General features: G+C 44.0%; 2 long non-coding RNA genes and 2 pseudogenes across 3 annotated transcripts; 2 read left to right on the top strand and 2 right to left on the bottom strand.

Annotated features, from left to right (window-relative positions):
* Positions 1 to 9,075, top strand: part of LOC136503580 (uncharacterized) — a 9,622-nt pseudogene extending 547 nt beyond the window's left edge.
* A 20,854-nt stretch (positions 9,076 to 29,929) lies between these two features.
* Positions 29,930 to 30,658, top strand: LOC136504265 (uncharacterized). Its single transcript, XR_010770832.1, has 3 exons — positions 29,930 to 30,197; positions 30,337 to 30,409; positions 30,523 to 30,658. It is a non-coding gene; the product is annotated as an uncharacterized lncRNA (long non-coding RNA).
* Positions 30,659 to 37,226: 6,568 nt separating this feature from the next.
* LOC136503579 (probable receptor-like protein kinase At5g20050) lies at positions 37,227 to 39,604 on the bottom strand (annotated as a pseudogene).
* A 3,134-nt stretch (positions 39,605 to 42,738) lies between these two features.
* Positions 42,739 to 51,454, bottom strand: LOC136505772 (uncharacterized). 2 transcript variants are annotated; one of them, XR_010771313.1, is made up of 6 exons: positions 50,759 to 51,454; positions 49,718 to 49,920; positions 47,796 to 47,912; positions 47,470 to 47,616; positions 46,295 to 46,366; positions 42,739 to 45,694 (listed from the first exon to the last, which is right to left on the bottom strand). It is a non-coding gene; the product is annotated as an uncharacterized lncRNA (long non-coding RNA). The 2 variants fall into 2 exon arrangements; XR_010771312.1 differs by having other exon boundaries at positions 49,718 to 51,454.
* Positions 51,455 to 72,089: the final 20,635 nt, after the last annotated feature.

Below are 72,089 nucleotides of genomic sequence, written 5' to 3'. Positions count from 1 at the left end.
TAAAGCAGTGCTTCTTCCAGCTGTCGTGCCGGTTCGCGTGGCACCGGCACCACGTCACCATCAAGAGCATCAAACCATCGTCGGAGCAAAAGTATAGAGTTTCCAGATGGAATATGTGGATATAGCCACCATATATATAGAAACCTATATATGATCACAACGAATAGTAGGATAGTTACGATAAAGATAATGGTAGTGTTTACGATAAAGATAAAGGTAGGCAAACAGGCTCACAGATAGTAAGATGGTTACCATTTACTGCTACAGAATAGCACTTCACTGCCGGCCTCACCACTGCCAGAATTAGGAGAACCAGCAGTGTTGATCCTTCACTGTCGGTTCTTGGCTCTGAAAATCAGAAATTGATTTGGGATGTGATCGAACTAACAGTGATGACAACTATCACTGCCGGTTTGTGTCTCTAACCGGCAGTCGCTTGATGGTCACATATCACTGCCGGTTCATGCCAAGAGTCGACAGTGATTGGGCTCTATCATATCACTGTCAGTTCTAGCCAAGAACCGACGATAATAAGCCTACAGCACAAAAAGGCTACAGCCGTCCTCTCCTTCCTCCTCTCTTCCATCCCGAGAACAGAGACGCGCGTTTGGGCGCTTTCCTCCATTGTTGCGGCTGCTCTTTACCATAAAGCTAGCGCTTGGATTTTAAAGAATGGCTTGATCTTTTTGCTTTAAGGTTAGTAACAAATATCCACTCATTTGATTTTATTGCTTAATTAGCTTTATTTTGATGGCTACATTGCTTGATTCTCATTCTAGTTCTTTCTTCATTCTAGAGAGCACTTTTCTAATTGGACATTTATGCAAGGTTCAAATTATGGTGAATCCATCATCCAAAAGGTTGGTGTCTATAAACACATTTCAATTTCTAGCTAATTATTCCATGGTGGTCAAGATCATCATTGGTAGTATGTGATGCTATAATTAGTTCTTAGAAGTATAGTAGATTCTTTTACAATTTGTTGAGAAAATTAATCTATGTGTCACATAACAATGCATTGTTTGGAGCTACATTGTTGTTCATGATCATGTCTCCAATTTTAGACTTTTTTTTAAAATTAGTGTCTTCATTTTTATGTGGCATGGAGTAGAATAATTGTTCTTCATTATTGTGCAATATTTTTTTATGGAGCTGCGTTTTTCAATTTATATGGGCATTGTTTGGAGCTACATTGTTGTTCATGATCATGTCTTCAATTTTAGTCTTTTTTAAAATAAGTGTCTCCATTTTTATGTGACATGGAGTAGAATAGTTGTTCTTCATTATTGTGCAATAATTGTTTTTACTACAATTTTTAATTTACAGGGCTGGGTCTAGCAATTTTAATTTTCTAATAATTAGTATATAATAATGTTTTCCAAAAATGATACTTTCAAGCTACAATTGTTGTTCATGAAGCTCGATTTCTTATTAATTCTTTGTAATTATGGTCTCAATATTTTTTGTGTAGAGATGGATCGAGAGTGGATGCATCTGTCCCAAACGGACAAGCGGTACATGCACGGCATCAGCCAGTTTATCACCGATGCCAAAGCCCATGCTGGGAATGGGAACCCTGTCTTCTGCCCATGCAAAAATTGCAAGAATCAAAGGAACTTTCATCAAATTGAGTCTATCCATTGCGTTGCGCTCTGAAATGTATGTCCAGAGAGACTTGGTGTGCTCTGGGCAATTTCCTGTCCCAGAGCGGCATTGGTTCATCGGTGCGGTGCCAAGCTGAATTCGGTGTGCTCTGGACTGTACCGAGAAAAAGGCCATGTACAGCAGAGGCATGGATTCATCGATGCCACCTTGTCATCTCCAACCGGTATAGCTCGTAGACCACCTCGGCGCTGCTGTTTGACCCTAGTTGGTGCTAGAAGAATGCTACTGAGGTGGTTAAATTATAATGTGTTGATACACATTGATTTTAACATTGACCTGTACGCAAATAGGTCTTTGTTATCGTATATGTAATTTTAGTGTAAGGTCTTTGTTATCGTATATGTAATTTATTTCTAATATTTTTGTTATTTTTTTATATATTTCTGTACTCTATCTAAATAATATATCGTTGTTGTAAATATATTGTAGCATTGACTTGCACCCCCATTACTATCGGGTCTAGGAATGGACTGGCAGTGATGTTGCCTCATCACTATTGGTTTAGACCTTGCAACCGGCAGCGATGAGCCATTGGGATAAAAACAAGGCGCGTGGTGAAATTTTCCAAAGTCATTTCAACCCCGCGCCAACCCCTCCCCACGCGTCGCCGGAGCACCACCCCCGCGCCGACGGGCACCACCGCCCCCCCCCCCGTGTCGCCGTTCCTAGCCCCGCGCTCCTCTTCTTCGACGCCGATGCCCGTGCGTCGCCTCTATGCGTCTCCGTTAGTCCTGCGCCAGCGCCCACGACGCCGTCCATCGCCCCACGCCAGAGCACCGCGCCGTCTGTGCCCTCGTTCCTCGTCCATGACGCCGACCGTGCCGCTCCTCCACGCCTGCACTCCCACTGCCGAGGCCTTCAGGAGCACACGGACATCTGCTTCTCCACCCCACGGTGAGTGCATGGCTCACTGCCCGCTATGTGTTTGATGAAATGCCCATTAGGTTAGCCGAGGCCAACCTAGGCTCTGCCCCCCTTCCTTCTTGCATACGAGCTTCAATTGCATACGAGAGTAGATTGTGGTGGAATGAATTATGCGTGTTTTCATACCGTGGTGTGAATTGGAAGTAATAGTTTGTTAAAATTTTTGCCCGGTTAACATGCACCGGAATTCGGGTACGGCAGTTAAATCAAAGCCGCTTGGTATAATATAGAAGGTGTAAAATTGCAGTACATGTATTAATTTGCAGCAACGTGTGTTATCTCATGATGGTTTTGTTGATGTTGTATCCTAGTTGGTGTCATCAGAAGACTGGATAGGAACTGGTTTTGTACCTTTTTGTGACTTGGGTGACCACTTGCAATAAGTTAGTTTTCTGTGTAGCTTCCCCAACTAGGTTCCATCTCATTTTTGGAATTGCTGCATCATTTTGGTGTTTTGTGTTTGATGCTAAGTTCCTGTTCTCTTTATTTTTGCATATGCTATTAGTAGTTGTCCGCAGCCAAAACTATTCACGATCGTGTCACAGCCATGACTCGTCGTCGCTTGTTACCCCGTCGCTGAAGAACAGATCGACAACAAGAAGCGACTGATATCGCTGGGATAGGAGAGCCGCATGATCCGACAAACGGTGATGGTGTCAATCAGGATGGTGAGAACAAGCAGCCATGGACCCCGTTCGGCCTGCTCGAGCTAGGTCAAAATGACCAAGATGACCAAGTAACTTTGGTACTATGTGACTATGTAGCCACATGTGACCATGTGACTAATCAATTGAGAGGGTCATAGCTTACTTGGAGTTTCCAGTAGGAGCCTCCGCCGGTCGAGGAGCCAGAGGGTTCGGGTAGCAGGAAGGTCAGATCCAAGCGGGGCGTGTCAAAGCTTTCTATTGGTAGGAATGCACACTGGCACATCACCGAGTTCGATGAATTTGGGGATCCACTCTCACCGCCTATAACTTTGACCAAATACAAGACTATTCTCGGGTTACTTGTAAGGGACTTCATCCCGATTAGATACAGGAAGTGAATTGGGAAAGATAATGACCCGTGGAGGGTTTCCAAAAGTGAGAAGGATTACATATGGGATATGAAGATCCCAGAGTATTTCACTTTCCCAACGGAGTATGACAAGGAGGTAGTCAAGAAAAAAGCAAAAGAAATCATGGGGACATGCTTCAAGAATTTCAAGGGGACATTGTACAAGCATTTTGTCCTCCAAAATAAAGAGCTAGATTTTGATGGTGGACAGTTTAGCAAGCAGAAGGACTTCTGGCAGGATTTCAAGGAATACAGGTTATCCGAGGAGTACTTAGAACTGAGCAGAAAGAATAAGAAGAACTCGCAAAAAGCGACGAATCCTCATCATCTCGGCTCTCGTGGCTACACCAAAAAGATGCCAGAATTTGAAGCATGCTTCATCTTATCGAATAATTTCTTTTTTATTTTGAGGGATCAAGATCTTTATAAGAACATTTGAACTATAACCTACGTAGCGTATATAAAGCGAAACCCAATTCCACGAAAAATATAAATTAAAATAAATTATAAAACAATAAAATGCGAATGGGCCATCATGACCGGTTAGCAACAAACCGACAGTGATGGACAAGATGGCACTGTCGACTTGAGCCAAAAACTGGTAGCGTTGGCTTGGATATCACTGTAAGGTCTTGTCCCAAACCGGCAGCGTTGGTTACGACAACACTGCCGACTAAAGACATAAACCGACAGTGATGTTCGAGGTTACACTGCCGGGTGGTCTCATGAACCGGCAGTGTTGGTAGAACTGAACTCTTCCAGGTTGTGTAAAGGACCGACAGTGAAGTTGTAGAACACTGCCGGTTTATAGGAACCGACAGTGATAGCTAACCCTTATCACTGCCGGTTTGGTTGTGCCGGTTCAAAATCCGACAGTGATGGGGTGTTTTGAACCGATAGTATTGTTCTGATCTGGGGTAGTGATTACAACATGTAAGATGGTTCTCACTATTCTCAATGCTGGTGGTGCCTTGCAGCATCCTCCAGAAGGATCATCGGCAGGAGGCTGCAGGCTTCTACATCCGCCATGTTTCTATGTCCTGTTTGCTTGGCTGATAAGCCATGGCTGAAAGTACTGTTTGCTGATTTGTTGTGAGAGAAAAATACTGTTCGTTGGCTGATAAAGTACGGCTTATAAGCAGCGAACAGGGCGCTAGTCGCTACGACGTACACTGCAGTCAGCCTGGGCGTTCGGTTCACCGAAACCGATCGGTTCGGTTCTTCGGTTCTTCAACTAATTCGGTTAACCAAAATGCAGTGCGGATAGTCGTCCCCACGGGGCCGGCGCCCGTGGGCACTTGAATCCAAACAACGACGCGTAACACCTGGGAGAACTTTACTCACAAGTCACAACCTTACGCTCGAGCTGATTGGTAGCAACTCCTGCTCGGCTCCGGCTCGTAATAACTCTTGCTCACGACCTCACTCACGGAGATGCTTCCAACCGATGAACAGAAGGATTCTGGCCCCACGCACGAGACTTCCAAGTGAAGGATCCTGCAGGCTGCATGCACGGGCGGCAGACTTCAAAGTCAAGGATCCGGACTACAGTCTACAGCTCTGTATGCATGCATGGGGAGACTTCCTGGAGAAGCAACCTGACTGGACTACAGGGCTGGGCCCTTGTCTCCGGTCTGCAGCTGAGTCATCGTGCCCGTACGCCTCCCTTACTGAACAGGAAAGACAAGAAAGGCGCAAAGGATAAATGGGTCCAAAATCTAGTTGAAAAGAAGACCAGAAAGACAAAGAAAAAGTGCTATGAACAAAGGTTTTGATTGTACCTATTTATAGTAACTTTTTTAAAATATTTCTAAGTACAGGAAAATATTCAAATAATTCCTCCAAAATAGAGATGAAGTTTCTGATCCAGATGAATCGATTGTAAGACATGACCTGCACTCATTTTCACTTGCCTTTTCATTGGTATTAACTTACATGAAAAATTTGTGAACAATTTCATATTCTGTGACACGGTGCCTTCATTACGGTACCACTAGTGCGACTAATGTATTCTGCCAATCTTCTACCATGGATCGCCCTTTGATCCAAGGTAGCCATGCTAATGCCACAATGCCAAACTATATATGCAAATGGTGTGTCTGCACATTCTTCGGCCATGTCTATTCCTTTCATCCAAGGTGGACTTACAAGTCTTCTACGTGGAGTTGAGCAAGTGGCCACACTGTCATCGTCCACTAGAAAGTTATATTTTGATTAATAACATTTCGTGCAAGTCGTAAGGATGTATTTTGGGTTAGATTGTGGTAGCTATGTATGAGAGTTCTTGTTTTAAAGGCCACATGCAACATTATGTTTCCTGTTTGAAAGTTGCATATATATGGTTTGACTTGAGAGGGGTGTCCATTTTTAGGATCCATTTCCTGTTTCACAAGATATCATCATTCTAGTATGTCTATCCTCTCATATTCTTGTTAATTTCTGCATATTCTCATCGCAATCTAGATTTTTGTAAATCATTAAGAGAAACAATCACATAATGGTGTAATCATTTCCAGCACAAACAACCTTCCATACAAATTTCAAAACAGCCAATATACCATTTGTATTTCAGATAAAAAAAATCACAATGTGAATATTCCAGTTGTTGTGCGACACGCTTCACAACTCCTTCCTGCACATCTCTCCACACTTCTGCAGCTCCGGAATATGCTTAAACTGAGGACATTCGGAATAATATGCTTGAGCTGGGGAAGACATCAATCTTGTACATCAGAATTCAGATTGCCCTGTCAACAGTCTCATTCATCTCCAAACACTCTGCAGCACGTGGGCAGCAATCACATTGTAACCATCAATATGATCAGTTCTCGCAGGAAACACCAAAGGCGACTCAGACCGCATGTCATCATAATGCAACTCAGACCAGCAGCGTCTAAGAAATACTCCTCATCGGCCGACTTTGCGGCTAATGTTCTGTAAGACATAACCTGCTGCTCTCCCTCTTTCTCACATGCGATAGCAGTGGTGGCAAAGGTCAGCCCTACTCTCATTCCTAGTCACTGTAGCGACATGGCAATAGGTCATGTCTCTAGTACTTTTGTACTAGGATTAGATAGGAGTGGTTGGGAGTTCGAGTACTTGACAACTACCCTTGTACTTGGCAACGTACAACTAGAGTTGTATATATTTTATTCAAAGGCAATGGAATACTTTGTTCAGCTTACCACACAGCAGAGTTCGGCCAACGCTGGTGCTTGTGCTGTGTGTGTGCTCTGAGCTCACCCCCCTTCTTCTACCTCTAGTCGACTAGCCACCCCCTTTCTTCAACCTCTTGCCGACCAGTCGAAGTGTGTGGGTAAGCTAGCTGCTTACCTGTGCAGGGATCCAAGGACCAACAAGTGGTATCCGAGCCATGTAAGTCGCGTCGTTGCCGACTAATCACTGGCGATGGCTGGCGAGGATGGCTCGTCGGTGGGCACGGGAGGCGGTGAAGCTCTGGCTGCCCAGCCATGACGGGAGGTCAGCGCGAACAACTGGCTGACCCAAACCCGCACGAACTACGGCGAGTGGGCGGTGACCCTGAAGCTCAAGGCCCGGCCAAAACATGCATGGTGTGTACCGTGTACGCACGTTAATATGACCGGACCATGTACGAGGGGACAAAATGCAGTGCGGATAGTCGTCCCCACGCGGCCGGCGCCCGTAGGCACTTGAATCCAAACATGGACGCGTAGCACCTGGGAGAACTTTACTCACAAGTCACAACCTTACGCTGGAGCTGATTGGTAGCAACTCCTGCTCGGCTCCGGCTCGTAACTCTTGCTCACGACCTCACTCACGGAGATGCTTCCAACCGATGAACAGAAGCATTCTGGCCCCACGCACGAGACTTCCAAGTGAAGAATGCTGCAGGCTGCATGCACGGGCGGCAGACTTCAAAGTCAAGGATCCGGACTACAGTCTACAGCTCTGTATGCATGCATGGGGAGACTTCCTGGAGAAGCAACCTGACTTGACTACAGGGCTGCAGCTGACACTACTATACAAACTTTACTGGAGGCGGGCGTTTTCGGTTTCCCGCGGCGGGTAAAGCCGTCCGCTGCGGCCTAGAGGCCACGGTAAATCGTGGCTTAACCGCGGCGGGCGGCTTTGCCCGCCGCGGTAAATAATGATTTCCTGCGGCGAGCAAGTAAGGTGGCCCGCCGCGGTAAACCCTTTTCCCGCAGCGGGCGCCTCGGTGGCCGGCCACCGGTTAACCGTGGCGGGCAAAAGAGGTGCCCGCCACAGAGCCCATTTTGACCACGCTGCGCAAATTGATTCCTGTAGTAGTGTGAGTCATCGATCGTGCCCGTACGCCTCCCTCACTGAACAGGAAAGACAAGAAAGGCGCAAAGGATAAATGGGTCCAAAATCTAGTTGAAAAGAAGACAAGAAAGACAAAGAAAAAGTGCTATGCATAAAGGTATTGATTGTACCTATTCTAGCTACTTTTGTTTGCACTATATCTGCTTCAATAGTAACTTTTTTTTAAATATTTCTAAGTACAGGAAAAGATTCAAATAATTCCTCCAAAATAGAGATGAAGTTTCTGATCCAGATGGATCGATTGTAAGACATGACCTGCAGTCATTTTCACTTGCCTTTTCATTGGTACATATATAATCCTTGCTAAGATCCGCATTTATCTACCATTTTCAGGCCATCAGTTAAGCAGAAAAGGGATTCTAAATGTCAACAGGAATCTGTGAATAACCAATACAGTGCTATTACACATGGTAAGAAATAAAAACAGAAAAAGGAGACAATTATTTCAATGTTGGTTTCCACGATGACCAAACGAGCAAAAATTTGGACTATTTTGTGGTAGTAGATTTTAAGGCGACTTGTGAGAAGGGCAAGCAGATCAACCCACAAGAGATCATTGAGTTCTCATCAGTGCTCGTTGACGGCTCCACTGGCCAGCTAGAGTCCATATTCCACACCTATGTCCGACCACGATAGCACCCCAAACTGACGGACTACTGCAGGGACCTCAACGGCATCCAGCAAAAAGATGTCAACGCCGGCGTGGATCTAGCCGTGGCGCTTCGGAAGCATGGCGCATGGCTACAGAAGATGGGGACAAAGAAATGCTCTGGCTTTCGCTTCGTCGTGGTGACGTGGGGGAACTGGGACTGCCGGAGCATGCTGGAGCCGGAGTGCCGGTTCAAGGGGATTGGCAGGCCTCCATACTTCGACCGGTGGATCAACCTTAGGATCCCCTTTGCGGCGGCATTGGGCGGCAGCAAGCCGAGGGCAGATTTGGCAGATGCAGTCAGGATGGCAGGGATGGAGTCGCCCGCGCGGGGCGTCCGATGAGGCGATGACGCGCGCAACACTGCACGGCTTCTTGGGGAACTGATGCGGCGGGGCATCCAGCTCGGCATCACAAGCTCGCTGGCGCCAACAACGGCACTGCAGCTGCTGTAAGTCCAAGGTCACTGTCACCTGGGCCTTGTTTAGATTGCAAATTTTTGCAATCCGAATACTGTAGCACGTTTCGTTTGTATTTGACAAACTTTGTCTGATCATGGACTAACTAGGCTCAAAAGATTCGTCTCGTGATTTACAACCAAACTGTGCAATTAGTTATTTTTTTACCTACATTTAATGCTCCATGCATGCGTCTAAAAATTGATGTGATGGAGAGAGAGTGAAAAAACTTGGAATTTGGAGGTGATCTAAACGAGGCCCTGGTTACCATTGGGAGCAATGTGCATGATAATGATATGATGACACCTCTCATGTGGCCAAGTTGTTACTTGTTAGCGTGAAATTATACTGGAGTTCATGTAGGCAATCATGGAAAATGTATTCTCTTTCCTGAAGCCAATTTCCAGTTTTGCAGAGGATCCATATATAGAACATGTTTGTACATTATATTGTTTAGTCACAACTCACGCGTCAGTCAGTCACTCCTTTGAGAAATATAGACCTGTGTGTGTATCATGCGCATTCTGACAATGAGCCAGCAACAAGCAAAGAAATGTTGCGGCGACCATTTCCTTCTGGTCCAGCCCTGTGACACATTGCAAACGGCTTGTTTTGTGAATCCGACACGGATGTGTGTCAACCACGACACAAAAGCCCAGAACTGTCGCGGATGTGCTTGATTTGTTTTGCATCAGTTTGAGGGGCAAATGACTGTGACTGTGTGCAAGCTCAGCAAACTTTGTGTAAGCTCAGCAAACTTTTGAAGCGCCTTCTCCTTAACCTGTGATTTCCCTTCCCCCATGGTTCAGAAATTACAACACCTCAGTCCTCTGCTCCTCTTGTACCAAATGAAACAACACGAAATCAGATTCAAGCGCGTTCTGAGAACTTCTGAACCTGTGGTTTTCTACCACATGCAGTCCTCGAGTTATTTTTTAATAGTCACAAGGGCAAAAATGGATAATTTAAAAGCTTGTGTAGAGTACTTTGGGGTAATTTTTAATAGTGAAGAGGACTGGTAGTTTAGATGCCGAATTAGGTATTTTTATTTATTTTCATTAATAACGGAGGTGGGTAATTTATATGTAGGTTTAAGGGTTAATTTAGATTATTTTAAAATGGAAAAGGAGCACATATTAGATCAAATTTAAGAGTTCTTTTAGGTTATTTCTAATACAGGCAGAGATCGTCAATTTAGATCCAAATTTTCTTTTGATTGTTCATATAATGGCAACTTAATTAACAATTATGGGTTACTTTAGATTATGTTTTATAAACATAGGTGTGTACTTTAGATATAAATTTAGTGTTTTACTGTATACCATTTTCATACTGGCAAAGGTGGAAAATTTACATATAAATGTAGGGGATTTACTATAGGCTATTTTTATAATGCCTAGGTGGGTAATTTAGCATATATATATATATATATATATATATATATATATATATATATATATATATATATATATATATATATATATATATATATATATATATTGAGAGTTTACTTTAAGCTATTATCATAGTTACAAAGGAGGGTTGTTTTCTGAAAAATGTAAATTCAGTGGCTATTGTTGTTAATGATTATTAGGATATACTCCCTCTATCCTATAATATGGTGCATTCTAAAAATCTTCAGGACAACTTATCCTCAAATATATATATATAGGATAGAGGGAGTATATCCTAATATATATACGCGCTATTCTATACCCTAGGTGTAGAATACTATCTACACCAAGCTGTTATACTGAACAAAATTCAGTACTGTTTAGTAGTCGCGTTTCAGTATTTTTCTGTATTTCGAGGTACTGGGTGTAGTACTGACTGATACTGAATACGGTTCAGTACTACTCAGTATTTTTTCAGGTCAGTTTTGGCTTGCGGTGTAGAATATATATATATATATATATATATATATATATATATATATATATATAACCCAATTAATGTTTTCTCCTTAAATTATGGCTTCCTTTTTAACAAACTTGGCCAAATCTAGACATATATTGACATCGCGTAGAATGCATTATATTTCATTACAAATTTTAGAAGTCATAATACATTATATTTCGGGGCGAAGGGAGTACCACTTGATCTTTTTCTATAAAGGAAGTTGTTATTAATTTCAAGATAATTACATAAAGATAATACAATCACCTCGAAAGCACTCTTGACCATCCCATGTCAAGATGCACACAGCAAGATGAGAGAGCAAGGGTACATTACTGTGAGACCCCCGCTAATGGGCCAAGCTGGGCCAAATGACCAAGTACTGTAGCTCAGGCTGCAGGTACTGTAGGTGCGGGAACACTGTAGAGCTGGGCCAAATGATCAAGTGTTGTAGCTCTGGCTGCAGGTACTGCAGGTGCGGAACACTGTATCTACAGGACCTTAGTCCGCGCGGGAAGCTGAGGAAACCGAACCAACTTAAAAGCCTGAGTTCTGAGAAATAATTAACTCCGGTTCGAACCTTTTGCGCGAAGCGAGGATGAAAGCGAAAGAGAGTTAATTAGCAGGTGTAGTCCATTCAACGTGTAGAGTGGATCTAAGCTGTCTTCCCGGGCTAGAGCGTTTCAATTACTCTAATAATTGATTATCACTCCGAAGACTAGCTAGATTGCCACCGACGTGCTTGAGAAAACAAAAACTGATCACTTGCGCCAAACACTAGCTACGATGCCTCACTACCAACTCCCAATCGAGACACTATTTTCTGTAGGATATATAGCCACATACAAAGCTAATTGATTTGCAGCCTGTTCGGGAGGCCGTAAACGATCGTGGATTATTTACTACTGGCTGATTTGGTGTGAGAGAAAAACACTGTTTCTGGCTGGAAATTTACGATTGTTTACGAGCAAGCGAACAGGCTGTTGATGACCGAAAATGATTTGCAAAGGAAGAAGATGAAATTTTGTTTTAAAATATTAAGTCATTCCTGTAGAATGACTTGCAAACCCCTCCCATGTACGATGTGGAAACGAGCAAGCGACGAGGAGCGGAGCAGTAGCAGGGACTAGGAGGTTCGAGGAGCAACCGCTGCAGGGCACAGCACACAGCCAGTAGCTGCACAGCACTAGCGAGCGGTCGCTCTGCTCAGCAGCCCCAGCCACACGCACGCTGCTGGCTGCCATTTATTATTACTTTCATGTTTGAGTATCTCAAGTTTAATTAATTATAGATAAACATATCAACATCTATGATATCAAACAAACATCATTAGATTAATTACAAAATACATTTATATAATAAATTAATTTAAAACTATAAATATGAAATACTATTTATTAAATAAATTGGTCAAACATGATTCACTTTAGGCGGCACGTAAACCTTAGTTGCATTTTCCGTGGACGGAGGGAGTACTAGTGTCTGTAGGCCGTGATCGGAGCGTCTGCCATAGGCCGCCAGACAAGGCAGTTTGGGGGGTCCAATCGTCGTACGCCTCCGACAGACGTTGTACTAAGCCTAATTAATTTATGATTAGCCCATGTAATACTACAGTAAACATATACTAATCATGTATTAACTAGGTTTAATAGATTCATCTCACAAATTAGCCATAATTTATGTAAAAAAATATTAATATAATTAGCCTAGGCTCCAGGGTGTAAAAAATATGTAAAAAAATATTAATATTTATGATACATAATTAATATATTAGACGAATCATTGAATATATTTTCATAATAAAATTATTTATATATAAAAATGTTGCTAATAGCGTGTATAAACCTAATAAAATTAAAAAAAATGACTAGCACGGATCTCATAACGTTTTATGTGATGGAGGGAGCGGTGCCTAGTGGTGCGGCGATGTCCACCCTGACACTGCGTTTGCTGGAACGGCTGGCCGTGATCAGAGCTGCACGTTTATATGTCTCCTAGCTTTGTAGGATATAATTAAACCACATCGTTTCTCACAATTTTGTGGCCATTCTCACAGTCAACAGGGAGGCACAGGGGAGCACGTGGACACTGGTGTCGATGTCACATGGTGACCGTACGTCCTGCGGTTGAGGCAGTGGATGATGATGTGCCTGCTTTGTTTGCCATGTGCATTATTTGCTCATCGGCTCTGCACGTTTTTATTATATGTCATATTTAGTTGTACATATATAGTTGTTCGTGCAGATGAATACGATTGGATAAATAAAGGGGAAAGCTAACCATCAACCGGTTGTCTTGTTTGCTCCTAATCACACGATTTTTCAACTGTCCGATGCATATGGTTGGTCGTGTTACGTGCATGGGACCGTGAAGGCCATCCGATTCGTTTACCTTGGCAAGTGGGAGCTCAGTTGACGTGGCAGACCCCAGGGGAGTGTAGAAGCCCAATTCCATTTCAGCAAATGTACGAACGTTGCTGGTCGGCTTTGTCCCGTGGCATGGCTGCACATCTACGGACGTTTCTTTTTTTTTTCTACCATTTTTTCTCTTTTTTGTTACGTATTTATAAGTTAAACAACATAGTTATTTTCGTACTTACTTTCATATTTCTGCTAATATGTTATGATATTAATTTATACATCTAAGTTTTTGAATATAACTTATACGCCCAACTTTACATCTTAGTCATTCATCGTTATATATCTAAGCAATAAGTTACTATAATATAAGTTATCATTGTTAACTTGTAGATATAAGTTTGTTTATCTAACTTATAAGTTATACAAATAAGTTATTGTGATATAAATTATCAATGTTGACTTGAACAAGATACTATAATATAAGTTATCACTACTACAGAATGGACTTGTTGTCCCGGGCGGTAACGGCCTTTAGTCCCGGTTACCACGCCGGGACAACGATCCCGGGACTAAAGGTGGAACCTTCAGTCCCGGGTCATCGAGCCGGGACTAAAGAGGGACCTTTAGTCCCGGTTGGTGTTACCAACCGGGACTAAAGGCCCTCCAGCCGAGCAACCCTGGCCGCACCCTTTAGTCCCGGTTGGTAACCCCAACCGGGACTAAATGTTCCTTTTCTTTTTCTTTTTCTTTTTTGTTTAATTTATTTTCAGTTCAGTTACACATATTTGTTTAATATATAATATGTTTTTATGTACGTATTCTACGCTGCTAATATAAATCCACACACGCATATAATTACATCTAATTCTCATCTCGAGCATTATTATATTCGAATAAAGTATGAAACTATATATATTATAGATATATATGTATATATACAACACTTTCATAATCTTATTCTCGAAAATAACGATATCAATAAACATTTAATTTACATCATTAGTTCCTTAGATCAAAGTAGAACTCGCCATTGGAATTTAGCACTTTTTCTAGAAGATATCCTGCTATTGACTCTTGAACTGCTTTCAGATGGTCTTTTGCATGACCCTTCGTTTCAACCATTCAGTCTTGCATTTGAAATAAAAGGAAAAGTATTAATACATATATATATATATTCATTTAAAAATAAATAAAAAATTGATATATACGTACTCTGAGGACATCTTCAGGAGTTCTTCTTATGTATGCAGTGATAAATTCACAAACGTAGTATCCACACAAGTTATTACCTGGTTCCTGCCGCAAACACCACTGTACGAGAAGATTATTCTTATCATCTCACACGTAAATTGAAGTACGATATAGTAAATAAACACGTGGGGAAGTATATATAGTACAACTTACTGGTATTTCAACTACATTAAGTGGTGCCTTGCAATCCTTGCGGTGTTGCCGAATAAACTCTTTCCAAACCCTGTGCGACCAATAATGTACGATCGTTAATAAATTATGGCAAAGTCTATTCAATAATAGTTGTGCGCGAGAGATCGAAATTACCCCTGGATAATGTCTATCATATCTTGGTATAGTGCTCGCTCTTTTCTCAATGAGTCCAAGATTACTAACTGACTTGAGTTTAACTCAATGACAATGAGTATCCAGTGAAACCTGCATTGGTTTATACACACACGTACATGCATATAAGTTGTATTGATATTACATAAAATGTGTAGACTACATTATTATTAACACTTACTCAAAGTTGTACGGGAAAAAGTATTGTTGTCTTGTCGTGCTGCTTCACGAAGAACTTTATGATATTCGTCTGTGCTTCAGATACCCAGTGGTCCTTGACAATAATATCGGTTTTGAATACGATATAAGGATCAATGAAGCCAACACTGGTGTCTTGTATTCTTTGGAGCTCTGACATCTGGAATCTGTATATAAATATAAGTTACATGTGAGGATAATTATATACACGTACGCATGGAAGTGAGTTTATTAAATAAAAGTAAGAATCACTTACAAACAAAAGGAGCTAATGATTGATTTGTCCAGAGCGTCCAAGTGGAATAGTTGATGCAATTCTTCGAAACTAATATGTAAGATGTCATCTCCATGGAAGTAATGATGGTCTCTAAATCTGACAAAGATCCACTGCTCACCCCTGCCACACGTCTGCATGTACCACTTGTTGAGCAAGTACATTTGCATACCCAATTCATTCAGAGCCGCAGGGTTGTACAGACTTTTACCAAATTTATAAGTCTTCTAGGTATCAACTTCCAGGTTCTAGATTGGAGCTTTGCCCGTCACTTGATCCAAGGTTAAACCAGTTTGTTCAAAAAAATCATTAAGGTCTTGAACCGACACTTCTCCAAAGTTATCTGGTCGATAGACTTCTATGTTGGAACCATATTGATTAGCAACAATAAGATTTTGCATTGGTTGCTTCTGTTGTCCGAGCTGTGGGACATCCTTCCCTGATGCTCTTTTCCTTTTCTTATGTGCATCATGTGACTTCACGAGGGAGCGGTCATAGTCTGATAGTGGCGGTGGCTTACGAACTTCAAGCATCTTTTTCTTATGAGCTTCGACCTTCTGCCTCAGCTGATCTCGTGGTATGTAAAAGTACGACTTCTCCTTAAGCTTCGCTTGTCTCTGCTTTTGGATATCTATAAAAAATCTTTCACTTTTTTGCCTTCTTCAGCTGCTATTTGCTGATCAGTCTTTTCAGGAAGTATTTCTTGAGAAATAACTCTTTTTTTGGGGTCTTCTTTGCCTGCCGGGACCTTAGACGTCTTTGTAGTGCGTCGCTGTGGAGGTGGTGGGGGCAGGTGTTGGAGACCGGCGTGGAGGCGATGAGGCCGGTGTTGGAGTCCGGCGTGGAGGCGTTGGAGATCGTTGTGGAGGCGGTGGGGCCGGTGTAGGAGTTGGAGATCGTTGTGGAGGCGATGGGGCCGGTGTAGGAGTTGGAGATCACCGTGGGGATGAAGTCGTCTTGCCCCCCACGACGCTGTGATGAGATGGGGAATGAATGATTGGGCTAGGCTGGGGGGAGACCCTGCTACCAAAACAAGTTGTGGGTCAATTATTTTTGAAGCCAATATAAAATTAATGGAAAAATAATATTTCATTCACTATCATTCGTACCTAGGGTGAGGTAGGGGAAGCGGTGGCGCCCTAGGAATGATGATGAAGCGTTTGCGCTATTGAATAAATGTCTTCTCTACTTCTCCTAGTGTCTTCCCCCCCATCACCGCCTTCAATGTCAAGAGGAACATTCCTGTAACCTTTGAGCACTCTATCGACCGAGACGCTAGCATATCCAGGTTGAATAACTGACCCATGGATTCTTGGTGTCTTCGTTCGGTCTATTGGAGATACAACCCCGACAGCCACCATGATTGATGCATTATTACCATCTGGAATGTGCAGCTCACATGTTGTTAGAGGCTCGGTAATGTCATCAACAGGGAAGCGCAACCCAGCATCACCTTGAATAACTGGCAGCTCCGTGGAAGCACAACTGCTTTTCATCTGACCAACGGGGCTAATGGTGACTCCCGGCGTCGATTGCATTTGACTCATTGCTAGCTGCACTTGCCTCTTGATCTCCTCCTGCATTCTTGCCTCAAGAGATTTTTCTCGTTCACGTGATTCAAGCAATGCTTGTCGTGACTCATTAATAAATTGCTCCAATACACGGATTCGGTCTGCCTCCTCATCCTTCTTTCTCTGGCGGCTTCTGTAGGTATCCCTGTCTACTGGGAATGTTTGTAGCCACGGAACCGCCCCATAGCCTCTTGTTCGACCACCGTGTTCGGGATTCTCTAGGGCATATGTCAATTCATCCTTTTCTCTATTGGGCTTGAAAACACCACTATCAGCTTCTTCCCTAGCACGAGCTAGTCTCTATGTTGCTCTCTCAATTTTTTGGTCGAAAATTAGCTTGCCAGTGTCTGGGTCTAGGCTTCCCCCATGAGCGTAGAACCAATTCTTCGTGCGTTGAGGCCAGTTCTTCTCTATTGTTTCAGGTATGATTCCCTTGGTAGTAATATCTGCTTCTAGGTTCTGCCACTTGGGAATAGCACTCCTATAACCACCTGATCCCATGCGATGACGGTATTGCTTCTGTCGGGCATTCTGCTGATTCCTCATCACACGTTCCTCACTCTCTTGAGATGTCTTGTATTGTACGAAGTCATCCCAATGGGACTCCAACTTGACAAACGCCTTAGCATTGAAATTCGGCGTTTCATTTTCAAGATAAACTTTTTATACAATGTCTTCTTCCAACTCTGGAACAATGTTGCCATCTTCTTCATTGTCCAATCCCTCACTAGCTCCTTCAAAGCATCATCTGCTTGTAATATGAAATGCTGAGTGATATCTCTCCAAGCTAGGTTCTTGTCACGATCAGATACAAAACTAACATTAGGAGCGGATATCTTCTGCTTCCATTCATGAGCACTAACTGGGATCCTATCCCTTACAATGAACCCACATTGATTGACATATGTCTGAGCATGTGGTCCCAATGGTTTGCCGGTGTCGATGTCGAATTCTGATATTATGAAATGACCCTCTAATGGCTTTTTTGGCCCTCGGACTTTCCTACTCTTGCCGGTGGTTGATGTAGATCCAGAGACCGGCTACATGAGTAGAAACACAACGATTAACAACAAATATACGTACGCATGCATCTATAAGAGATGATAGATAATCGAATATACCTCGCTAGTATTTTCTTGCGCGATAATTTGTTGATCTTCAACCACTGGCATATTCAAGATATCCTCATAATCAGCAAAGTACTGACTCGTGTCATCTACATCCACATTGGTGCCGGCGTTGATAATATTCGCCATTATGTCATCATTCAAGTTATCATCCGGAGCAGCCATTTGTATCTTCAAGATAACACATAGATAGAATTACTATGGCACATAAGTACATGTGATAACACATATAGAATTACTAAATCCTATTAAATATAATAACACATGGAAATAATTAAGTACATGTATATATACACATAGAAATAATTAAGTACATATATATGTATACATATAGAATCTCTAGATAGAATTAATTACTAAATCTAATTAAACCTAACATATATACATAGATAGAATTACTAAATCAAAATTAAATCTAACACATAGAGAGAGAGAGATAGAATAATAATTACTAAATATATCAAAAACTATAATAAAAACTATCTAAAAAAACTATCTAAATAAAGTACTAATTAAATTTTAATACATTTAAATCTAATTAACATATATCAAAAACTATCTAAAAACTAAGAATAATAAACTACTAATTAAATTTTAATACATTTAAATCTAACATATATATCAAACACTACCTAAAAAACTATCTAAAAAACTATCTAAAAAGTATCTAAAAAACTATCTAAAACAAGCTAGCCGGCCATGCATGGCGGCTGGGCGTGCTGGCTGGCCACGGGGCCGAGCAGAGCCGCGCGAGGACGACGTACGGTGGAGACTCGATGGCCGCCGGGCAGGGCTTGACGATGACGGCGGCGCGGGCGTGGCAGAGACGACGAGATCGAGGCCGGGCGGGGGTAGACGATCGACGACGGCGGCGCGGGCGCGGCAGAGACGACGAGGACATTGTAGATCGAAAAGTAGAAGATGAACCGGTCGATATATATATAGGCCGGGACCCTGTAGTCCCGGCTTGTAAAACCAGGCGGGACTAAAGATTCTTTAGTCCCAGCGGGTAAGCCGAACCGGGACTAAAGGTCCAATCCTTTAGTCCCGGCTCGGCTTACCAGTTGGGACTAAAGGATCTTTAGTCCCGGTTGGTGTTACCAGCCGGGACTAAAGGTATTTTTGGGCGGGCAATTCCGCCCACCCTTTAGTCCCGGTTCCTGGCCTGGGCCGGGACTGAAGGCCTGAAATTTTTGCAGCCCGCCAAAGTGTTGTTTTTTCATTAAGGATTGTAGATCTTGATGAGCTGCTCAAATGAGACACTAAATGACCTCAGATGAAAAATCTCTGAATACCAAGTTTGATCATCTCAGCAATATCTACAATTGTTACATAGCTCATTTTCCCATTTGAGAAAGTTTTATCAAACACTAGTCACAAATTCTTGATTCTCATATAGACTTTCTAAAACTATGTCACACACTTGTGAAATTTGAACTACATTTCATTCCAAACTTTCTCAAATGAAAAAATGGCCTATATAAGGATTGTATATCTTGATGAGATGAACAAACTTGGTATTCAAAACTTTTCAATTGGAGACAATCTAGGGTTCCGAAAACTAGTTTGTAGGCGTCGAAATTTAAAAATCACAAATTTGAACCGTCCAAACTATCTCAAATGGAAAGTTGACCAAAACAACAATTGTAGATCTTGATGATTTTAACAAACTTGGTACTCAAAACTTTTCAATTTGAAGTCATTTAGAGTTCAGAATACTAGAGTCAAAGTGTTGTTTTTTCATTTGACCAAATTTGACTTGGTCAAACTTGCTCAAATGAGACACTAAATGACCTCAGATGAAAAATCTCTGAATACCAAGTTTGATCATCTCAGCAAGATCTACAATTGTTACATTAGCTCATTTTCCCATTTGAGAAAGTTTTATCAAACACTAGTCACAAATTCTTGATTCTCATATAGACTTTCTAAAACTATGTCACACACTTGTGAAATTTGAACTACATTTTGTTCAAACTTTCTCAAATGAAAAAATGGCCTATATAAGGATTGTATATCTTGATGAGCTGAACAAACTTAGTATCATGCGGGCACAACAGTGAATTTTTTCTTGACGTATGACCCTTGGTTATGATCTTGTCGTAACCATGGAGTGTCTTCATCATTTAACATGATGCTTGGATCTTTCTTCACTATGAAGGGTGGAATTCAGACATTTCTTTCATAATCTTCTGACATGTCTGACTTGTCTTCAATTCCCACTATATTTATTTTCCCAGAAAGAACTATGTGGCGCTTTGGCTCATTGATCATTGAGTTGATGTCTTCATTTTTTCCTCTCTTTGATTTTGTAGACATGTCTTTCACATAGAACATCTGACTCACATCGGCAGCAAGGACGAATGGTTCGTCTTTGTACCCAATATTGTTGAGGTCCACTGTTGTCATTCCATACTCTTTGTCGACTGTTACCCCTCCTTCGGTCAGCTTCACCCATTGGCACCGGAACAAAGGGACTTTAAAATTAGGTGCGTAGTCTAGTTCCCATATATCTTCTATGCGGCCATAATATGTTTGTATATTCCCATTTGGATCTAGTGCCATCTATGCGAACACCACTATTTTGATTGGTGCTCCTTTTATCTTGGGCAACTGTGTAAAATGTATTCCCATTTATCTCATACCCTTGGTACGTGAGGATATGCCATGATGGTTGCCTAGCCAACAAATACAGTTGCTCATCAATATTGTCATCGCCTTGACATTCTTTTCGCAACCAACCACTGAAACTTTCCATGTGCTGACGCCTAATCCAAGCTTCAGTCTTCCCTAGAAACTTGGATCGTAAGAACTCCTTATGTATCTCGATGTACGGATGCACCAATGACGAGTTCTGAAGAACTGTGTAGTGTGCTTTATTGAAATAATCGTCTTCCATGCCAATATATGTTTTCTTCCCTAAAGTTCCTTTACCACTGAGTCTCCCCTCGTGTCATGATTCGGGAACGCCAATCGGGGCAAGGTCAGGAATAAAGTCAACACAGAACTCAATGACCTCCTCTGTTCCATAGCCCTAGGCGATGCTTCCTTCAGGCTTAGAACGGACTTTCACATATTTCTTCAAGACTCCCATAAATCTCTCGAAGGGGAACATATTATGTAAGAACACATGTCCAAGAATACTAATCTCCTTCACCAAATGAACTAGGAGGTGTGTCATGATATTAAAGAAGGATGGAGGGAACACCAACTCAAAGCTGACAAGACATTGAACCACATCATTCTGTAGAGTAGCTAGTTCCACTGGATTGATTGCCTTCTGAGAAATTGCATTGAGGAATGCACATAGCTTCACGGTGGCTAGACGTACATGTGGAGGTAGAATTCCTCTTAAAGCAACTGGAAGCAATTGCGTCATAAGCACGTGGCAGTCGTGGGACTTTAAGTTTAGGAATTTCTTCTCTGGCACATTTATTATACCCTTTATATTGGAGGAGAATCCCGATGGGACCTTGATGCTGCTTAGACATTCGAACATGCTGTCCCTCTCTTCTTTGCTAAGCGTGTAGCTAGCAGGACTTAAGTAATGACGTCCATCATCTGTCTTCTCTGGATGAAGGTTGTCTCGTTCTTTCATGCCCTGCAAGTCCTGGCGTGCTTCAAGTGAATCCTTTGGCTTCCTCGTACACACCCATGAATCCTAACAGGTTCACACAAAGATTCTTTGTCAGGTGCATCACGTCGATTGCGTTGCGGACCTCTAGGACTTGCCAATAGGGTAGCTCCCAAAAGATGGACTTCTTCTTCCACATGGGTGCGTGTCCCTTAGCATCTTTGGGAACAGATTTCGCTGCCTTGTCCCTTTCCAAATACTACTTTCACATCCTTGACCATTGCGAGTACATCTTCTCCGGTTCGGTTATGAGGCTTCTTCCGGTGGTCTGGCTTACCTTTAAAATGCTTACCTTTCTTTCTTACTTGGTGATTCAAAGGAAGGAATCGACGATGGCCAAGGTACACGACCTTTCGACATCTTTTCAAATATATACTGTCAAGGTCATCAAAACAATGTGTGCATGCATTATATCCTTTGTTTGTCTGACCTGAAAGATTACTTAAAGCAGGCCAATCATTGATTGTTACGAACAACATTGCTCGTAGGTCAAAGTGTTCTTGTTTGTACTCATCCCAGACACGTACACCTGGTTTGTTCCATAAAACTAGAAGTTCTTCAACTAATGGCTTCAGATAGACATCAATGTCGTTGCCAGGTTGCCTCGGACCTTGGATGAGGATCGGCATCATAATGAACTTCCGCTTCATGCATAACCATGGAGGAAGGTTGTAGATACATAGAGTAACTGGCCAAGTGCTATGACTAGTGCTCTGCTCCCCAAAAGGATTCATACCATCTGTACTTAAGGCGAACCTTAAGTTTCTAGCCTCATTTGCAAACTCTGGAAATTCCCTGTCTATCGCTCTCCACTGGGACCCATCAGCTAGGGTGTCTCAGCATATTGTCTACCTTACGGTCTTCTTTATGCCACCGCAACAACTTTGCATGGTCTTTATTTCTGAACAAACGTTTTAAGCATGGTATTATAGGAGCATACCACATAACCTTGGTAGAGATTTTCTTTCTAGGACGTTGTTCACCCTCGACGTCACCAGGATCATCGCGCCTGATCTTATACCGCGCTGCTTTACATACCGGGCATTCATCCAAATTCTCGTATTCATTGCCATGGTAGAGGATGCAGTCATTAGGACATGCATGTATCTTCTGGATTTTTAATCCCAAAGGGCAGACAACCTTTTTTGCTTCGTACGTAGTGGTGGGCAATTCATTTGGCTTCGGAAGCATCTTCTTTATGAGGTTCAATAAATTCCTAAATGTCCTTGTCGGATATACCATTCTTTGCCTTCCACTGTAGCAATTCCAGTGTTGTACCCAGTTTTTTTTGCCCCTCTTCGGCCGTCGGGTATAGCAACTTCCTATGATCCTCAAGCATGCGCTCGAACTTAACTTTCTCTTTTTCACTTTCGCATTCTTGTTGTGCATCACGAATGGCATCGCCAAGAGCATCACCGAGATCATCTTCTGCCGCTACCTCTTCTTCATCTCTCCCCATTGTAGTATCATCAAAGGCAGCATACTGAGCAATAATGTCATCAATGTCTAAATCTTCTCCTTCACCTTCTTCCATCATGACCCCGCTTTCTCCATGCTTAGTCCAACATATATAGTTTGACATGAAACCTGACTTAAGCAAATGTGAATGAAGACTCATTGAGCTTGAATATTCCTTTAAATTCTTACATATGGCACATGGATAGCACATGAAACCATCCCGCTTATTTGCCTCGGCCACACCTAAGAAATAGTGCACGCCCTCAATAAAGTCTTGGGAGCGGCGATCGGCATTGTACATCCAATGGCGTGACATAATCTGCATTACACGACAAATTATGAAAACCTTGAACATAATTAAGTATTTTATTACACAACATAGATGACACACACTGGTTGATTAATTAACTAAGCCTGGCTACAACGTAAGCAATCCCAACTATCACTAAACAAACTAAAACTACAATGCACTTCAGTAACATAATTATTTCGTGATCGTACGCAACTAAAACAGACAAATCATTCTTCTGTTGAATATCAATAAGCTTCTCCTGCTGGCTCACTGCCTCATCATCAGCAGCCGCTACCTCAAGCGCACCCAAATTCTGCACGTATGTAGCATAATCTTCCTCCTAGTACCAACCATCGCATCCATTGCCCTCCCACTGAAATTAAAGCCAAAAAATATTTAGTCAAAAATATTCAAGAAAAGCAGGTCAATTAGCCATAATTATAAAATGCGTAAGAAACTCACATCGCGATCCGGGCACTTGTAGAAAACACTGACCCTTGTTGGGTCCCTGTCTCTTGACTCGGTACTCCATCACAATCTTCTGCTTACACTTGCCGCAGATAATGAGAGGGAGTTCTGGCCTCAGTCGTTTCGCAACCGAACGAGAGGCCGAGGATCCGGTACCAGTTGTCATCTACTTTCTATACTTATTTTTGCAAACTAGTGTAAATTTCATATTTTCTAAAATGATATATTTAAACAAAACTAGTACGGATTTCACATGTTTCAATAAATAACCATCCGTACTAGTTGACCTTGCTTACGTGATCATCTCGGCCAGCATTTCTCCACCGGACGGCACCGTACTTGGCCAAGGAAGAGCTCCGATTCTACGAGAAAGGGAACACGGTCTTCCACGACCGTTGCCGCTCTCCCTCGTAGAATCAAAGCTCCTCCTTGACGTCCGTTACCGCTCGGCTAGAGAACATGTTGGCCGAGCTGAACACGGTCCGCAAGTTCAACTAGTACGGATTTTCTATAATTTTCTAACTATTTACTAAGTTTTTCATTTCATGGAAAATTTAATTCTAAAAAATAAAAGGACATGATTTCTAAGTAGTTCATTTCATGGAAAAAATAATTCTAAGTGACCTGCTCGATATCGGCGAGCTCGCGGCGTTTAGGTTGCCGAGGATAGTAACATTTGTAGATGATATTTGTAGGTCTGAAGTTATCAAATATCCATCAAATTATAGCTCAAAAACATGTTTCAATAAATAACCATCCGTACTAGTTGACCTTGCTTACGTGATCATCTCGGCGAGCATTTCTCCACCGGACGGCACCGTACTTGGCCAAGGAAGAGCTCCGATTCTACGAGAAAGGGAACACGGTCTTCCACGACCGTTGCCGCTCTCCCTCGTAGAATCAAAGCTCCTCCTTGACGTCCGTTACCGCTCGGCAGAGAACATGCTCGCCGAGCTGAACACGGTCCGCAAGTTCAACTAGTACGGATTTTCTACAATTTTCTAACTATTTTCTAAGTTTTTCATTTCATGGAAAATTTAATTCTAAAAAATAAAAGGCATGATTTCTAAGTATTTCATTTCATGGAAAAAATAATTCTAAGTGACCTGCTCGATATCGGCGAGCTCGCGGGCGTTTAGGTTGCCGAGGATAGTAACATTTGTAGATGACATTTGTAGGTCTGAAGTTATCAAATATCCATCAAATTATAGCTCAAAAACAATGTTTCAATAAATAACCATCCGTACTAGTTGACCTTGCTTACGTGATCATCTCGGCGAGCATTTCTCCACCGGACTGGCACCGTACTTGGCCAAGGAAGAGCTCCGATTCTACGAGAAAGGGAACACGGTCTTCCACGACCGTTGCCGCTCTCCCTCGTAGAATCAAAGCTCCTCCTTGATGTCCGTTACCGCTCAGCAGAGAACATGCTTGCCGAGCTGAACACGGTCCGCAAGTTCAACTAGTACGGATTTTCTATAATTTTCTAACAATTTTCTAAGTTTTTCATTTCATGGAAAAATTAATTCTAAGATCACGTAAGCCACCGGGGACGAGGATGCGCGTGCTCCAGCGAGGACTGAGCGAGGCGTGATTTTGATGAACTAATTTAACTTTTGTTTATCCAAACATATATGCAAATCATCATGTGATTTTGAGCTAAAAATGACATATAAAATCATAATAAAGTCCAACATATAAAGTTACACATGCATCTACATCGCAAAATGAGATAAGCTACTGATAAAACATAAGAGGATTAAGTTTGTTACCTCCAAAATCGAAGAGCAACACCAATGGAGGGGGAGAGAGCAAGAACAACAGCAAGCTGAAGAACAGAGGACAGTGAGTTTGAAATGGAATGGCTCGGGCTCGGGGAGGAAGAAATGAGCTGGATTATAGGCCGGGATAATTAGTCCCGGTTAGGAGGCCAAACCGGGACTAAAGATTAATCTTTATTCCCGGGGCATCACCCAAACCGGGACTAAAAGCTTTAGTCCCGGCTGGTATTACCAACCGGGACTAAAGGTAAACCTTTAGTCCCGGTTGGTAATACCAGCTGGGACTAAAGATCCCTGCCCCGCGGACGACCGTTGGGCAGGGACCTTTAGTCCCGGTTGGTATTACCAACCGGGACTAAAGGGTCATTTAGTCCCGGGGGCAAAAAATGCCGAGGCTAATGCCAAATTGGGACATCGTTCTAAAGTCTGTTCTCTAGTAGTGTATCATTGTTAACTTGTAGATATAAGTTTGTTTATCTAACTTATAAGTTATACAAATAAGTTATTGTGATATAAATTATCAATGTTGACTTCGAACAAGATATTATAATATAAGTTATCAATGTTGACTTGTACATATAAGTTTATTCATTTAACTTATAAGTTATATAAACAAGTTATTATAATTTATTATCAATGTTGACTTGTACATATAAGTTTGTCCATCTAACTTATAAATCTAACTTTTACATGCATGCCATCCAACTTTGTCTAAGTTATACGTTTAAGTTATGCACTTGTCAAAACAGAAACTGAGTGTACTGCCTATAGAGTGAGACTACCTGCGATATTATAACAAACATATAGTGATAAATTAATCCTATCAGAATCCACTAATAAAACAGAAATATCGAATTTAGTATATTGGAAATCTATCGTTGATTATACAAACATCTGAAGGCAGGAAGAGGCAGGTGTGGTCTGAGGATCTGAGCAAATTCGGAAAACATGACTTCTTTTGATTATACAAATATATGGTTTCAAATTTCAAATAGGAAATCATGTGTTCAATTGTGCACATAACTACATAAAATGGTAAAATACTTGGAGAATAACATCTGAAGTGGAGAGACCCAATCCACTGGCGTCACGTGAAATTTTCGTATTTTGGTCTCTTTTGAAAACAATTTCTAGAAAAATACCAACGCCAAAACAATTTCTGAAAATAGACCATTTTTAGGCGTCTTAGCACATGACGCCGAGATATGAGGCTCGGCGTCGTGTCACGCCACGCCGAGGTACTGCCACGTCATGGACGACCGGGGTCGTCGTCGCCACGTTGGTGCGTGGGTCCGAGACGTCGGCGTCGTGTCAGCCAACGCCAAGTACCCAACATCGGCGCGGTCGGACTGAGCGCCGAGCTCTGGCCCCATCCGGAGCGCGGCCCAGGCGGCCCAACAAAGCACGGTGGCCCAGCAGCTCGGCGTTGGGTCACTTAACGCCGAGCCTCCAGACCTCGGCGTGACCCGACTCAACGCCGAGGTCTGGACCCTTTAGGCCGCGCCGAGGCCTCTTCTTCTTCCTCCCTTCATTCTGAAACGCCGGCCTCCCTCTCTTTCTCTTCTCCCCCGCGCCGCCACCAAACCCTAACCCCCAAAATCGACCCCCGGTGCCACGATCTCGGCTCCTAAAGCTTCCTCGAGGTAATGGTCCCTCCCCTCCTCCATTCTATCCGCGTAGATGTGCTTACATTGTCCCTAATCATGTGGAATCATGGTTGTTTGGTGATTTGGTATATTTGTGTTTGCATTTGCAAAATGTATGGCAAAGGATGATTGAGTGCATTGTTGTTTAACTGTTTTATGTGATGAACATGTTAGGTTAGTTTGGTTTCTAGTTATTTTGGTCATTAGGGTTATTTGTTTATTGTAGGTGTCATTAGGGTTAGTTATTTGTTGGTCATTAGGGTTACTATGTATTTTATTTATTTGTTGGTCATTACATTTCAATTTGTTATGACTAGAAATGATTATGTTGTTGGGGTTGAAAAACGATGAAATGATATATTTTAGTTTCTACTTATTGGATTGAAATATATTCATATGTTACACTACTTGTTGTGTGATGGCTGTAGATGGATAAATTAGTGAGGTTGCATCATGGAGGCCGTATTGTTAGGACAAGAGATGATAGTTTGGAATTTCTGGACATGTGTGAGGAGTTGTTGATTTTTTCTGAAACACCATCTTTGACCCAGTTAGTGGAGCGAGTGAAGGTTAAGTTAGGCTAGAATGAAGGAGATGTGCATGTTCAGTTTGAAGGTGTCATAGATGTTGGGTCGTCGAAGGGTCCTCGGATCAAGCGGTTGCTCAAAATTACAAACGAGTCTGAATGGAATGATTACAAGGCAGTTGTATTGGCCTCAGAAGTGCGATCTTTGGATTTAGTAGTAAGTAAGGAGTCCGGCTTAGGAAATGATAACTTCGAAGCATGGCCATCTTCCCCCGCTCACATAGGTTATGGTCCTTTGCCTGAAGAAGAAATACTTGTCACACAACTAGGCTACGGTGGAGATGAGGAAGAGAATCCGGTTGCCGATGGTGAGGGCAATCATGATAGTGATGAAGAGGATGATGATTATGTAATTGTTGATGCAGAAGAAGGTTTGGACGACGCTAGCGGAGACTTTTCTATTGAGGATGAGCTTAGCGACGAAGATGATCTTAGTAGTGAAGAAGACTTTGGTGATGCTAGGGCTACGAACCGTTTTGACATGGAGATAGCTGGAGATGATGAGTCCTTCGTAGAGGAGATAGCCGAAGACTCTGATGACGATCGCCCTGTTGGTCATCTGAATTTAAGGGAAATAGAGATATTGTCTAGGGTCTTGCCTTGGAGAGATCCACTAGTTGGTGATTTCGAGGACCTTAGCCATGGTCATAGGGCAGTAGCTGATGGTGGGCCAAGTGATACAACTGTGCCTGATGTTAGCGGTTGCCTCATCATACGGAAGGGCATATTGTTTGCTACCATGGATGAGTTGAAATCATGGTTGCAAGAGTACTCCATTGTACACAACCGACCTTTTAGGGTCATCAATTCATTCAAGGAGAAGAGGTACACTGTTGCTTGTGAAGAACAACAGTGTGGTTGGAGAGTATGTGCTAGGAAGACGAAGGCAGGCAAATGGAAGATTACCTCAGTGAAGCAACCACATATTTGTGCCACTGCTGAGGCAGAAGAGAACCATCTGCAGCTCAATTCTAGGTTCATTGCAAGGCAATTATGCCCCGTGGTGAAGCATATGCCAACCATTACGGTGTCTGCATTGGTTGAGATCATCTTCCAACGGTACAATTACTATGTCAAGTATGGGAAAGCATGGAGGGCAAAGCAGCGTGCACTGGAAATAATATTTGGAAATTGGGAAGAAGCTTATGAGCGCCTCCCTGTAATGTTGAACGCAATGAGGGCCGTAAATCCTGGATGCACTTCGAGTATTTACCTAAGGAGGGTGAAACAAGGAATGGTAGCCAGGTTTTTGGAAGGGCGTTTTGGGCGTTCGGGCAGAGCATCGAAGCATTCAAGCACTGCAGGCCCGTCATCTCAATTGACGGGACCTTTCTTACAGGGAAATTTGGAAATTAGCTATGCAGGCAGCAAGAGGTTCAATTATTCAAAGACAAGTTAGATGCCCTGAAGTTAGCCACAAATGTTGATGGCAGGCAATTCTTGAGCGAGTTGATGGCGTCGAAGGATAAGTGGTCACTTGCATATGACACGGGTGGTTGGAGATGGGGCTTCATGACTAGTAACATGGCAGAGATGTTCAACAGCCTTCTAAGAGGTTGTCGTGGTCTACCTATGACTGCTATTGCCTTATTCACCTTCTACAAGTTGAATTCTTGATTCGTTTCGAGGAAGAAGCATGCGAGGTCTCTATGGACACAAGGCAAAGCTTGGCCACTTTTAGCATCTCAGGAACTAGCTTTCTCAAAGAAAAAGTCTAAACGACAGAAGGGTTCATGTTTTGATCCGATCAACCATGGATATGAGATTCTAGAGGGTGGCGGAACTAACATTGGTGGTGAAGACCGTGGTGCTCGAAAACATAAAGTAGTGATCAATGAGAACAAGTGTACGTGTGGGAAACCGATCATATACCATAGGCCTTGCTCCCACATGATTACAGCCTGTCGCCTTAGACGTGTTGACCCTGAGGTCCCTCCCCGTATGGCCGCGGAGTTCTCTTTGAGGAACCTAATAAGCACCTGGAATCCTCAGTTCGAGCCATTTCTTGACGAGAGTCAATGGCCTACTTATGATGGCCCCAAGTATGTGGCTGATCTTGGTTTACTCTGGAAGAGTAGAGGACCTAGGCGGCGGAAGCGGTTCAGGATGGACATGGACCGAGCCACGAAAGGTAGATCAACCACGAGTAAGGTTGGGAGACATTTTGTAGAGGACACCCAAAAGAGCCGTTGCTCTGGTTGCCATAAGCCGGGCCACAATAAGAGAAAATGTCCTGAACTACTTAGACAACAGGTATCCATCAAGCTAGCTACTAGAATTGGTTTGTGTAATGGTACATTGGTTTACTTTTGTTTTTTTATTTTTATGTTACTTCGTACCACATACACATGCTTTAACTTATACTAATGGTTTGGCATTGCTTATGTTGCAGGATGGATCGGTTCCCCCTTCTTGATCCAAGGTTCGATGAGCACCACCGGGCTCGGAGGATCGAGAACGGAGAGGTATATTCAACAATTCGTATGAACCCACTGCATTTTTCATGTTTTGCTCTATATTCCATGCTCTTTATAAAGTGACATGAACTAATACTTTTTCATGCTTGTTTTTTTTGCAGGTTTTGAATGTGCTGAGGCCAATGACACATGAGGCCTCTACGACCATGGTCTACGACGAGAGGTACACGCCCCTCCTGAAGCTGGCGAACCTTGCTACCGTTGCTCGTGTTTGTCGTCGAGGCACGCCACCTTTCAACCCAGTGGCGCTGACGGCGTTGATAGATCGGCGGCGTCCGGAGACACACAGCTTTCACCTACCATGCGGAGAGATGACGGTCACTCTCGAGGACGTTGCCTTGATCCTTGGAGTCAAAATCCGAGGATTCCCAGTGATAGGAGACACGGAGTCTGAAGGATGGCAGCAGCGGGTTGAGCACTTCTTGGGACGGCCCCTAGCGGCAGTTGAGGCTGGCAAGAAACGGCGCAGCAGTGGGGTGCCCCTGAGGTGGCTTCGTCAGCAGTTTCGGGAGTGCCCACCCAACGTAGACGCCAAGACCGTGACATACTACTGTCGGGCCTACGTCCTTCACATGTTAGGTACGATTCTCTTCCCTGACGGCACTGGAGACACGGCGTCCTGGATGTACATCCCGTGCCTTTTGAACTGGGAGGATGCCGGCAATAGGAGTTGGGGCTCGGCTATACTTGCCTTCCTGTACTGTCAGCTTTGCGAGGCTTGCCGCCGTCCTGGAGGCGCGCACGCTACAATGTCAGGCTGCATCACACTATTGCAGGTAATAAAGCAAAGTTGTACAAGTTACCACTACAATTCAATGTTTTTTCTTAACAAAAGTGATTAACATTCATGTTTCCACTCTTTTTTTGCAGATTTAGATGTGGGAGAGGCTTCCAGTTGGGAGACCGCATCATCTTGATCCCCCACAACCTTGGTTTCCTCAAGGAGACGCAGTTGTCGCCCCTACCGTGGCACACCTCTACGAGCGAGCCCACGGAACATACCACGTGTCACGCCACGCGTACATCAGCTTCACCAACGAGCTGGACACCCTTTTGCCACAGCATGTAAGTTTCCCACCCTTTTGCCCTAATCGAGGATATGTGCACAAATTGAGCGTCGACTAGTTGATGACGACGTTGTGTACAGGTTCAATGGAGCCCATATCGGCGGAGGCAAGTAACGGATCTCAACTTGAGCGCCTTGTGCATGGCAGACGAGGACGTCTGGACGATGAGGACCCCCCTTATTTGTTTCTATGCAGTGGAGTACCATCTCCCTCACCGTGTAGCACGGCAGTTTGGTAGGCTGCAGCCTTCTCCGCCCGATGATTTCTCCACCGGTTGGCAGCTCCACAAGTACGTAACATACAATATTTTGTTCGGTTCACATGAAAGAATCATTGAGTAGGCCTTCATATTGCCGATTTGGTGTAAAATTTGCAGGTTCAATAGACAAAAAAATAAGAAGATCACCAACTGGCAGCTGGAGCACCAGCGCTACATTGATGAGTGGATGTTGATGGAGCAAAACAACATGGGCATCCACACCGTCCATCGTGACAAGGCATTCCATGATTACCTTGTTTGGTTTGGTCAACGAACAAGGCTTCAATTGAGGCCCGCTTGGACGGAGCAAGACATTGCTGACATTGCGAGCGAGGATGAGGGCAACAACCCATATGACCAAGCTACCCGAGAAGGCAGGCAAGTTGAGATCGCCCCTGCGTTAGCAAGAGCTGTAAGTGATACAACTATTTCAATCTCTGAGGTCTTTACTGTGATAGAGACTTAAATTATTGTTTTTGTTGCATAGAGCATGGAGATAATGAGGACAGTGGCCGACCAAGGAAGGGCATTGATGATTCCTGTGGGCGATCCTGATGAGGCCTCCATGTTACGACAGCACATTCAGGTAGTCTTCTCTCATTCAGATGATGTTACATCTTTATATAGTTTTGCGACCAACCCCACTTACTAATAGTGCTTTCAAAATGCAGCGTGCCATGCATCGCCTACGAAAGGTAGCTGCACGCCTTGGATGTAGACATTCCCCGGATGTGGCAGTCCCACAACAGCTTGGTGCTGGACCTTCTACTGCACATGTTGGAGGGACTTCATCTTCACATGGTGCACATGGTGGCAGGACTTCTTCTTCACATGGTGCAGCAACTACTGCAGAGGGTGGTCAAGGACATGGTCATTATGATGATGAAGTTGATGAAGGACAGGGAGAGTACTATGATCATGAGTATGATGAGATTGGCATGTCCCAGCTTGGAGATGCACCCCAAGGAACTCAAGGCCCCTCCGGTTCTGGACGTCCACATAGGACGCTCAGACCAGTGGACAGGTACACTCCAGGTACCTATCCGTTTGGGAGGGGGAAGCGTTACGCTCGCCGTCCACGTTAAGGTACAAGGAGCGATAAAAGATCCAAAGACTTCATATGCTTTATTTTGTGCATGGACTATGTATGCATTGGACCTTGTACTATGTTTGGACTATGTTTGTTGATTGATGAAGCATATGTATGGACTATGTTGGATGTTGAATGTGTTGGACTATGTTGGATGCTTAATGTGTTGGACCTTTTGTATGTACGGATGTTGAATGAATGCGTCTGTCGGTGTGGTCATGTGTTATGTGAATGTGTGGAACGTCGCCATGTTTCATGTTTCCAGCTATTAAGGGCCTCCGTCGCAACTCACAAGGAAGAAGGGGTGTCATCATCCGCATCCTCCATGTTACGATCAACCTCTGTTGGATCCATGGTGACATGGCAAGCACGCAAAGGGGATGAAGCGGCTTAGGAGAGTCGGGGAGCTAGCGAAGGGGACGTAAAGGGGACGCAAAGGGGACGAAGCACGCAAAGAAGAGATGATATATTGGTGAACCCAGGGGCTCGGCGTTTAGTCATTTGACGCCGACCCCTGGTACGTACTGGAAAGCATTTCATCGAAGCGCCGAGGTGCCCAAGCTCGGTGTTTAGTCATTTCACGCCGACCCCTGGTACTTACTGGAAACCCTTGCATCGAAGCGCCGAGGTGCCCAAGCTCGGCGTGTTACGACTAAGCGCCGAGGTTCGGCCCAAACCGGGCCACGACCGTTGCCAAACCCTAGGGTTGGCGTGGGCTGACTCGACGCCGAGCCTCAGCCCAACTCGCAAACGGCCGAGCCAAACCCTAGGGTTGGCGTGGGCCGGCTCGACGCCGAGCCTCAGCCCAACTCGCAAAAGGCCGAGCCAAACCCTAGGGTCGGCGTGGGATGACTCAACGCCAAGCCTCAGCCCACCTCACACGCCAAACCCTAGGGTCGGCGTGGGCCGACTCAACGCCGAGCCTCAGCCCACCTCACACACGGCCGCCAAAACCTAGGGCTGGCGTGGGCCGACTCAACGCCGAGCCTCAGCTCAACACGTAAACGCCAACCCAAACCATTTGGTATATGTTGCGATCCTATTTGCATGATTCAAATGAAAAATCTTTCTCAACGATTCCTCTTCGACTAACACGAGTTATACTAATAAGAGTAGACAAGTTATATTTATGTTTGTTCCTGCAGGAAAAACCGATTGTTGGTTTGATTTCAATCCCCTATTTTTAGAGAGACTCAAATCTTTTTTTCAGTTTGGGAATCAACCATAGTACATGAAACTTAGAGGTAGGTAAACTGCAATTTATGAAATAGCGGAGGCACAATGATTACACTCACATCAAAAGTAACAATGGCATGTCGCAAACTAAACCTAACATGCCTTAGGGGATTGAAAGAAACAAGTAATACAGACATTGCAAAGGGAACACACTCACATAAAAACTAACAATGGCATGTTGCAAACTAAACCTAGCATGCCTTACGAGATTGAAAAGAACAACTCATACAAGCATTCCACATTCGGATTGACTAACAAATGTTGGTCCTAATAATGCTCCCATATATTGAACTGAGTTGCGCCTTCCCCATAGTATCCTCTAGTTGACAGAGGCGGTGGTGGTGGCGGTGGCGGTGGCGGTGGAGACGGAGGTCCGTCCTTCTTATGGTACGGGCACTCGCAGTACGGATTATTGCATAGTTCCTCCTCTGCATCATTGCTGTTGTCGTCGTCCGACTTGTCCCTGTTATCACTTCCAGGGCCATACTCTAGGTCAAAGATGCGTCCCTGTAGATATGTGATGTACTATTGATGGGGATAGATAGGAGGAGGGTCGACCCATCTAGTGAAGCCACAGTTATCTGGACAGCTTGAATACTGAAAACCCATCTACCAATAAGTACTACTAGAAACCAAATGCAAATCTAAAAAAGGAGAGAGTTCAAAGGCAATACAAATCCTCGCGGGCATCTGAAGAAACGATGGCCTCCACCGTCACAGTCGTTGTACATCTGCACAACGCAATCCAAACCGTGGCGGCATTTTGGCCAATCTTCAATGCGCTTCTCGTATGATCTAAGAGGTCTCTCACGGGTGAAGTCACTCTTCCTCTCCAAAGGAAATTCCTCTATTGCTTCTTCAAAAGAATCTGGACCCAGAGAACCCTCCCACACAATCGGAGGTCCCTTCCTCACCCCCTTTCCTCTCCCTCCACCTAAACCCTTTCCACTCGAGGAACCTCCGCTCGACATTTGCTAAAACTAAACCAGAAAACAAGTTGTGTGGATGTGGAGCAAGAAATGGAGCACTATATATAGAGATGAAGGCAGGTTCACCATGAATGCTACTTGACAAAAAACATGTGTGCGTACTCATTTATTGAATCTGAAAAGGCTAGATGCTTCATCTGAAAAGCCTACAACCATGACTGGTCATTTCATCTGAAAAGGCTACACCTGTGTTTTGTCACTTCATCTAAATGCAGTACATCACTCTGATATTAATTCATTGCGTATACAGATACAACAGTGAACGAATCTAGGCTTTTCAGTGAGTTTTCAAATAGACTAGTAGCCCTTTCAGTGACTGCAATAGTACTTGTAGCCCTTTCAGTGACTGCAACAACACAAGTAGTCTTTTCAGTGATACAAACAGTACCACTACAGTCTTCGGATAGTTAACGAAGTACATGGCATAAGACCATCTGAAATAAAATCATAGTGCATTACAACATAATAAAAAAAGTCCAGGGAATAAGTTCATCTGAAATAAAAGCAGAGTGCATTACAACATAGTAAAAAAGTCCAGGGCTACACGACATCGCTCGTGAATGAACCAAATACCTACTGAGTGCAACGAGGCCACTTTCCCTTCCTCTCGGCATCGGGATTCTCCTCCATCGCTGCCTTCGCTCGGCGCACACGCTCAATCTTCTTCTCCCTCTCCGCCCTGTACGCAGCAACACGCCTCCTTTCCTCTTCTTCCTTATGCTCCTTTTCTATAGCCTCCAGTCTGCGTCTCTGCTCAAACCTCTCCTTAACCTCCGCATCCCACTCCTTCAGGCCTTCTAGACGCTGCTTGTCCGACTCCTTGATCTCAGTGTCAATCCACTGCTCAAAGTCACACAGTGGTGGAACGGTCTGCAAGAAAAACAAATTGTTACAAAATAAATAAATAAGCAATACTTAATATCACAAGAAAATTAATTAACACAATAAAAATTCCTCACAAACGATGCACGGCGTTGTTGCTTTGTAGGTTCCCATGCATAATTGGGACACATCCAGTACCTCTGCCTATATGTTTCCTCATCTTCAGAGATGTCTACCTTGCAAGGATCACCACAAAAGCACATTGGTCGAGGAACACCTTCAGGGAGAGGCTTTAGGTCGTACGGATTTGCCCTCTGGCGACCATAGCTACAATTGAAAGAACTTAGTTATATTAACGGAGAACCAAACCTAAACCTAGGGTTTTCTATTTGTTGCACAGATAATGAATAAACATTGGGATTACCTTGGAATACGAGCTTTACCACGCCTTGGCATCCTAACGTTACGAAGAAAACGCCTTGGTCATAACAAATTGAAATGTAATGACCAACAAATAAATAAAATATATAGTAACCCTAATGACCAATAAATAACTAAGCCTAATGACACCTACAATAAACAAATAATCCTAATGACCAAAATAACTAGAAACCAAACTAACCTAACATGTTCATCACATAAAACAGTTAAACAACAATGTACTCAATCATCCTTTGCCATACATTTTGCAAATGCAAACACAAATATACCAAATCACCAAACAACCATGATTCCACATGATTAGGGACAATGTAAGCACATCTACGCAGATAGAATGGAGGAGGGGAGGGACCATTACCTCGAGGAAGCTTCGGGAGACAAGATCCGGGCACCGGGGGTCGATTTTGGAGGTTAGAGTTTCGTGGGGGATTTGGGAGCCGTGGGGGAATGGAGGAGGGGAGGGAAGAAGAAGAAGGGGCCTCGGCGCGGCCTAAAGGGTGCAGACCTCGGCGTTGAGTCGGGCCGCGCCGAGGTCTGGAGGCTCGGCGTTAAGTGACCCAACGCCGAGCTGCTGGGCCACCGTGCTCCGTTGGGCCGCCTGGGCCGCGCTCCGGATGGGGCCAGAGCTCGGCGCGCAGTCCGACCGCGCCGATGTTGGGTACTTGGCGTCGGCTGACAGGACGCCGACGTCTCGGACCCACGCGCCAACGTGGCGACGACGACCCCGGTCGTCCATGACGTGGCAGTACCTCGGCGTGGCGTGACACGACGCCGAGCCTCATATCTCGGCGTCATGTGCTAAGACGCCTAAAAATGGTCTATTTTCAGAAATTGTTTTGGCGTTGGTATTTTTCTAGAAATTGTTTTCAAAAGAGACCAAAATACGAAAATTTCACTGGCGTCACCCACCGTGCATGTCGATGACGGCGTGCTCCGAAATCGAATCTGGCTCCGATAAATTTACAACAGAAGATGATGGACGATGGGCCTCCGGCGGGAAATTAACGGCGACCCGGCCTTCGAGCATATCCATCACATTTTGCATGCTTGGCCTCATGTCCCGCTCGTGCTGGATGCAGCAGAGTGCCACCTTTCACCACCGTCCTCACCGCCTCCTCATCGTCTACAGCCACCGCCATGGCTGCGTCCACCAACTCCATGTGCTCGCCTTGCGCCATCCTCTCCCGCAAGTTCCGCGCAATGTTCGGGTCAGGCGCTGCCGACGACGAGGGATCGAAGTTCCGGTGTCCGCCGATGAGCTCGAGAAGCGTCATGCCGTAGCTGAACACGTCAGATCTGTCCGACACCGCATTGACGAGCATCTCCGGCGCCATGTAGCCGAAGGTGCCCCTCCCGCGCGTGTTGATGACGCTGGTCAGGTCCCGGGTGATGCAGAGGGAGATACCGAAGTCGGAGACATGCGCGCGGAGGTCACCGTCAAGCAGGATGTTGCCCGGCTTGATGTCGAGGTGCAGGATCCGCCGATGGCAGTCTTTGTGGAGGTACGCAAGCGCTCTGGCCACATCGACGGCGATGCACAACCTCTTTGGCCAAATCAAGAGGCGCCTTTGCTCGTCACTGCGGTTGAAGATCCACCTGTCCAGTGACCCGTTCTCGAAGAAGGGGTAGACCAGGTAGAGGCCACCCCCATGCTGGAGGCAGTAGCCGAGGAGGCGCACAAGGCTGCGGTGGTGCACATTGGCGATGATGGAGACCTCTCTTCTGAATTCTTCTTCGCCGGCCTCGGTGCGCCCACTGTGCATATGTATGCGCTTGACGGCCACGGCCGTGCCGTCATCAAGGCTCCCACGAAAGACCTGGGCGGAGGCGCCTCGCCCTATCTTGTTTCCGAAGTCTTGCGTCATGGCTTGGATTTCATCGCTTGAGAATTCCTTCGGCATGTCTCTTATGCGAAATGGGGTCTGTTGGACTTGGAGAAGAAGCACCGCCGCTTCTTGTTGCCGTGCCGGTTCACGTGGCACTGTCTCCGTGTGGGCATCAAGAGCATCGAGCCATCGTCGAATCCACGGAAAAAGCTTCCAGATGCAGTACGAGCATATAGCCACGATGTTGGCCCCGAAAATGAAATCGGTGCGAAGTTCGTTGTTGGAAAACGAGGAGAATAGGGAGACAAACAGAAGAAGGACAAGAAGTCCAGCGGAGATAACTTTCTCCTTCCGACCAGAGGAGTTGCAAATGTATAGGAAACCAACGGCGTTGTAGGCTACTAACTGAATGAGTAGCCATACTTTAATACTGCTGTATTGGTCGTAAATAGAATCGCAACCAACATCATAGTAAGAATTACACCATGTAAGATGGCCCGTTTGGTCGTAATATAGACGATAATTATAATAGGCAATTATAATCGCAACCAATAGGATAGTTACAATTGCACCATGTAAGATGGTTCTCACAAGCTTTTTCAGCCTACAGTAGTGCAGGATAAAGCTACACTTCCAGACGCAATACGAGAATATAGCTACCATATTGGCCCAGGAAGCGAGTTCAATGAGGTAGTAGGTGCAGCCGTTGGTATAAATTCCAAAAGGAGAGATGAGGAACACAGACATAACAAGTACAAGATATCCAGCAGACATAAACTTGTCTTGCCGACAGGACGAGTTGTAGATGTATAGGCAGCCAAGGGCAAGGTAGGCTATGATCTGAATCACCAGCGTTGCAACGGCGTGAACGCAATAAAGATAAATGTAGGCATACATGATCACGGAGAAAAGGGTAGTTACCATCACAACATGTAAGATGGTTGTCCATGCATTGCAGCATCGTTGAGAAGGATCGACCAGAGGGCTGGAGTCTTCTACGTCCGGCATGTTTATTGTACCTACTAGACTCTGCAGGCTGGAACTGGAAAGATGGAAGCGAAGAAAAAGCGCTGCAGAGATGAAAATCCGGGACGATAGAAGAGTGTACAAAGGGTTGACAAGAAAAAGCCGCGTGAACTATACAAACGACAAGGCATTGGAGCCAGGCAATTCATATATATGAGGATCCCAAAGCGAATGGGGCCCGGCCGGCCAACCAAAACATGCAACCTGTTCGCTTGATCGTATCAGCCATGCTTATCAATCATGATATAATATTTTTCACTCACAACAAAACAACATCAGCCGACTTATAAGCCACAGAAACGATCAAAGCGAACGGGGTGATGGTGTACTTGTACCGTGTATACGTTGAACTGACGATGGACGAAGAACTTTCCAGTCGTACATACTTGGATCTCCACGGGCTGTCTAGCCGCTCCTTGAAATCCATGTTTAGAGGTAGTTGAAAATAACAACTGTCTTTACAAATGGGTTTCCAATTATGAATGCTGTTTCCAGCTGTCTCTACGACTCAATTTTTTTAGAGGCGGCTATTGCTCCTAATTAACCATTTCTAGCCACCTCCAAAAATCTCTTTTTTGCCCATATTGAAAATTCTAAATTCTAAATACACATATAAAGTGTTATATATAATGTATATATATGGAAATTATTTCCTATTATTAGGGTGTAGTTATTCTCATGTGTACATCTCTAGATTCATGGTGAATATGACCCGATGAAATGTACGTAGACAGAGTATGTGATCATGTTAGACCATCTAGAGTAGTATGTATGTCAAGTATGCACTATAAATATACACGTATATATGTATATTCAGATGAGGAGAAAACATTACATGAATTGGCCATGTTTGCTTCTCTCATAATTCGTCTTTTTCAGCTTGTTTTTTAGTTGGAACAGTGTTTCGGCTTGTTTTATCAGCGAAGCAAACGGGCCCAAACCAACTTAGCCACACAGCACTCAAAAAATAAGTGGTTGATAGATTCTTTCTCTAGACTATCAGCCTGTTCGTTTCGTCGTAAACGATCGTGGATTATTTACTGCTGGCTGGTTTGGTGTGAGAGAAAAATACTATTCCAGCTTATAATCCACGATCGTATACGAGCAAGCGAACATGCTGCATGTAAGATTGTTCTCATTATTCTCAATGCTGCCTTCTTGCAGCATCCTCCAGAACCAGAAGGATCGGCAACAGGGCTGCAGTCTTCTACATCCGCCATGCTTCTAGTTGTAGCTACACTTTCTGCAGCTTGGGTGGGACTTGGGAGTGAACATCGAAGAAAAGGCGCTGCAGAGATGAAAATCCGGGACGATAGAAGAGTTTACATTCAGGCGCGTCAACTACAATGGGTCAACACGCGGCAAAGCTTATCATATATGAAGATTCCAAAACGAATGGGGCCCGGCCAAGATATGGTGTGCCGTGTACGATAATCTGACCTGACCATGTACCTTCGAGGAACTTCCCAGTCGTAGATACTTCAGTTTGACTAAGCAGTGCCCATATTTCAAATGAGGCCTTGTTTAGTTGGGTGAAATTTAGGAATTTGGCTACTGTAGCACTTTCATTTTTATTTGGTAATTAGTATTCAATCATGGACTAATTAAGCTCAAAACGTTCGTCTCGCGATTTCGAACCAAACTGTGCAATTAGTTTTTTTTTCATCTACATTTAATGCTCCATGCACGCATCGAAAGATTCGATGTAATGAATACTGTAGCACTTTTTGGGAAAACTTTTTAGAACTAAGGCCTGAATCGTCCACTCGATCTTGATACAATGCTGCCCAGATGACAGACGGATCAATAGTATATTAAACCAGCGAATCTAGGATTTTGCTCAGGGTATGCAGCCCAAAAACATTTATATACAATTCGATAAACTAGTCCATCAACCTGTGCTCTGCACGGGACATGATCTTAGAACACATAAGCATTAATTACTGTTTAAAATACCTCGATCTATAAAATATTAATATTAAATAGCATGTTTTCTCACTTTGTTAATTTTCTAACACAATAGATACTATGTGTAGTCTTTATCCAATTGTGATAAACGTATGAATTACTAAATATTAGCTTAAACTATGGTGGCTCTTGTTGTAACACATATCTTCTGATGTCGTGAATCTAAAATAAATTACTAATATTAAATTGCACATTTTTTCACTTTGCTAATTTTCCAACACAATAGACTCAATAGCTACAATGTTGTCTCTATCTAGTTATGATCAATGTATAAATTACTAATCTATAAGTTTTTCCAGTTTTGTCCATAGTTTTTCCCTTTGCATCGCATCACTATGACTCTGTGTAACTTCAATATGCATTTAGTTGAAACACTATGTTAAAAAAGAAAAGATTAAACTATGGTGGCTCTTACTGCATCCCATATCTTTGGATGCCATAAATATAAAAATTTGATTTTAAAATTTAATCTTATTAATTATTACAAATTTTTATTCTCAAACTAAGTTAAAACACCTAGTGTATCTTTATTAACTCTCCTTTTGTAATTTTAAAATAAGGATTTTAGGTTGCAAAGTGTTATGACATAAACAATCATTTAAAAAAGGGTACCACATCACTCAAAATCAAGACTAGAGCTTGAAGTGAGATCTAGAATGGTGCTAACGTAGAGAGTATTAATATTTCAATTATATAATGATTGTTTACACTAAAGTAATCCCAAGGGTCAGGAAGATAGACACATATGGTCCGCACTACCCCCACTTCTCAAGATGCGTTTAAATTTATTTATCAAGAAATTATATGTGCAATAATGGTTCTACTATCAATATAGTTAACATTTTAGTTAAAGTGTACTTCCATTCCAAGTTATAAATTGTCTGACATTTCTAGATAATAGGTTTTGCTATATATTTAAATATATAATATGTCTAGATGCATAGCTTTACTATGTATCTAGAAAAGTAAAAAATATATTAAATATATTTCATAGTAATATAGTTTTAAATAATGTGTAGTATCATTAGTATATGAGTTGTTAAGAAAATATTTTTCATAGTTTCTAGAATATATATATATATATATATATATATATATATATATATATATAGGACTGCGCTAAGTAGTACCCAGGGTACTAAATATTATTCAGTACCCAAGGTCATTCCCTCACCCGCGCGCTGAACGAAGGCTCGGTCACGATCGGATGCCCGGCTGCCCACCTGCAGTCGTTTCCTTCGGATTTTTTTACCCGAAGCGGCCGAATGTTTTTCTCTTTTTTTTCTTTTGGATTTTTTTTTACCTGAAGCAGTTGTATTGCTTGCCCGGTTTTTTTAGTCACATCGCGCGCGTGCATTTGCACCTTCTCGTTCAACTTTTTATGGTTTCAATAATTGAAGAACTTTTTTATGGTTTCAATAATTAAGTTTTCGTCCTTGCTTTGATGGTTCCCAACTCCCAATAAATGGTCACGTAACTTTGTACTAGTATTTGATTGTTGTTAATTTGGTAAGAATCAAAACTGGCCTGTTATTAATACATCACAAAATATTATTTTAGAGGATCATATGGAACTTTTTTTAATTAGATACATAGTGCAAATGATCGCCCAATGTTGTGCAACGTAAAAATCAAATGTAAACCATCTATAGAATTGTAGCTACTAGGTAGAACACCACTGTCCATGCCAGGTTCTTGTTGTGAGCTTGTGCCTCAGCCCTCACGTCGTGTGCAGCGCACACACATTCTTTGCAATTACTTTTGTACTGCTTATCTTATCACCTTTTTGCTTGATCACCTCCTTTGCTAGATAGCTTCATTGTAGAGCTTAACGGCCAATATGCAAAAAAAAAAAGTGTACAGTTATGTCCCTGAACATGACTAAAGTCAGCGCAACCAAGAATTTCAATTAATTCAAGCACTCACAATATTTTGGTTACTAGACCTACATCAATATGTTCAAGGCACCAAAAGGAAAATATTAGATTTATGTTATAACAAAAAAAATCATATTGGCCCTTTCCTGCCCACATTCATTAGTGCAAAGCTACCGGATATTCTCCCAAGTCCCAACATGGTAAAAAACACACACGATCTCATTCATTGCCTAAACATGAGACATTGCATGACAAATACATATAGATCAAAATTAGGAAAATTTATTAGTAAATACTAATTAGAAATTATGATGAAACCATATATTGATTAAATTAGGAAAATTTATTCCTAAATACAAATATGTGCTTGTGTAGGAGCCCAGAGACTGAAGAGTGAAGAGAAACATACATGATAAATATATTATTATTAGAAATGATTCATAGCTTTGTTGAGAGTAATGCTTGCATATGTTGTCATTACTAGGTTGTGATTCACTTATCACATTGTTAGTTGAGGATGTTGTAAGTCAAATACTTATTACATTATAGGCAAATGAGGATATGTACCGGCAACTAAGCCTGTGGACTTCTGTTTACATGATAAAGGTTTAACATTACTTACCTTCGGGGCAAATCTTGATTAATAGGAAAAGATTTAGATGGCTACACACTTGATAAAGTTCTGAAATTTGGTGTTGCTCTAGGAACATTATTATCTCAAAAAAGGTAAAGTTGAAAATATTTAGCAGTGGCTGGGTTTTATTTAGGTTATGATACTCTGACAAAAGGGTATTGCGACAACATATACGATGATGCATGCAAAAGTTCAAATGGAAGGCTGAAGAGCACATGATAATGTAGTAAAAAGGCACAATACTTTTTGTCCTACTAACTTGAAATAGCAACATAATGGTCAGTTCCAATGCAGTGTTGTTTCAACTATAGTTTGAGATTCAGACCTAGTTACCTAGTTCACTTTTGCATCATATACAACAGTCAGGTGGTCAATAGAAGACAAATTATTTATCCACCGATTGATAGAAAACAGCAAATATTCCACAAGGCTAAAACAAACAACAATGAGCAAAAGCTTCCAGCACTCTCAAACAAGAAGAGCAAAAGTTTCCAACAAACTTGCAACAGGAATCTAAATCTCTCATTTGACAGTATATTTGGTTCGATGAATTTCAAGGTAGTAAAATGAAAGCAAACATGCATGCATTTGTGGCCATTTTGAGGAATAATAGTAGTTTAAAACCTTCAACCGAAACCGCTCATTTGATTGTTCAACCAAATTTACGAGCATATTTCATTTCGGCTTAATTAAGATGGCTACTGAAAAATGGCATTTCCTGAACTGTTCTGAGCCCAACTCTGTCGGACCAGCAGAGCAAACTTGGAAGCTACAGTTTAATTGGATCTGCATGACTGAAAATTCTAAAAGAAATCAATAGGAAGTTTGCAAGTGGATCTTCATACATGAGCACTAACATATGAAAAACTGAAAAGCAGAAAAATCTGAACACCGCATTTTACAATTGAGCAGATTTTTATGTTCTGCTGACAATAGATGACAAAAGCTAGGTAGTCAAATTTGAGGAGCCCATCCATGGACAAGCATACTGTAGGGTGAAGTAATCAGCAAAAATAATTATTCTAAAACAAAAGAAGCAAGAAAGATAAGGTTTCCATCCAAATGACCATGCCTAACTCTGTAACTAACATGTGATTCATCCTGTGTATTGCGCTAAGTGTTGCTGCCCTGAGAAGCCAGCATCATGCATAACTAACGAAGATCATGACTGTAATGCATTCAAGAAAAGATTGTAGTGTACAATATAGTTGATGAGGTGTTCTATACAAAAATTCAGAATTAAACTGCAACCTATTTAGTGCGAGTTTTCTTGATAAGGTATGGACTATATAACTAATCCGAGAACTTCATTCATAAGTATTTATTTGTACAATCCAGATCTAAATAACTGGACTCTATACAATATAAACCGCTCAAGACAACGGGCTATAAAATAAAAATCTAAAGTCTTACAAGAAAGAAAGATAACACTTCTTTCACCATGACAATAAATAGCAACTGTACCATGCATCAACAAGATACATGTGTGCTGTTTCAACTGTAAAATTTGGAATATTGTTTTAGAACAACGTACTGTTGTGCTACAGGCATGGCTAGTAGACACATTTTGTTGCTTCCATAGATCTAGCTTACCACTGGAATCCAGCAATTGGACTTAACTCAGCTATGATGATGAGGGAAATAATGATCGAGAGAACATCTACATTTGACACTACACTGAGTTATCTGGATCGGCATTGCCCCAAATTGTGTATTCAGGAGGGAACATATTTTTTCTATTCAAAAGTAGCATTATTAGTAAGGTAGACCAACAATTTATACAGTTTAGGAGCATGCTAGAAGAGCAAAATGAAATCAGTAGTTAGCCACGTGCAATAACTACGAAGGCTTGTCACAGAACCATAATTACTTGGCTAAAACCATGTTTTCTGTTACAGCAGAAAGAGAAAAACTCAGGAACTGTATGTCAGGTTTACTAGAAGTAATAACAAAAGAAGCACCACTATATAATTACAGTACCTAATTGTTTGGATGCAGTCAAACACATTCATAAAGATGATTCATTCCTTTTGTGCACCTGTAACAGACGAACAACTGGGAACAATTATTGTTGGAGAAGTGATATTTAAAGTAATGTTTCGATTAAGGACTAAAGCATTTGATTGTCAACAAAATTTGTGAGAAAAGAAAGCTAAGATCAAACAAAAGATTTCGATGGGGTCCAAGCTGCAGATAAATGAGAAATTTAAGGATGGTACTGATGAACTACCTATCACTATTAATGAATAAATTAATGTCATAAATTAATCAAAGTACTAACTCTTGTGTATCAGCATCAGTCGTTAACTGAATAAGTGAATCCACTCAATTATAATTTTATTAATGAATCAAACTATGAAATGTGTTTCTAAATAATATTTTTTATTGTCGCGTAGTAGGCTAGGATTTCTTGACCACCTGTTTTCTGGAACAATCCTAATGTCTGTTTCTAGAAATAAATATTTATGGTGATAGCTAATTGGTTAACCATCAATTGTTTATCGGAGCATCTGCGGCTAATATGTTTTGCCTAACATATCTAGTTGGTGACACTTGGACACTTGAGAACCAAAATAGAAGTGATAGCTTGATAATCTACAATAAAATGGCTTCCCAGAGAAAGAACAAAATACTTAACTTTAGAGCCATAAAGGGATGGAGGGACACCAATTCAACACTCTAGTAGTGCTCTCTTTCTACTCGTTCCTGGCTGCATAAACAGACACAAGGATGAGACCAACATCATCTGAAAATTCTCAGACTACAATTTTCAGTCAGACAAATCAATTTTAGCATAGGTGGGCAGGACAGGTTCAGATCCTGGTCTTAGAAGCACCATGCCTGCAATGAACATCCTAATGGGGTGGGCGCATAGGAGATAAATTTTAGTGTTTCTCCGGCAATTAAACTATTCAGGAATCATCAATCTAACTATACACTCATACATGATGCCAAGGCCAAAGATTAAAGCAAACTAGCTTGGTTCCTAGGGTCTAAAAAAGAAAAGAAAAGAAACATTCTTTGATATTTGCAATGTATATATGTGCAATGCTTTTTGCAGCATGCTACTGTGCTACTATTAATAAGGCCTTATGGCCTTATTAGTAGCATGTGTGAGATTGCATAAAGCCATAAACATGCATATGAGAAAACTATAGAAAAAGTTAATATCTGCTAGGCATTTGAACGAACATTTGACATGCAAGTTGTTAACACAATACATTTGGCATGCAAGTTGTTGATTTCTACTCAAGTTTTTGAAGGAATTGCAACTTAAGTTGAGCAATGGCTCATTGTATATAGTTTTTGTGATCATTTGCTCTCAGATCTTTTATCTTGTTTAACCATAGTGCAAGCTAATGAGATTCAAATATTGTAGTAAATTAAAATTACAAAGAGTTCCTAAAATTGTAGTAAAATAAAATTTAAAAAGGTCCACTTATCTGACATTGTATGATTTCTATCAGCTTTAGACTAAGTTTTAGCTATGAAATCGGAGAAACAAACAATTGTTATATTTTTTACATCATGAACATTTTCTATTTAGTAGTACTATGTATGGTTTCTCATAAAAAATAGTGTAGTATGGTTTCGTTGCCTGTAGCAACACACGGGCAGGACCTAGTTCATGTAAAAACAAAGAAACTGAAATGTTCTGACAGTCTCATTCTCTTGATGGAAAGTAAGGTGATGCAGTTGCTCAACCTTAATTCATCTGTTTAGTGATCTTCACTGTAGCAAGAAACATTTTTCTATCTTTGGTACTGATTTTTGAGAAATATTCAGCGATGTGATATCGGTTGCTGTTTGTACCTGATTTCTTGCTGGTAGTCAACTTTTCTCGACAATATTTGCAAACTGCCTTCATGACATCACCAACCTCAACCATCCCAAACCTTAGATCTTCTAGTTGGCATCTGGGATGAATGGTTGTCGGTGCTATCACTGGTTCTGATGTTTCTAAAAGATGACAAGAGATATCTGTTTTCAAAAAGTTTCTAAAATATGACAGGAGATATCTGTTTTCAAAAATGGCATATAGTTAGCATGGTGCAATCACAATCCTAACTCAGTAAAAAGAGAAGAAGTTTCTGCTGCCTGCTAAGATTAAACTACGTACAATAGAACTAGGTACTAACCCATTCTCTCATGCTTGCTGAGCTCACAGAACTGTATGGAAGTGTTCCGCACCTTCTGAAATGTGCAAGTATTGAAGCCAACTAGCCAAGGACCCACTACATGGACAGGAAGAGCACCTGCACAACCAAAATGGATAAAACTATGTGAAAGTATTTTCTTCTATACTTCTGTACACTGCCGCTATACACCATAATACGCAGAGAGGCAGATGCAGCAGTGGTAATGTATCAAACTATTGAATAAAGGATTAAGTCCACTTTTGGCCCCTCAACTATTATGTCGGTCTAATTTTAACCCTCAACTACAAAACCGTCTAGTACCGGTACCCCAACTGTCAAAACCGTTCACTTTTAGCACCTGGGCGGGGGCAAGGCTGTTTTGACCGACATTGAGCGGTTTTGATACACAACCTCCATCTCAATGATATGTGGGGCCCATGCGTCATCGACTCAATCCCTCCCTCTCCATCCCAGCACATTCTTGCACGAACACGCGCGCGACCTCATGCAGTGCAGCTAGCGATCGACTAGTACTAGCGTCTTCGTGCTCATGCAGCTGCCACACCCTTCATCTCCGGTGCCCGCGCTTGCACCGGCGATGGCAGCTGTGCTGTCCGGGGCCAGGGCATCCATGCCTCCGACTCCGCAGTGCCGCCATAAATGGAGCCGTTGTGGCCTCTACCGCCGACGACAGCTCCAGCGCGCAACTCCGACAGGCGCCACACCTTGACGGACCCGTCCAGGCTGCCGCTGTACACCACGCATGGCCGCTCGCCGTCCGCATTGTAGTAGTCATCGTCGTCGTCGTCCGCTGCCACCACGACATACTTGATGGGCCCGTGTGCCCTGCGAGCACGGCGAGGCATGCGTGGCCCGCGCGCTCGTCCTCGTCGTCATCGCGCCGCCACACGCAGAGCGTCCTGTCGGCCGAGCCGCTCACGACGACGCGCTCGGACACGGCGAGGCACAACACGCCCGTCCCGTGGGCCGCCAGCACGCACGCGAGCCTCGGCTCTTCATTGTCCACGTCATCCAGCTCCCACGGCCAGCACGTGACCAGCCCGTTGGAGGAGCCAACGTACACGGTGCGGGCCTCGGGGCACGCCGCGGGCATCTGTCACCGCGTTGTCCCCGCCCTCCCGGAGCACCCGCTCCAGGATGTGCCTCGTCCGGTCGCCGCCCGCCGCCATCTCCCGCCTCCACACCTTGACAGTCCCGTCAGCGGAGCCGGTGAGCACAAGGCCGCCGAACCTGGCCGCGGCGATGATGTCGGAGACGCGCCACGCCTTGAAGGTGCGGCCCTGGGAATCACGGCGCCGCTGGCAGCTCCCGGCGGTGTGGATGGCGATGGGGGGCACTGGCGGTGGAGGCATCCTCCATGGGGCCCGGCGTGGGAGGCCTAGTCCGCCTGACGGGCGTAGTGGAGGAAGGTGGCTCTCCAGCGGCCGGTTCTGTGACGGTCATCGCCGATGGTGGCAGGGGCCCAGTCGACTGCGTCTCATGGGGAGCATCGACCACCGCGGAGGCTGGCGGAGGGGCAGCACCTGATGGAGTCAACAACAAGGAGCACGCGCCATGCTAGGGGCGCCATCCGGGCGGCCTGACGCGCCCGACGTGGGCGACAGTGGCTGTGCCGCGCGGTCGTGCGCACCCGCGCGCTAGAGAGGTGATGAGGGAGGGCTCGGATGGGGGAAGGGATTGAGTCGATGATGCATGGGCCCCACATGTCAGTGAGATGGATGTTGCGTGTCAAAACTGCTCCACGTTGGACAAAACAGCCTCACCCGCGCCTAGGTGCTAAAAGTGAACGGTTTTGACGGTTGGGGTATCGGTACTAGACGGTTTTGTAGTTGAGGGTTAAAATTAGTCCAAAAGTGGACTTAATCCTTGAATAAATGAAAAGTATGAACATTTGGATGTACCTATACATTGCAGCTATGAGAGGTCCAACTTCAATGCCACCGAGTCACCGACCACAGAACAATCAGCACAATCAAGGGTCACAGATAACACATATGACAACAGAGTGGAGTAGATAGCAATCCTGAACAGCCCCAAGCACCGAGAAAACATAGATGGCCTTCCCAATTATCTTTGAGACAAGCACAATCTTTGATACGATAACCTGTGCAATCATTTTCAAATAATCAAATTCCACATATCAATTTGATAGAAAATACTTATAGCACCTACTTAGTGATTAGCTATGGAATTGGTCCGCATAGATCATACAACAGGATTAGAATGGCAGAACCAGAGTGGGGCGATCAAGTACAGGTACAGGACAAAAAACAGTTGCTCGTATTATAAGAATAACTTATCCAAATGGCGATTCTTGCATGCATAAGAAATTTGCCAATCTACCATATAGAATAAACAAATTGTTTGACCTTTCTTTTGCCCAGTCACATAAAGTAGCTATGTACTTAATGAATTGATGATACCGAAATAAGGTTTGTGTAGTATTTAAGCATCACTACTCTTGATTTTTCTAAATTGTGAACACAAACAAAAAAATGTTTGTTTGCAAATACTCATTAATATTCTTGAGAACAGTAATAATCAGGATAGTACATCCACAATTGGTATTGGTCACATTTATAGCATGAAATCCTTTGGTCACATTTACAGCACCAAATCCTTCCCCCACGAGTAACAAAAAGATGAAACAAATCCTTCCCGACGAGTAACAGAAAGCTACATTGCAACGGATAGGAACCAGCATTGGCAGCCGAGACAAACTGGCCGCGGTGGTTCCTCACCGACTGCGCTGACAATCGCGCATCAGACCAAGATAAGCTCTAGGGAACACATCCTGCACTCCAATCATCAAATCGAATCAAGAAGGGGAAGGGGAAGAGAAGATGGTCTGCACTCCAATCATCAAATCGAACATGAAGGGGAAGGGGAAGAGAAGATGGTGCAAATGAGGAACTGGAGAAGGGAATCTGGAGGAGGCGCACCTGAATCTGCCACCAGTATTGGAGGAGCACACGTAGGAGCGTCGGGAGAGCTGCCGATTGGGTCACGGGCGAGCACAGGAGCCTGCTAGCTAAGTGACTATGACCCTCGGGAACATCCAGGTGGCGGCGGTGACCAAATGGGGTGAGGGGAGCATGGCAGTGCCAGTTGGACCCGAGGGGGAGGCGAGGTGAGGTACGAGTAGGACGACCGCCCTAGGTTCGGCAAGCTCGCCGATGCCGAACCCAGCAGCAACCTTCCATGTCGACCCTCAGCTGGGCCTTCAAGACCACAGCCATGGCCAGTAGCGATGGCGAGCTGAGGGGGTGAGGGGGAAAACGGTACCGGGAGAACCCTCGGTGGCGGCGAAGCAAGATAGCAGGAGGACGGTGGCGGCGAGCAGAGCTCGGGCAACATGGGCGGAAGTAACCCTACAGACTCCCACGACCCACCGAGATGACAAGGATGCGGTGAGCAAGGCTCATGAGGTGGGGGCGGCCGTGAGCTGGGCTCATGAAGCAGGGGCGGGAGTAGCAGCGAGCTGGGCTCGTGCGGCGAGGGCGGCGGAGAGCTAGTCTCATGCAGCGAGGGCGGCGGCGATCTGGGTTCTTGCGACGGCAGCGGATAGAAGAAACCGGCGCCACCCACGATCTACGAATATTGGAACGGAAAAAAGAATATAATAAACAGGAGGTGTGTGCGGGAGAGAAAAAAAACGAGAACACGGGGCCAGCGGCCAGCCGATGGATTGGCTCAGGGTCGGAGCGGTGCGTTGGGTTGGCTTGGGTAGCGATTAATATTCAGTAACCAGGGTACAATATAGAAATCCTATATATATATATATATATATATATATATATATATATATATATATATATATATATATATATATATATATATATATATATATATATATATTCATCTCAAGTATGCGCATGTACTTGATATGTATGATGACATAATATGTATATTTACTTCAATACAGTTCTAATATAAATGTAGAAACATATATGTGCTTTATGGTAATTTAAATATTTGTTTTAATAGAAGATGATAACTTAGATATAGATTTGAGGGTGTCGGTGTTTCGAATAAACATCAACTAGTAAATTTATATTTATTGCGCGTTGGGCCCGGATGGTGTGCTAAAAGACACGAGGTTGATACTGGTTCGGGCAGAATGTCCCTACGTCCAGTCTGCTGCTACTGCTCGTGTTATTAACACTGAAAGGTTCATAGTAGGGGGTACAAACTGTCGAGAGAGGGACAGGTCCCAAGTCTCTGATGGAAAGGTCGAACGAGTACTGAGAGCTCGGTTGCTGCTCAGCTGTGTGTAATGTGGTACGTGGTGTATCGAATTTTTCGATCCCCTTAGTGGGGTGCCCTGTCCTCCCCCCTTTTATAGACCAAAGGGGAGCAGGGATTACAAATGGGAGAAAGAGGAAAAACCAGAGGTAGAGAAGGTCCTTTGAAGGTGCCATGTCTTCTTTTTTCGTTGAGCCTGCCCTACTGACGTGGCAGACGGTGCCAGGGATAGCACGTTCGCTGATCCTGATAGGGCCGTGCTCTGGCTTCGTTCAGCAAGTGGTCACGTCCCATCCTACTCTGGCGTACGGTGCGGCGTGCCAGGGTACCGAGCCGCGACCCTTCGGGGAGCAGACGGGGTAGTGACCATACGACCATTACTGTAGGTGATGTGAGTTCCCTCCTGTATCATAGTGGTTGTCGTATACTTATGTCAGGATCCGCGTTCGAGGGCTGGCGCCCAGAACACTATAAGACAAAAGTCGGCGTCTACAACACTGTTCGGGCTCTGTCATGCCGGGGAGGGCTTAAAGTGCCCGTCCCATCACATCCTGACGGTACTTTCCCGTTGGCGTGCAGGGTATGGTACTCGGTATTGCAGTTGACTTAAGTGTCCCCCCTTATCTGCGCGCGTAATTATGGCGAGGCAGAGTCTTCCCCCAGACGTCGGGCGAGGCGGAGCCTGCCCCCGGACGTCAGGTGAGGTAGAGCCAGCCCTCGGACATCAGGCGAGGCGGAGCCTGCTCCCAGACGTCGGGCGATGCGAAGCTAGCCCTCAGTCGTCGGGTGAGGCGAAGCCTGCCCCCAAATGTTGGGCGAGGCAGAGTTAGCCCTCAGTCGTCGGGTGAGGCTGAGCCTGTCCTCGGGCATCGGGCGAGGCGGAGCCAGTCCTCGGACGTCGGGCGAGATGGAGTCTGCCCCTAGACGTTGGGCGAGGCGGAACCAGCCCCCGGACGTCGGGCAAGGCGGAGCCAGCTCTCGAAAGTTGGGCGAGGTGAAGCCAACCCTCAGACGTCTGACGAGGCAGAGCCAGCCCTCAGTCGTCGGGCGAGGCGGAGTCTGCCCCAAACGTCGGACGAGGCAGAGCCCAGCCCTCGGGGGTCGAGCGAGGCAGAGCCCAGCCCTCGGGGGTCGGGCGAGGCGGAGCCAACCTTTGGTCGTTGGGTAAGAAGTGTAGTTGCGTTCTTATCTGTTCGGAAGCATCAATGATTGACAGTTATTAGCTCCTCCTCTTTGTGTAGCCCAGTATTTGGTCCCCCGACAGTAGCCCCTGAGCCCCCGGGTGATTCATATAGAATCGCTTGGGGGTGATTGGACTTGCCAGAGGGTGCGCGCGAGCGCCCCCAGGCCCCCGGGTGATTCGGATAGAATCGCCCGGGGGGTATTTCGATTCGCGAGAGGGTGCGCGCGAGCGCACCCGTCGGGTGTAGCCCTCGAGTCCTCGGGTGATTCGGATAGAATCGCCCGAGGGGTAATTCAGACCCTTCGCGGGTATGAATGTGAGATTTGGTATTTTGATAATCAGATTGTTTAAAGGGAACCCTGGTATCCCGTTCACGGGGATTCGTCCAGGGTCAGCCCGGTTGAGACTCGATCGTGGATCGAGACTCCCTTGAGGCTCATGCGCCTGAGTTTTGGCCGCTCACGGGCCTATCCTTCGTTGGGACGGCCGTCGAAATCATTGGGCCAGTCCTCGAGCTCCTGGGCCCAAGCGGGCCGGAGAAACGCTTTTTGACCTATATCCCTTGTGTGGGAAAAGAGTCATGGTCTGCCTAGGAAGGAGAAACGTCCGACGCGACTTTGGTGGGAAAGGATAGGGATTGGGGGTGCATATCCCGCGTGGTGATGTGGTGGCAAATCGTGGCAGGCGCGGAGATCCAGGCGGATAGTTGCGTTCATCGCATCCACCGCCCCTATAAAACCAAAGGGTTCATCCCCAGGGTTTCGTACATTGCCTCCTTGCCTTTGCATCTACCACCTCCGCCGCCAATCGCCTTAGCCTTCCGCACCCATAGCGCAGCCGCCATCAAGCTCGCATCCATCCTCTCCAATCGTCTAATGGACCCATGGTGCAGATCCGATGTCACCCTCCAGCGCTTGGAGGGCCTTTTTCGCCGCGACCTTCTTTGCGCGCGGATCGCCGCCGAGGAGTTGCGGCTGTCCGGCAATGAGGACGCGCTGTCACCGCCCGATGGCTATGTTGTGTCCTTCGCTCACTTTCATGAGCGGGGATTCGCCACCCCCGCCCACAAGTTCCTTCGGGGGTTGCTGAATTACTACAATGTGGAGCTGCAGCATCTCACTCCTAATGGGATCCAGCACATTGCGGCGTTCATCGCCCTGTGCGAGGGGTTCTTGGGGATTAGTCCCCACTTCGATCCGTGGTGGCATTTCTTTGCCGTCACCGTCCTAAAGAAGCGGGAGAAGAGGCAGGAGCGGAGCGTGCTGATGGGATGCGCCGGCATTCAGCTTCGCAACAACCGGGTCAACGCATACCCGTCGATGCGTCTGTCGACCTCCAACAAGGGGGTGGCATTCGCATTGGTTCTACGTCAAGAACGACGCAGCCACCCCCTTACCAGCGTTCACCGGATGCCTCATCGAAGAGGCGCTGGAATCGTGGAGAAAGTGGGGGGTCCCGGATAAAGACAAGAAGAAAATCCAGGACCATCTCGCCACCATCCAAATTCTGAAGGAGAGGGGCGTGAAGGGGTCGGGGATCATTGGTGCCTATCATACGCGGAGGGTGGTGCCGTTGATGAGTTGCGCGCTTCCCCTGTACCTGATGGCGCCCGGAGCGTCACTTGATGGGACAGCAGCATAGGCTACCAACTCAGCGACCAGCGATGCAACGCCGTACATATCTTGATGGCCGTCTTGTGGATGAGGATTATGTTTACGATAAAGATAAAGGTAGGCAAACAAGCTGACAGAGAATAATATAGTTACCACTAGACCAATGAGAGTTTTTTTAGAAAAGGAGGTTTCCCCTGCTTTTGTATTAAAAGCAAACAAGCATCCAAGTTCAGCGTTTAGGCGCGCCTGCCTTACAAAACAATTCTTAGTGTGACGGCGACAACACCGCATTGTTTAACGCCACATTGGCAACTAAATCCTGCTCCAGACGCCCTGAGAACACATCAGACTCCCGTAAACTCGTTGCAGCGCTGGAACCCGTAAGCCGAACACCCAATGGTGCCAATTCTAATGACGATTCCACCTGATTGTACCACATCAGCTGAGGCAGTATTGATGCTCTGCGTTCCAGTTGGATAATAACCTCCTCTATACGCACTCCGGAATCTTGCTGCATCATTGGGATCCATCTTCGTAACATCCTGGCGCTCTTGAAGAGAACGTCCTTCAGGCGGCCCATCCACTTGTGCCCTTGAAAACATAATTTATTCCGGAATTTCCAAAACGACCATAAGACATCCGCTGAAATAGTATTTGTAACCTTATGTTTCTTATTGGCTAGCCAAAAACGAGCAACCGATTCAAAATCATGACCAATTCTTAAACCAAGGAGCTCAGAAATATAGTCCCAAACCAACTTAGCCACACAGCACTCAAAAAATAAGTGGTTGATAGATTCTTTCTCTAGACCATGTAAGATTGTTCTCATTATTCTCAATGCTGCCTTCTTGCAGCATCCTCCAGAACCAGAAGGATCGGCAACAGGGCTGCAGTCTTCTACATCCGCCATGCTTCTAGTTGTAGCTACACTTTCTGCAGCTTGGGTGGGACTTGGGAGTGAACATCGAAGAAAAGGCGCTGCAGAGATGAAAATCCGAGACGATAGAAGAGTTTACAATCAGGCGCGTCAACTACAACGGGTCAACACGCGGCAAAGCTAGCATATCAATATCATACCTAATTTTTTACTATTTAACCCTTTATTTAAACAAAATTTACGTTTGGCCCCCTGAGAGACTTAAACTCATCTTTGACCCTAGGGTCGGCGCCATGAGTCCTGGCGCCGAGGTAACACGTCTCGGCATCATAGATCTTGGCGCCGAGGTGCCTGATCGTGTATAACAGGAAGTCCTAGGTGGCGTTGACGTGTTCGATACCTCGATGCCAGAATATATGGCGCCGAGCTCGGCGCCACAGATCTTGACGCCGCCTTTCTGCGGCTGTGTGCGGTGCGGAGCGACGTGTAGGCGTGTCCGCGGATGGGACTTGACGTTGGGGCTGAGCGGACGCGACGTTGGGGTTGTGCGCTCCACAATCAATCAATCTCCTCGGTCCTCACAGCAATTGAAAAAGTTCGAGCACACTGTGTGCACGGGAGGTGAAGTGGCGAACAGCTCCGTGAAGAGAGCAGGGGGAGGCAGTGCCGCAACAGGTGGAGCATTGCATTGCGCATGCACAGCACAGTTTTGCTGCGGCGCTACTGTTGCCGCATTGCTGTACGCGAGCTGGTGTGGTGAGCGCAGGAATCGACGCGTTCAAATTCGCGGCTGCTGCTGCTCAGGCGCTCGCTGCATGTACAGTGAAATGTGTGTGTCAGTGTGTGTTGGCATGCCAACAGTGCTCGTCAGTGACAGTGCACGCAGGCATCGCCTCCCCTAGTTCCTGTGGCAGAGTGGCAGTGCACGCATGGCCCTTAGTAGGGATGAAAACGGATCGGATACGGACGGATACCACTGATATTACATTTGTTTTCATATTTTTGTCCGGATTCGGATTCGAATACGGATAGTGTCAACCATGCCGGATAAGATATGATTGGATATCAACATCATAAATATGCGATTTAAATATTCGGATACGGATACGGTATCGGATGTTTTATATCCGGACTCGGATACGGACAGATCTGAACCCCTCTAAACGAATTCTGCATCGAATACGGCCGGAAAATATCCGTACCGTTTTCACCCCTGCCCCTTCACCACATAGACAATCATAGCGCTGCACCCAAGCCGCCTTGAAGTAACAAGGAGGGCTCTATTTGGATTATATAAGCACTTTGTGAGAAAATGCTCTATCATTGAAAGTTTAGGTCCACAAACAAATTCTCAATGTGTTGTCATCAGATTTTTCCTTGAAGAAGGGTATCCGTATTTGTGTTTTCTTAAAACTGCATTAGCTAGACCTCAAGGTCATAACCATTAGGTTTAGATACCATTTCTTTTTTTTTTTGAAAACAGGTTTATTAGATATACCACGTTGGTAGAGCATTCAAAAGCTTAGGTTGAGTAGGACGCGAAGTTGTCATACTTCTGTAACAACCCAAAAATCCATACACAAAAAAATACCAACTACAAATTTTTTCTTAAAAACTCCCATGTGATGATGAGTGTCATGTATAGAAACCCAACCCAAGTCAACACATAAGCATGGCATGTCATTAGTTAACTGTGTTTATTTAAATTCTAACAAATAAAGTATTGCATACATTGTTAATTCAAAATATGATTTGGATTTCCATTTGAGTTATGATATGATGAACAACTCCAATAAAGTAATAAACCATAAAATAATTAATACTCAAACCAAAGAATAAAGGTTTAAAGAGAAAAACTAATTCTATTTTTGTATAACAAACCACACCTATTTTTGTTATACAAAATAGCTAAATAAATTTCTAATATATATATAAAAGAATGTTGTGGGCCTCATATCTAAAACTCCAATAAGGTACACCAATTTTTGAATTCAAATTCCAAATCAAATTGGAATTCAAATAAAGAAGAAGGGAAACAAAATAGAAAAAAAAAGAAAAAGCTAAACCATCCCAGTCGGCCCAGCCTGCCTTCTACCACCAGCCAGCCCAGCTCGCCGTCACCGGCTTCGCTGGCCCACGCAGCCAGCCGCACGCCACCATGCCGTCACCTTCTCCCCACGCTGGCTGACGAGTGGACCCCCGGCGTCATCCCCTTCCTTGGTCCCCTCCTCTGTTTCCGGCAAAAACAGAACGCAGATGCCGTGGGAGGGAATCCGACGCCACCTCAGCCCTTCTCCGCCGTCCGTGCCTCACAACCGACTGCGAAGCCGTTGGATGGGTGCCACGCAGGCACCGGCTGCCCGACAGGGTCACGCACAATGCATGACCACTGCCGTGTGCCTGCCATGGCCATGGCCGAGCCATGCTCTTGCCCCCTCCCTGTCCCGCACCTTCTCGACCACAGAGCGCGGATTCGATTTCGCCATCGCACCCACGATCGCGTCGCTACCCCGTAGCCCTAGCCTCGACGCGATCACAGCCCTCCGCGCACACCTGGCCATCTCCAGCCGCTCGTCCATGCCGTGGCCGAAGCTCCGGCTACAAAAGCCTCGGCCCGGGAGCCCCTAGCGCCCTTCCATCGCCCCGTCGCCACTTGTGGCCATCCACCAGACCACCCAGCACGAGGGCCGAGGGGAGGACAAGAACAAAGAGGGCGGGGCCACTGCCGGGAGGAGGACCGGGAGATCATCGAAGCCGGAGCGGCCGACACTGCACCGCACTGCCTCCGGAGCGACACGGCCGCGACCCGCCACCGCACCGCCATCTTATCATCTACGACACCTACGGTGAGCCTCTCACTGCTGGGACCCCTCCTAGCCCCATGGACGCCGTAGCCGAGCACACGCACGCCGCGCTCACGACGCCGCCGCCATGGCACAGCCACCACCGGCGCACCCGACCACCTCGCTAGACTAGAACGTAGCCGTAGAGCATCACCGTGATGACCGGAAGATAGTCAGCCGTAGCCCCTTGGCCAGAGCACCAGACCACCGGCCAGAGCACCGCCACCACCGGCCAGAGCACCAGACCACCGTGGCCAGTACCACTGGGAGCGCCTGGCGCCTCCTTGACTCGCCCGCCCTATTCGCCGGAGCCACAGGAAACTCACACACCCCGCCAAACACGCTCTTGGCTACCACCCCAGCCTGACCATGCCACACCGATGAGCGCCGCCACGCCAAGCCGCTGACCACCGTGGCCGACGCTCTGGAAAGCCCTGGCCACCACCTAGATCCCACCACCATGTACGCCGAGGCTCGGTGGAGCTTTCACCCACGTCAATCGCGCACCAGCGCCTTCGGCGAGGCTCGTCGGCGAGACACGCCACCGGTGGGAGCACACCGCTGGAGAGGAAGGGAAATTTCTTCCCTGGACCGCCCACTCGTACACCCAGTGCACATGAACCACAGAGAGAGAGGAGAAGGGTGGACGCGGTCCACCGGAAGGAGAAGCAGTCCACCGTGGATCAGCGCTTGCGTTCACCGTGGACCGCGAGCCGTGGACCATGGCCCAGTAGAGGCCCACGGCTACGACGTGGCAGCGCCATAGCTTGCCACGTGTCCGGCCCGGCCCGGCCCAGACCGGCCCAACCCGAGTCCACCAGAGCCCGTTTGAGACCCGGCCCATGCTGACCGTTGACCGATCAACGTTGACCGTTGACCTGGCCCCACATGTCAGTGGCACGGACACTCTGGACCCACATGTCAGATGCTGATGTCATGCTGACGTCACGTGGGACCCACACGTTAGTGACCCTGACCGTTGACCGTAGACCGTTGACCGTTGACTCACCATTGACCGACGTTGACTTTGACCGGACCCACATGTCAGTGACCCGAGAGCCCCTGGACCCACCTGTCAGAACTGATGACGTTGCTGATGTCATGCTGACGTCAGCTGGACCCCACTTGTCAGCTTGGAACCGAGACGCTGACGTCACGCTGACGTCAGCATGCCACGTGGACCAGTCACAGCGTGACACGTGTCAGCCTAGGATTAATTCAGCCTTTTTTCATTTTTAGAAATGATTTAAACTTCGGAAATTCATAACTAATTCATATGACCTCAGAAAAATACGAAACCAGGACCAAAATTCATCTAAAATCAAGCTCTACGCAATGAACCCATGTTTGAGTGCATTTGGCTCTTTTGAATTTCCATTGCTTCTTTGTGCTATTCTATAGACGTCGCTAACGCGACTATAATGCGAACGTTGCAGACTCGGAGGAGAACCTGACGGACGAGGACCGTGAGTACCGTGAGGAGAACGGAGACGACTACACTAAAGGTGCCACATCCCACCCAATCTCATAGCACCTATTACGCATGGCTAATATAGAACTGCTATTGCTTTACTTTACTGCTATGATCGGATTATGATAGGACTTGCATGGTAGTATGCTTACTTGAAGGCCTTTACCTTGACGCAACCTTACCCCTGCATACCCTGCTATTAGGCTAGACACACGCTTACTGCTATATATTTCATTACTTATACTTCTACTACGCTTATACTACATGCGTGGTGGAAAACTGGTGTTATCTGGACTATAGGGAGAGTGCTGTGTGTGTGAGTTGGGTGTGTGGAGGGTGAGGGTTGTGTCGACCAAGTTGAAGTATACGACGAGCCTAGGGCAAGTCTTGCCATGGGGTGCTACCTGGGCACCCCTGGGATGGATACCTGTGGTGGGTAAACGGTATATGAGGTGGCCCTAGGTGTGAACCTGTGATGGGAGGAGCCCGGGGTGGAGGTGCTGTGGTGGCACGATAAATGGAAACCCCGATGAAGACATTCTAGCTTGGTCATCCCTAAGGACTTACTAGTACTCAGATTCACCGGGAAGCCTTATGTACCACTCGCCCTATATGGTGCGGGACGGCCGGACTACTTGGTAGGATATTGCCACTACTGCTAGGTTGATAGCGGACAGTGTAAGGAGGTACAGGGCGCGGAGGATCTCCCCCACACCCTTCCGAGACTTCATGGAGACCTTGTGGACCCGGCTCATGACTCACAGTTTCAGCCACCCCAGACTAGACTTGGGGTGAACCAGGGCTGAATGGTAGAGTGGCATTATCCTAGGCTAGCAAGCGGCCGGAATCAGCCTAGTTGACGACGGTCAGCGAGGAGGGCGGATCTTGTGGTTATGTAAAACCTCTGCAGAGTGTATGGTTGATCGATCGATACATGTGCCGACTTGTCGGCTATGGACCTTTCCTGGGTTTCGCTTAAACTAGATAGTGAGATGAGTCCTTCTCTTCTTCCCCGTGAGAGAGTGTCGGTCGTAGCCAGGGGCTACGGGCCTTGAGACAGTGCCGAGAGGGAGTTGGCCTGTCGACTGAGCGATGGTATGGTTATGGTATGATGATGGTGTGGTGATGGAGGTATATCGATCCCAGGATCGAAACCTGGCTCGGAAAAGCGAATGGGGTGGAATGTGTGTGGGAATGGCGATGAAACTTGACCAACTATTATTATATACTTGATATGCTAGGAAACCTCAGCTTTGTAGGTTCCTTTTGACTATATCCAACTTGCATCCAATTTTCACAAAGCAAAGCTCATAGGGTTGGGAGTGGCAAGTACAAATCGTACTGATAAATTTTGGCACACAGGTTCTGCTGTGGAGTATAGCTCCGAGGAGTTTGACGGATGAGGGGTTCGTTCCTACGCTCGAGTTTGGCGATCTTATCTTCAAGCTGTTCTGAATGAATGCTACTTTTGATTCCGCCAATGCGGCGATGTAATAATTTATGTAATTCCGCACCATTTGTACTCTGATATTATCGTTGTATGGATGTGATATTCGACTGAAATTTGGGTAATATGATCTACAACGGTCTTATTACACTTCGACGCTGTGGATTTCCCTTCGCAGAAATCGGGGTCGTTTCAACTTCTACGTTGAAAAATGGAGACTTATGACGAATAAAAAATATACAATAACCTTTTCAAAGTGAACAGCCGAACAGGTACGGTGTTGGTTGATTGGTTACAAACTTCCAATAGCGTCCAACTGATACAATTTATTTTTAAGCCATATATAATAATGTCAACTTCCGCAGTCCCTTTTCAATAACGTGACAGGCATTGTTTGGACCTCCATTACTTTTCTCAAAAACGTGCCTTCGAGGAACTTCCCAGTCGTAGATATTTCAGTTTGACTAAGCAGTGCCCATATTTCAAATGAATCGTCCACTCGATCTTGATACAATGCTGCCCAGATGACAGACGGATCAATAGTATAGTAAACCTCATGTGCAGTGGTGAATTTAGGATTTTGCTCAGGATATGCCGTCCAAAAATTTTTATATACAATTCGATAAACTAGCTAGTCCATCAACTCATGCTCTGCACAGGACAGAATCTTAGAACACATAAGCATTAATTACTGTTTAATATACCTCGATCTATAAAATATTAATATTAAATAGCATGTTTTCTCACTTTGTTAATTTTCTAACATAGATACTGTGTGTAGTCTTTATCCAATTGTGATAAACGTATGAATTACTAAATATTAGCTTAAACTATGGTGGCTCTTGTTGTAACACATATCTATGTTAATTTTCTAACATAGATATATATATATATATATATATATATATATATATATATATATATATATATATATATATATATATATATATATTCATCTCAAGTATGCACATGTACTTGATATGTATGATGACATAATATGTATATTTACTTCAATACAGTTCTAATATAAATGTAGAAACATATATGTACTTTATGGTAATTTAAATATTTGTTTTAATAGAAGATGATAACATAGATATAGATTTGAGGGTGTCGGTGTTTCGAATAAACACCAACTAGTAAATTTATATTTGTTGCGTGTTGGGCCCGGTTGGTGTGCTAAAAGACACGAGGTTTATACTGGTTCAGGCAGAATGTCCCTACGTCCAGTCTGCTACTGCTGCTCGTGTTATTAACACTGAAAGGTTCGTAGTGGGGGGTACAAACGGTCGAGAGAGGGACAGGTCCCAAGTCTCTGATGGAAAAGTCGAACGAGTACTGAGAGCTCGGTTGCTGCTCAGCTGTGTATAAATTACTAATCTATATGTTTTCCAGTTTTGTCCATAGTTTTTCCCTTTACATCGCGTCGCAATGACTCTATGTAACTTCAATATGCATTTAGTTGAAACACTATGTTAAAAAAGAAAAGATTAAACTATGCTGGCGCTTACTACATCCCATATCTTTCGATGCCATAAATATAAAAATTTGATTTTAAAATTTAATCTTATTAATTATTACAAATTTTTATTCTCAAACTAAGTTAAAACACCTAGTGTATCTTTATTAACTCTCCTTTTGTAATTTTAAAATAAGGATTTTAGGTTGCAAAGTGTTATGACATAAACAATCATTTAAAAAAGGGTACCACATCACTCAAAATCGAGACTAGAGCTTGAAGTGAGATCTAGAATGGTGCTAACGTAGAGAGAATATTAATATTTCAATTATATAATGTAACACTCTAAAAATTGCATTATTTTAAAATAGGTAAATTGATTTAATTATGCTTATGTGTGTGCATGCAATGTAGTAAGTAATAAAGTTTTATGAAATTAAAATCAAATATAAGGTTTACCTACATGTCTATGCATTCATGCTGCTACATATTATTTTTGTATTGTGTGGTTTCAAATCAAACTTCAAATTGATTTGAATTTGCATTTCAAAATTTGTTTGGAAAATTAGAAAAAAAGAAACTCGCTCCCTCTCTCATTCATAGCCTGCTGGACGAGCTGCTCGTCCTCACTCACCCGTAGGCCCGCTCGCACCCCGCTTCTCCCCGCGTCGCCGTGGCCCACCTCGCTTCTTCCCCTATGGCCCAACAAGTAGGCCGGCCCAGCGCAGCCATGGGCGTCGTTCCCCTCTCCCTCTTTGTTTCGCTGATGGCCCAGGCCTGTGAGTCAGTCGCGCTGTCGTCCCCTTCCTTCGGCTCGTGTTCGAGCCGGACATCACCACCACTGCCGCTGTTGAATCTGCCTCCGCTACGCCACGCCTAGCGTGAACCGCAAGCCAGCTCCGCCCATAAATAGCGCCCCTGCGTTGCGCCGCCCCTCCGTAGAACGTATTCTATGAGCGACGGCCGTCTCCGGCCATGGCGTTGCCGTGGAGCTCGCCGCCGTCCTCGCTGGCTGTTTTCCCTTCCCTCCGATCAGATCTACGTCGTCCGATTCCGATCCAACGGTCCAGATCTTAAGATACCCCTTCGCCTGTCGTTTTGCAAAAAGGCCATTACAATTATTTGGATCTCAACCCGCCGTCCCTGCAATTTTGTCAAAGAGCCCCTGTATTTCTTCATTTTCATGCCCGCAGTCCCCGTTTCGGTTTAAAATCAGATTTTAATTATTTTAAATTTGGAAATTGAGTTTCATCTATTTACAAAATTGCCACTATCTTCTTTAGGCCATAAAATCTCCATTTTAACTCCAATTTGATCCGTTCAACTCGCGTTAGGTTCATAATTCCATAATCTACATGTTCATACTACTGTTAGGTATGTTTTCAACTTTTAAAATTTGAGGTTAGATTTAATCTATTATTTTACTAAAGGAAATCTTATTTAAATCATAACTTCTTCGTTTTAGCTTCGATTTTTGTGATCTTCGTGTCTGTGTGATCGTAGCAAGACGTAGATTCGTTTTACAAACTTTTCATCTTGATTTTATGTTGATTGGTGTACTGTTTTAATCTATAGCTTTTATTTGCTGTGCATGATTGCTTTTGGATGCTTGCATGTTGCTGTGGTTATCGAGTATAGACGGTGAGCAATTCATGGGTGATGAAGAGTACTACTTTGACGAGTAGGATCAGCAGGAGTACTTTGATCAAGGTAAGTATAGCATGGGATCATCCTTATTTCCTATTCACCTTAATGCATTTAATTCATGATTGCATGTGTCACCTTGATAAGGATTTCTTAGAAATTGGACTTATACCTTGTCTCCTATGGGATATGCATTGGATAGCTTTGCTAGTGCTCAACTAAATCATGATTTTGTAACTTGACTAATGGTATATGCAATAAACATTAAAACATGACTTTTTAGCAACTTGGAAACAGGGGTCTGGAGTATTTAGCTACTTTCTAAATGCTTTAGATTCCTCTCCCTAAGGACTTATCTGTAAGTGATCATCCGAGACTTACAGTACAACTGTGAGAGCTACATGGCTCTGGCTTTAGCTCTGTATGAGGACCTTTTCTAGCTAGTTAGAGGTTACCTTTATTGGCGTAAGAATGGCTTGCCGAATCAGGTATAGGATAGCCTCTACTCTTATGTGTATAGCCATGATGGAATTATGCCATTCGACAGGAGTGTTCCTATATCTGTTTGCCGAGTGAATCTAATGGCCCTAACATATTAGACAAACCTTTGAAAGGCTTCATAGTGAACCCTGCCTTCTCACCTTGGATGTGTTTTGGGAGTAATTAACCCGGGCATATGGGTATCACGACTTATAGTGAAAGTGTACAACCTCTGCAGACTATAAAACTGGTATATCAGCCATGCTCACGGTCACGAGCGGCCTTGGAACATTTACGGAATAGATGATCACTAAGAATTAACCTTTTATGCTATTCATTATTTTTGTTTACATTGATCATGTGTTTATGTGGGATTGAAATAACTTGTTGCTACTCTTATGCTAAAATTGTGACAACTAAAAGCTGAATGTTGTTAAACCTGTGTCAAATCTTTTGAGGCTCATGAACCCCATGTTAAACTTGTTGAGTACGACACGTACTTACGCTTGTTTATTTTTATTATTAAGATAAAAATCCCGGATGGGTAATAGATGGCTAAGGTAATGACGACTTTCCTAAGGAATACTAGACTTGTGGTCAACCAGTTGACGTCCCTATGATATGGAGCTTCCACGAGAGATTTTTCTTATACTTCCGCTACATTTATGTGAAGACTATATCTTATTATTCATGATGTAATAAACACCTATGATGATACTATTTATAATTTGTCGGCTTATGTGTGTGACTGATCTCTGGGCGCACATAAGATTTTGTATCCCAATTTATCCTTAAAATCGGGTGCGACAGATTGGTATCAGAGCCATGAGGACACTTATTGGAAGACCAGGGTGTGCATCTCCATCTGGGATGAAAAAAGGAAGCATACCAGCTGACTCAAACTATGCGCATCATGCCCTCTGTGCCATCATGGAAGATAGCATAGAAGATGCAGCCGCTGTAGCCTGCATGGGTCTCCGTGATCGTCGCTTTGATGATATGAAGGAATATCAATATCGCTTCCTCCCTCGCCAACACCCTGACTTAGGATGGGTAATAATGGACCCTGAAGGCACGGATTCCACTACTCAAGTGATGGTGAACTTTGCCTATGAATTAGTAGACAAGAATCGATGGCTAGAAGATCAGCTGAAGGCACATGAGGCGACCCTTAAGAGATACCGACAAGTGATAGATGTGCCAAGGGTGTGCCTCAACCTGCCAAGGATCTACGAGGAGCTTCCTCATAAATTTCGCCCATAGGTGTTGGAGTCCTTTCTATGTAATAAGACATTAGTAGCTCGGGTCAAGTTGAGTCAAGTCGAGTCTAGTAGTGCGGTGTGAACTTTGGTGTGCCTAGTTGATTTGTTATTATGTTTATGTGTGAGTTGGATTTTTATAATGAGTGCTGAAACTTTGTGGGCATGTCCGCAAGTTCCATATTTAAGAATATTAGAGTTTGAGTTAATAAATAAATAGTTGGATTTGGTATATCTTGCTCTCTCGGAATCTATTTTTCAAAGTAGTCTGTCCTTATCTCAATGCCAATCTAAATCTACTTGACCAAAAATTATAAATTTTTTTATGAGAATAACTAGACTTAAGTATCTTTCCAATGCCTCTAGAATCACCCCTATATCTGATCTGGTTTGAGAGATATAGCTGTTTCAAGTTAAAGTTTCTGTGCAGTCTGGAATCTAGAACAGTTTCAGTTGTGTTCTGTTTTTGAGTAACCTAATGACAGAATCAGTGGAATCATGGTCAGTACCCTCAGCGCAATTAGTTCTAGCAGCGTCTGCCGTACCAACAGCAGAATGGCAATCAACGTCCTTAGTAGCAGAGTGGCCAGCAGACACCACGCCAAGGAATGTCTAACAACACTCCCATGAAGACCAGTGCACCGAGCACCCCCAACGTATGCTATCGTTGTGGAGAGGTTGGGCATTATGCTAACCATTGTCCCAGGAAGCAGAATCAGCAAACACCCCAGGGCCAGCATAGTAATCAGAAGGGAACACCTCAAAAGCCAGCACCCAACACGGGAAAGGTGAATCAGGTGTCTACAAAGATGGCGTTTGCGGAACCAGAAGTCATGCTCGGTACGTTTGATGTCAATTCTACTCCTGCCACTGTTCTTTTTTATTCTGGAGCTTCACATTCATTCATATCAGAAGCATTTGTTAGAAACCATAGCATACCCTTATGTGCCATGAAAGATCCTATACTAGTAAACTCACCAGGGGGTAGTATGCAAGCTTCTTATTGTTGTCTTCCAACTAGTCTGTCCTTAAGGGGGATAGAGTTCAAAGTATGCCCCATTGTGTTGAGAACTCTGGCATTGATGTGATTCTGGGTATGGACTGGATGAAGCAAAACTGAGCAGTAATTTAGTGTCAGGAGAAGGTAGTTGTTGTGACCGCACCGAATGGGGATAGAATCAGTATCGATGTTGTAGTGCAGAAGCAGCTGACAGCCACAGTGAACCAGCTTGATGATAGCGTCAACAAGGAGGACCCAGTAGTGGATGAGTTTCTAGATGTGTTCCCCGATGACTTGCCAGGTATGCCACCTAACCATGACATTGAGTTTATTATTGAATTATTACCTGGAACTGCACCTATAGCTAAGCGTCCATATAGAATGGGGGTTAATGAACTAGAGGAACTTAAGAAACAAATAAAGGAGTTATAGGAGAAAGGTTTCATTTGTCCTAGTTCATCACCTTGGAGAGCACCGGTTATATTTGTAGATAAGAAGGATGGTACCCAGACAATGTGTGTTGATTATCGGTCACTAAATGAAGTTACTATCAAGAACAAGTACCCATTACCTAGAATTGATGACTTGTTTGATCAGTTGAGAGGTGCTTGTGTTTTATCTAAGATTGATCTTCGTTCTGGTTATCATCAACTGAAGATTCGTGCAACTGACATTCCCAAGACAACTTTTACTACGAGGTATGGTTTGTATGAGTACACCATTATATCCTTTGGTTTGACCAATGCACCTGCATACTTTATGTAGTTGATGAATAAGGTGTTCATGGAGTTTTTGGATAAGTTTGTGGTGGTATTTATTAAAGATATATTGGTGTTCTCCAAAACGGAAGAAGAGCACGCTGAACATCTAAGGTTGGTCTTGCAAAAGCTTAGAGAACACAAGTTGTATGCTAAGTGAAGCAAGTGTGAATTATGGTTGAAGGAAGTTTCTTTCCTAGGCCATGTTGTCTCTAATGGTGGAATAGCAGTGGATCCAAGCAAAGTGAGAGATGTGTTGAATTGGAAGCCGCCAACTAATGTGGGTGAGATTCGTAGTTTTTTGGGATTGGTTGGATACTACAGAAGGTTCATAGAAGGGTTTTCTAAACTTGCTAAGCCTATGACAGCTCTGTTGGAGAAGAATGCTAAGTTTGTGTGGTCTGAAAAGTGCCAGGCTAACTTTGAAGAATTGAAGAAGAGATTGACTACAGCCCCAGTATTGGTTTTGCCAGATTTAAGCAAGAACTTTTTGATCTATTATGATGCATCTCATCAAGGTCTCGAATGTGTTCTTATGCAAGAAGGAAGAGTAGTGGCCTATGCATCCTAACAGTTGAGAAAGCAAGTTGAATTAGCCTACTCATGATTTGGATTTAGTAGCAGTGGTTCATGCTTTGAAAATATGGAGACACTATCTTATTAGACATAAGAGTGATATCTATACTCATCACAAGAGTCTGAAGTACATTTTTACTCAGACAGATCTGAATATGAGACAACATCGATGGTTATAGTTGATTAAAGATTAGGTACACTATCATCCGGGAAAGGCGAATGTTGTCGCCGATGCTCTTAGCAAGAAGAGTTACGCTAAGGAGGTGCAAGTAGCAACTATGTCAAGTGAGTTGTGGTGCAGAATTTGAGCAACTGAACTTGAGCTTTGTCACTAATGCAATGGAGTTGGCGATACAACCCACACTAGAGCAAGAAATATGTAAGGGCCAGTTACAGGATGTGAAGTTGAAAGAGATAGCTGAGAACATAGTGATTAACAAGGCACCAGGTTTCCGTATGGATGATAATGGAACTCTTTGGTTTGGGAAAAGACTATGTGTACCTCAGATTAAAGCTATACGAGATGCAATTCTTCATGAGGCACATGAGTTTGCTTACTCTATTCTGCACGAAAGTACCAAGATGTATTTAGATCTAAAGGAGAAGTATTGGTGGTATGGACTCAAGAGAGATGTTGCTTAGTATGTTGCTATATGTGATACATGTTAGAGAGTCAAAGCTGAACATCAAAGACCTGCAGGATTGTTACAACCAATGAAGATACCTGAGTGGAAGTGGGAAGAAGTTGGTATGGATTTAATTGTTGGGTTACCACGCACTCAGAGAGGTTATGATTCAATTTGGGTGATAGTGGATCGGTTAACTAAAGTTGCTCACTTCTTACCGGTCAAGACTACCTATACTGGACCCCAATTGGCTACATTATATATGGAAAGAATAGTATGTTTGCATGGAGTTCCCAAGAAAATTGTGTCTGATCGAGGTACTCAATTTACATCTCATTTTTGGCAACAAATACATAGTTCGTTGGGAACAAAGTTGAATTTTGGCACAATATATCATCCTCAGACAAATGGACAAACTAAGAGGATTAATCAGATTTTAGAGGACATGTTGAAAGCTTGTGCATTGCAATACGGTACAGGTTGGGACAAGAGTTTGCCTTATGCAGAGTTCTTGAACAACAACAATTGTCAGAAGAGTCTCAATATGGCACCTTTTGAAGCTTTGTATGGACGAAAGTGTAAAACCCCGTTGTTTTGGAATCAAATGGGAGAAACTCAAGTGTTCGGACCTGATGTTTTAAGAGATGTAGAAGAGCAAGTAAGGATGATTAGGGATAACTTGAGAGTGGCATAGTCTCGACAGAAGAGTTATGCCAACACTAGGAGAAGAGAATTGGTTTTTGAAATAGGGGACTATGTTTACCTAAAGGTGGCACCTATGAGAAGTGTGAGAAGGTTTAACATGAAAGGAAAGTTAGCACCAAGGTATATTGGGCCTTTCAAGATTTTAGAGAGACGTGGTGAAGTAGCTTATCGGTTGAAATTGCCTGAGAGTTTGTTAGGTGTACATGATGTGTTCCATGTGTCACAATTAAAGAAATGTCTGCGTGTACCTGAGGAGCAGATAATGTTAGAGGAGCTTACAGTTAAGGAAGATCTTACATATGAGAAATTTCCGATAAAGATTTTGGAGACAGCGGAAAGGGTTACAAGGAGCTGAGTTATAAAGATGTGTAAGGTTCAGTGGAATCGGTATACAAAAGATGAGGCTACTTGGTAAAGAGAAGAGGATCTGAGAAAAACATACCCGCAATTATTTGAGTAAGCATTGTCCGAATCTCGAGGACGAGATTCATTTTAAGGAGGTAGAATTGTAACACCCTAAAATTTGCATTATTTTAAAATAGGTAAATTGATTTAATTATGCTTATGTGTGTGCATGCAATGTAGTAAATAATAAAGTTTTATGAAATTAAAATCAAATATAAGGTTTACCTACATGTCTATGCATTCATGTTGCTGCATATTATTTTTGTATTGTGTGGTTTAAAAAAACTTCAAATTAATTTGAATTTGCATTTCAAAATTTGTTTGGAAAATTAGAAAAAAAAAGAAATTCGCTCCCTCTCTCATTCATGGCCTGCTGGCCCAGCTGCTCGGCCTCGCTCACCCGCAGGCCCGCTCGCACCCTACTTCTCCCCTCTTCACCATGGCCTGCCTCGCTTCTTCCCCTGTGGCCCAGCAAGCCAGCTCCACCCATAAAATCTTGAAAGGCTATTTTCCCTTCCCTCTGATCAGATCTACGTCGTTCGATTCCGATCCAACGATCCAGATCTTAAGATACCCCTTCGCCTGTCGTTTTGCAAAAAGGTCATTACAATTATTTGGGTCTCAACCCGCCGTCCCTGCAATTTTGTCAAAGAGCCCCTATATTTCTTCGTTTTCATGCCCGCAGTCCCTGTTTCGGTTTAAAATCAGATTTTAATTATTTTAAATTTGGAAATTGAGTTTCATCTATTTACAAAATTGCCACTATCTTCTTTAGGCCATAAAATCTTTGTTTTAACTCTGATTTGATCCGTTCAACTTGCGTTAGGTTCATAATTCCATAATCTACATGTTCATACTACTATTAGGTATGTTTTCAACTTTTAAAATTTGAGGTTAGATTTAATCTATTATTTTACTAAAGGAAATCTTGTTTAAATCATAACTTCTACGTTTTAGCTTTGATTTTTGTGATCTTCGTGTCTGTGTGATCGTAGCGAGATGTAGATTCATTTTACAAACTTTTCATCTTGATTTTATATTGATTGGTGTACTATTTTAATCTATAGCTTTTATTTGTTATGCATGATTGCTTTTGGATGCTTGGATGTTGCTGTGGTTATCGAGTATAGATGGTGAGCAATTCGTGGATGACGAAGAGTACTACTTTAACAAGTAGGATCAGTAGGAGTACTTTGATCAAGGCAAGTATAGCATGGGATCATCCTTGTTTCTATTCACCTTAATGCATTTAATTCATGATTGCATGTGACCTCGACAAGGATTTCCTAGAAATTGGACTTATACCTTGTCTTCTATGGGATATGCATTGGGTAGCTTTGCTAGTGCTCAACTAAATCATGATTTTGTAACTTGACTAATGGTATATGCAATAAACATTAAAACATGACTTTTTAGCAACTTAGAAATAGGGGACTGGAGTGTTTAGCTACTTTCTAAATGCTTCAGATTCCTCTCCCTAAGAACTTATCTATAAGTGATCATCCGGGACTTACAGTATAACTATGAGGGCAACATGGCTCTGGCTTTAGCTCAGTATGAGGACCTTTTCTAGCTAGTTAGAGGTTACCTTTATTGGCGTAAGAATGACTTGCCGAATCGGGTATAGAACAACCTCTACTCTTATGTGTATTGCCATGATGGAATTGTGCCATTCGACAGGG

The sequence above is a fragment of the Miscanthus floridulus genome, chromosome 14 (assembly GCF_019320115.1).
Source record: "Miscanthus floridulus cultivar M001 chromosome 14, ASM1932011v1, whole genome shotgun sequence".
In the NCBI taxonomy this organism is placed as follows: Eukaryota; Viridiplantae; Streptophyta; class Magnoliopsida; order Poales; family Poaceae; genus Miscanthus; species Miscanthus floridulus.
Note: the sequence above shows the minus strand (reverse complement) of the source record. Positions and strands in the feature narration are given on the sequence as shown.